Here is a 72,089-nt window from a genome sequence, read left to right on the forward strand (position 1 = left end):
CTTGCTTGCATAGGGCGGGTAGTAGGGCTGATAAATATTTTGCAATGAGTAGTGATACAAATCAGCCACTATTCAATTTCACACCACACACTTCTAACTTTTTCATAGGATGTAAGGATACTTTTCATAGGATGTAGGGGTACTTTTCATAGGGTGTGTTGTGTGTAATTGTGAATAGTGGCTGATGAGAATAATTATTCTTTTGCAATACATCTCATATAATTTTCCTTCCTTTTTGAGATTCAAAAATTAATTCTACCCTAAACGAAGAACTACTAAGAAATTTGTTATTGATAATTGATAGTGGATAAATCAAACACGAATATTCTTTTAAATACTATTTTTCTTCCAATGAAATTTGAGGTCAAAACAGGAATTGCATTGTTATTAAAATTAGTTACTAATTTGATATTTTAAATGTTTAAATTACATTGAATATATCTTTTATATTTTCTATTAATACTAAAATACCCTATTCAAGTTTCTAATAATAATCACCCAATTCAATGATTGAGCTTCGAAATTAAAAATGGTAATATTTATTTTTATAGAACTTTTGTATGGGGGTCATCAAAGGTGGAGGCACCGCTGGAAATAGTGGCAAAACCAATAAATTTTTTGAAGTGGTTAATTTTCCTACTATGTGACACATTTATATAAAATAAAATTAAAAGAGATTAAGAATCATAAAAACATAATTATATTTAAAATCATATCTCAATAATTTGCTATATACATGTAGAAATAAAATTATAAAAACCTAACTTAATATATTTTTCATATTTCTGACAACAATATTTCATGTAATAAGATTCATCTATTATTATTTTTGTAATGAAATATTTAGAATTTAATTTCTTCGAAAAAACTATCAAGCGATCTTTTAAAATATCATCTTTTATTTTAAATGTAAGCTAGTTTATCAAGTTTTGTAAATCTATATATTTTCATATCATATCAAGCATACAATGCTATAACTGAGACTTTAAATAGATTTTTTCTTACTCAATAAAAGCTAGAGGATAAAACCTCTTAACTATTTTTCATATAGATTGTCAATTTTAAATGATTTTTCTTATATTTTCATTTTGAATTTCAAATTAAGAAGCCTAATATTATATAACAAAAAATCTTGGAATTCCTATTAATAATTTTATTATTTCTTCCAAATTTAGTTTTAATTTAATTTTGGTGAGCCTACATCTTTAATAATAGATAATATATAAAAATTTTAAACTATAGTGAAAAAATTAGAAAGAGGCATTTCTATGTACATTAAAATTCAAAAAATTTATTTACAGTCACTTTTAATTTTTGTGTACTTTTTTATACATTCTATTAATGTAAATTATAAATTTTAAAATGGTCATTTTCTATATTTATAAAATTATGAATTAAATCTAAGAAATATTTTATTTTTTAAAAAAATATTGGTGGCCGCCTTAGGTACCTCAGTTGGGAAGCCCAATAACTGTTAATTGAAGCATCCTTGAATATTCGGAAGAATGTGAGCAACTCAATCACCAACTCTTTACCACTCTAACCCATATTCGAGGGACAGAAACAACTCAGTTCATTGTTTTTTAATATACAGTGAAGCACTACAATTATAAACATATTCCGCTAAAATAAATCATAAATTAATATAATTTTATGTGATACGTTAAATTTATTTTATAACTTAATGTATCATATTAAATCAAGTCTGTAATTTTATTTTTATAAAATCTTTTTATAGTTAAAATATTTATCTTTTTTATAATTGAAATTGGGTATGCGAGATTAACTAATTTCGGTAATACATAGATTCTTGATAAAAAGTTTCTCACAATTGGTCGAAGATTGTAATTCAAAATAAAATTCCTCCAATTCAAAAAGTTTAAAGAGTATGAACATAGAGTTTCAAATTCTAGACGTCTGGCCCTCTTTAGATGTTAAGTTCTTTATTAATAGTAACGAGTTGAGATAGTGGAGTGAATTTTATATAACATATCTAAGATGAGTTTAGATATGTGTTTGAATATTAATATGAGTTTATATATATTTATAAGAAGTTAAAAAAGGTTATTGATTATGTGTGTAAAAAGATGTTGAGTTAAAAAAATTTATGAATTCTCATGTGTAAAAAAACTTTTAATTTATATGAATTTAATGATTTAAGAATTAAATGTTAAAATATTAGATTAAACTTAAAATTAGAATTAATTGAATTATCTTCAGTTTAGTCCTAGTGGAGCCTCTGTACGACTCAGCCCAGGACCACTGCACACATGTCTCTTTCTTTTAGTTGACTCAACTCACTATCGAGAAATGCGCATGGAGCAAGGGCATCGATTTTCTCCGGATGTTGAACTTTGGTTCCGAAGTTTAGCCCCCGGAATGTCTATTACAGTCTGACCTATACCTAATATTGGTGTCGCAAAAAGTACGGAGGAAAAGGTTGCAGACAGGCTTGTGCATCAGAAGGCGAAAGTTATATAAATATATATATATATATATATATATATTTATAAGAGTGTTATATTTATTACTAAATCCATATTATTAATTTCAAGTAAAATACAAAAGTTCACATTAGAAATACTTTAGAACAAATAAATTTTATAAAAATAAATTTATAAATTGACTTAATTTAATACGATATGTTAAATTTATTTTATAATAAATATTAATGTTAGATACAGTTTTAAGATATGTAAATCTAACGAGCACATTTCTTTTGAAAAAATAGATAAATTTGAGGTCTACATAAAAAGTAATTTTTTTAATAATAAACTTTACTTTTTTTTAATAGGAGTCTATGAGAATTACATATCTTAGAACTGTATATAATATTACTTTTACAATAAAAATAATATTATAATCTAAAATATTACATTAAATCATGTCAATTTATAAATATATTTTTATAAAAAAAAATTTTGACTAAAGTATTTATCTTCTTTGCAAGGTCCCAACCTATAAAATTTCAATATGAACAATTTTACTGCAAAGTGGGAACACAATCTTTAGATTTGTTAGATCAGTGAAGCGTGGATTTCTTTAATTATAATATATCTATAGACTATATTCATATTTATCCAACGGAGATTGGATTCTCACAACTCTAGTCCAAAAAGAAATTCCTGAATCCAACTCCTCCGGAACTAACATTGAAATCTTACGATAAGCAGGGTTTTCTAATCCCTCAAGTCATTTCAAACCAACTACGATCCAGTTTATTTTTCTTATTATAAGCTCAGATGATCAGATGAAGAATCAAAACATGACCTGGATAGAAGTACAATTAACCCAAAGGAAAAGGAGAGAAAAAAACATTATTTTAGAAAAGAAGCCAGGCGTTTGATCAAATTCTTTGCGTTTTCAGTCTCAAAATGCAAGATCTGAAAAGCGTGATCCTCCCCATCCACTTGAACCAACTCAGCTTCTCCTTCCCAGTTGCTTTTTCTGATTTTATCACAGTAAGCAACACCTCTATCCCTCAGCTCATCCTTCTCAGCCACTGTCACGAGCAATCGAGAAGATCCTAACCCAGCCAAGCTCGGCGCTCCCGGAGCGATCGGATTGATCATCGGATTATCAATACCTTCAGGTGCCGCTGGATATATAAAGTTCCAGACCAAGTGCGGGAAAGCTTTGTCATGCCCTTCACTGGGCTCCGATCGTATTGCGTTTGATCCCCAGAAGTAAGGATGGGTAAGGAAGGCTCCTAAAATCTTAACATCACCGGGCAAGCTCTCTACGCCGGCTTTCATGGCTATATTGTGAGCAATGTTGGCTCCCGCACTATCACCGCCGATAAAAACTCGTTTGAAGTCCCCGTGATTCATCAGCCATGGTTCTTTATCAGCACCATTGTTGAGAGAGTTTGATGCAACCCATTGGAGGGCGGCCCAGCTATCTTCGTAAGCAATGGGTAGCAAATGCTCAGGAGAGAGCCTGTACTCCACAGACACAGCCACAACTCGAGCTTGAGCGACCAAACTGTTGAGGTACTGCTGGTGGTCGGAGGAGAAGGCTGATTCAATGCAGAAGCCTCCGCCGTGGAAGTAGACCAAGATGGGGAGCTTCTGGTGGAGGGTTTGGTCGAGACTTGGGAGGTAGAGACGAGCAGAGATCGGGGGGTCCTGTGAAATGTCGACGTCCTTGGACGAGACTCTGGTTTCTGGATCTTGAGGCGTAGGGGGCACATAGGAAGACCCCAACAGTCGCTCGACCGAGCCGTCCTTGTAGATACGGACGAATGGGAGAAACTCTTTGTCAACCTCCTTGGTAATGGAACCCATATGTGAGAGAGGAGGGAGAGCTAACAGAGCAGACGGTGATTTTATCTGAGAGGGAAAAGACTCAGAGAGAGGACGAGGAAATGATCACCCAAAACTGGGAAGAGACGATGCAACTTCGTCAAACTTATAAGGAAATAGCTTGGGGTTTTCCCATCTAACTTCCACTAAAAAAGGGGTACGCAAAGCATCTTTGAATTACTGTGCGGAAACATTAAGCAGTATAGCTAAAAAGTCGTTGAAAGTTTGTAACGTTAGTTACGAAAGTATCATACAATTTTAATTTTTATTTATTTATTTTGTAAAAAAGTGAGTTTTATAAATAAAAAATAATTATATATATATATATATATATTTTAGATATGATCCACTGTTTGGCTATTTAGAGATTATATAAATTTTTTCTCCTTGAAAGTTGGTTGTACTACAAAGTCTCTGATTTCAAAAGTGGTTACGGGACACGCAAGTGAACTCTAACATGTTATTCACGATCAGTTGTCTCCGAAGCATGGAAAGCAGCACTAGAATTCAGTGCAAGAAAATCATTTTTAAAGTCCTTTAGAATCTAAGGGTAAGATTACGCCGTTTAAATCGGAGAAACTAAGCTATTTTTAAATCAGATCAGATTGAACTGAAATGAGTCAGCTCTAATTTTTATAGGATAGATGATTCCGGTTAAGGGGTTTTTCACTCCAAATCAGACTAAATGAAAATAAAAATATATATTATTATTTATATAAATAATTATATATAAATAATTATTAATATATCACAATATTACATAAATATTATATTCTTTAATGTATAATTATAATATATAGTAATAATATATATTAATATATTATAAGAGTTATAGTATATATTATAATATATATATATATAAATTTATAATAGTATTAGTATAAGTAACTTAATATCTTAGTATTAAATCACTATAACTACATAGAATATTATTTAATATAATATTATCAATTTATTACTAACATATAGAATATTAGTAATACTACTAGTATAGTTATTAGTTATACTATTTGTACTAAGTCTATAACTATATATATTTAGATCAATGAATTATTATATTCTTTAATGTATAACTATAATATATAGTACTAGTATATATTAATAATTGTACCATTTATTATGTAATTTTTATTTAATAAGTCACTTAATTTTAATTTAATATTTTAAATAAATTTTTTATTAATCAAATTAAAGAAAAAAAATAGTTGGACCGGACCGATAGCTACCAATCTAAAAAAAATGATGGACCGGCACCTCCCCGGATCGAACAGTTCTCACCCCTACTTTAGATAATGAAATGTATTTTATTTCATTTTATTATTATAATTTTTCTAAATTTCTATATAAAATATAATAAATAATTTAAATTTTTTAAATATTAAAATAATAATAATATTATAATAATATTTTATTTAACTTTTAACTTTCATTTCAACTAATCTTATTTCAACTCATTATCTAAAAGCACTTAAAGAAAGAATTGCAAAGATATTTGTTTTGTTTATATTTTAAAGATAATGATAGATCTCTTGCTCGTCTACCGCCAATGTACAACTGAGCGAGAATCCAACACGATACATTTTTTTGGGTAAAAATATCATTTTGGATCTGATTTCTTATTTCAAAATCCGCTAACCTCTCTCTCTCTCTCTCTCTCTCTCTCTCTCTCTCTCTCTCTCTCTCTCTCTCTCTCTCTCTCGATATCAGGCAAAAATGTTTTAACAAAAATGCTCTGTTTGACAACTGATATATGAGGACCGATGGAGAGGCATTAATTTTGTCGGCACCATTGATTTCTTATTTTAAAAATTGAAGTGAAAACTTTTCAGATTAGGGCAAGGAAAATGTTAATACGAAGACTGCAGGATATGTATTCTTAATTTGTGGTTTGGAGAAGGAATTAACATCTTGACATCTGATCTACAAGGATCTCACTGGTATTCATGTGTTGAGGAGAGTGAAATCTAAGTGTGCTTCTAGTATGTGCCTATGCAAGAGGATGATCTAATGAGGAGCCTGAAAATGGGGCTTACGTTGATAAATCAATCAAATACCACATAGAAGATGGGGATAAAGATTAACCTATGAGGAGAGAGGGAAGGATGGAGTTTTAACTAAGTGGCAGCATCGAACCGGTAGAGGGCAGAGCTCACTAGTTGGAGATTGGATGGGGGAGGTGAGAAGCTAAAGAAAAAATCAAGTTTGAATGATTCGACACCAAATTCAGTAAGTTTAAGCGAAGATGAGGATTTTCACGTAGCATCTTCAAATTTGGATCGACCAATAGAACGTAAAACAGAAAAAGAGAGATGAAAGAGAAAAAAATGACGAACTCCAATTCTCTCGTGGTACTAAATGAGATTAAGGAAATTAGGAAGAGTAAAATCTTATTTATGCAAGAAGCACATGATCATGACAATAAGATGTCATGTCTTAGGCAATCAGAAGTGCATCTTAGGCAAGACGAAGTTCGTATTCAAAAAGATAAGGTGCTACTTGAGCAAGAGAAAATACAGAATGAAGAAAAGAAGGAAGAGAGAAGAATTATGACGTTAAATACAATTACAATGTATCCAATGCTACAACAATACTATCTTCAACGACAAATGAAAATACTTGCAAGTCGTGCTAGGAAAAACTAGCTATCATGTATTTTATGGAATAATGTTTTATTTGTAGTTTGTTGGCTATTTTGATCTTATGAAGTAACATTTTTGTGATATTAGATTGTATTTGACATTTTAGGAGTCTTTTATATTCGTTGGCTTCTTTAACTTCAACGTTGGTTATGTTTTATGAAATAACGTTTACTTGATGCTTCAAATTTATATTTGTTGGAATATTTAATACAACCATAAAACATGAATACAACAATTAATATTAATACAACTATAAACTTTAATACAATAATAAACTTTAATACAAACATACACCACAAAACATAAATACACCAATACTACCAAATTCAGTGATACAATAATAAACATTAATACAGCCATAAATTTTAATATAACCATAAAACATTATGCAGCACTATATTGTTGTCATAAGTACTCAATGAGATCTGCTTGGAGTAGACAATAGATTTTCCTATCCCTAAGAGCATGACGACGTTGAATTAACCTTCTAAATTTAAGTGTAGGGCCAGTTGACATTGGATTATGTGTACTTTTTACCAACTGTTCATATTATGTAAAATTATGCATACTATCATAATATCGTTGAGTGTTTCAATGTGAAAAATCATGCAGACTCACGAATTATAATAAATCGTGCTTGAAGCATACTAAAAACACACTCTACATATTTCCTTGCGAACTTTTGGATTGCATCAAAATATTTTTTCTTATAGAGCTGAGATAGTTTTAACAAATATCACCCATTGTAGATAAATGCTATCAGCAAAATAGTACCCATTGCATAATTATGACCATTAATAGTATAATTAACAATCGGAGTATACCCTTGATAAAGGTCAAAAAATATAAATGATCTATCAAACACATTTATATCATTATGAGATCTCGATAATCCAAAAAATACATACTACATCCATAGATCATAAGAAGCCACTACTAAAATAATTATTGGTTTGTGGATATGATCAAAGTACATACCGTGTTAAGCAATCAGACAGTTTCATTGTTTGGTTTTCTTAAGTACTCGTCAGAAAAAATTGAAACAACTGCTTTGACAAACATTTTTAAGCTTCTTAATGCAGTAGTATCTTCAGTCTTTAAATATTTATCAATAAAATCAGTTGTGACACCATATACAATCATCCTCAAAACAATTGTTATTTCTGAAGGAAAGAAAAATAAAGCCTTCTAAAATCATCTTGTCTTTAAACAAAATAAGGTTTATGGGTTTCTACCCCAACTTGGATACAAAGAAATAGAAAACAACTCATTTGAAAACTCTTTCAAAAATATTTGTGAGGATAGATTGAAGGATCAACAAAATAGTTGTAAAAAGAATTTTGGTAGACTTGCAATCAATCGAGCGTTATGAATCAAGATTTTTTAGAAGAACCACATGAGCTAAATCCTTCTATCAAAACAAGTTGTCTCGTTATCTCAAATTCTTCATTAGAATCTGAATTGATAATTATCATTTTGTGAAAAAACAAACAATACATTGAGATAAAATGAAAAAAAAAATAATAATTCGCAAAGACACTTGAGTTGAAGTGAATAAAATTGTTGAGAAAATGTTATGTTTCATAGTGAAATAATATAACCATTGAAGAAATATAGTTATTAAAAAATAAAACCGTTGTAAAAAATATGGCTGAAAAAAAATATCAATTTTAGAAATATGACCGTTTGAAATATGACTATTAAAAAAATATATCTATTGAAAAAATATGACTATTGTAAAAAACTTTATCCGTTGGAATAATATAAACATTAGAAAATTAATGTATAAATTTTTAATAATGAATAAATATTTAAATTACAATTAAAATTAAAATAAATGAAAAAGTCAAAGTCAATATTTTAATAGAATAGTGATAGATTTGTTAAGTCTATTATTTGATATTGTTAAAAAGTAACTAGCTAAATTTGTAAAAGTAAATTTTCTAGTCAAATTTTAGCTAAATTTTATTGAGACCACTACTAATGCTCTTAGCACAATACATCACAGATTGCGTGCATTGAATAAGCTGGCTTTTAAATTAGCATGCATAGGTGCTGCTCTTGTATATGTCCCGTATCCTTGGGCTTTTGCCTCTTTTGATCAATATAATTTGTTTACCGATCCAAAAAAACCTGGCTTTAATATATAATTTTCTCTGAAAAATTCTCTGGATATTTACAAAATAAATCAATGGCAATACCATAATCATACGCTTCAAAGAAGACTCGAGCAGTTAGCAGCCTAGCTATATTATTGCACAAAAGAAGCAGCTTTCAGGGAATGCCAAATTCCCTACACTTAGACAACACGTTAAGTCATGCAACCCTCACAGTGAAGAAAGAAAAATAATGTTCATGACAGTAATAGTCACAGCAATATCTAAGACAATGGCGTTACAGAAGAAACTTACAGTGCGTGCAAGCAACAGGAATCTGGCCTCCGAAAGTCATGAGCCTCACTACAATCAACAAACTAGAAACTTCTACAGGGCCAACAAGAAGTACCATTTCTGTACATCGTTTTTGGTTAGGAATCAAGAATAGAAAGCAATCTACGGCCGCAACCTATGTGCATTAGGCTTAGCAAGTGCTTTAGCATAATTACGAATCTCAGGTATAATACGCTGGATCAGATGAGAGTGCCTGCAAATTCCAGGATAAGGACAATATAAACAGATGACAAATAAATCCTGAGTCGTGAGCTAAGGTGATGATGAATTTCAAATTTGTATCATGTATACACATAAAGTGACAAGCAAAAAGTTACAAATGACTGGCTGCCTGCTGATAGTTGAGGATCCTAACTTCTGTGATCTTAATTTGTGACAAGGAAAAACTCTTTACCGAGGGCCTATGCATCCTTAAAATTAGTCGGGATTTTGTTCATGAACACCCAGTGCCAATAAAAAAAATTGTGACAAGGGAAAAGTGAAACTCGTGGGTTCTGAGTTTCTCACAAACTTTCCTCCAGTCTCTCTCTTTTTCCCCCTTTCTCCTTTTAACTAACCGTATGTATTTCAACCCTTTTTCATAATTGAGCATGCTTCACTTTGGGTTATTGGCTCAGTCTCGTTGTGGATCTAATCTTTTGTACACATTAATATGTATTTCCATACTTATAATATATATATATATATTGGAGCATGTTTCAGCAATTCCCTTGCCAACTGCATCCGTTATAGAAAACTTTCGAGAAATATAATCTGACGTAAAAGATTTGAAAAGATAGCATCACAAAGGATATCACAGCTATGGCTATGCACGTGCAAGAATGTATGAAGAAAAGCAGTTTTACAAACCCCAAGTCGCTCAAGGGATGTTCCACGAACTGCTATTGGTCTATAAAATCCTTCCCCATTAAACTCAGGAATTACTCCCAAAATCCTTCAAATTTTTCCCAAAATGATTTTACTACCATAAAAAGCAAACATTCTAACTTCTTAATTTATTGCAAAGTGCCAATGGAAGATTTAAGAAAAGCAAGAAAGAGAGACAGGTTGAAAGGAGCAGATACCCTGGCCTAGCACTCAATTTATCATATTGCTCCAAGATAAACAGGATGCATCTGTGCCTCAATGACATTGCATGGAAGGCTTCTGAAAGCTCATACATGCTCGATACATTATCCAATGATATATCCTGGGATTTATAATGAACAGTCATAATAAAGCCACTTACACAATTCAAAAAGGCATAACTGGAATATGTGTGTGGTGTGAGTATATAAACCAACATCCATTGCTCACCTGTGCTATAGTATACTCGCAAAGTCGCTTAAGTCCCTCCAAGAGATACTGATCAGCAGCTCTTAGAAGATCTTGTGCAACATCCAATGTAACTTCTACAGATCCAGTGTATATGAATCTGAAGATAATGAACAGAGTAAATTGAAAAAGCTCACCAAGTATAGTTTGGCCAAAAAGGAGATTACAGCTTGCATTAAACCTCATCATCAACTGGAAAACCTCCCATCTAATATTTGGAATCTCTATGTCCCTTGCATCCTTTTCCTGTAAAATGTGCAAGGAATAAATAAAACGTGTGCTAATGAGCATGCATCCACACAAGTTTGAAATTTCAATTTACACTGAAAATCTGAAAGATGACAAAAGCATGATTTTTTTTTTTTTTTACAAGAAAAGATTTTATTAATTCACGTAATTAGGCAGGCCCGAGTACACAGGGAGTACAAAAACTTGAATTATCCTGGGTTTACAAATAAATCACTTGTGAAAGCAAGGCGGCACAGCTTCAGTAGAACTCACTACGCACAAATACCCCATGCAAGAAGAGAAGGGAGGAGGGGGGGGGGGGGGGGGGGGGGGATCTATCATCAACAAGGATACTCACCCGGTAACCACCATCAAACATTGCGCGGAAAGCATCTGACGAAGCAAGCAGGCAGATTCTGTGAGCATAGAACCTTCTACCTGCAGGAGAAAAGTAAAGACACAAGTACCCAAAGATTTCATTTGTACTAACAAGAGGTTTCTATACACAATCATATTACTCAAAACATTTCTCCACAACATGTAACACGACTTAAAATAGGACAACGAATAGGAATATTAACAATTTTCAAACCTTCAACAAGAAACGTAACGTCAGACAGTGTAGGATTGTCTACATACTGCTCCCCTAAATAGACCTGCAGGAAGGATTTGTGTTTTCATAGGCAATTCAAACCAAATACAAACTTCAAAGAAAAACTATCAGAGGTATGAAAAAATAGCATGAACAAAAGTTGCAGGTTCTACAATCCACATTCATGAAGGAGGCACACATGCTTCAAGGGAGAAGACATCAAAGTTTCTTTCTTTCTTTCTTTTTTCTCGACTTGCTGGAATATCCTTAGAGGTCAACATGAAAATCCCTAGCCAACACACACACCCAAAACAGATCTTCAAGCAAGTTTAATAGCTCATCATCCAATCATCATGGAAATCACAAATAAGTTTTTTTAATGAGTAGGAAACCACAAATAAATAGCAACAGAAGAGACTTAGTTGAGGTGGGTTGAGATGATAAGTAAACATCCTCAAGTACAAGAGTTGGAAACCCCTAATTTTAAGGGGACACGCCTATTTGCTCAAATAAGAAACTAAACCTGACCCACCTTTTTTTTTTTCCTTTTAAACTGGAACCACATAAATTTGTATTGACAAACTATTCTCTTAAAGAAAAATTCTACTCATCATCCCTACACACACCACACATGATTTTTTTGTCCCTTACCAAATGTGTGGTGTATGGATGATAAGTAGAAGAATTCTTTCAGTTTAGGAAGAATAAAACAAATTAAAAAATAAAAAACCAAGTGTGGTGTGTGGAGTAGGTAGTGATGATGAGTAGAAGGGATCTTCTCTTAAAGTATTAGCCTTATATTATGCCCAAGAACAGAGACATGATTTATAATCTTGAAAAACTTCATGAACAAATCAAGCTTTAAAAAGGAAATGTACCTGCGGTGTTGGAGATGGGGGTGCTGCATCAACAGGAGAAAGAGCCATGGCTTTGTTGGCCAACTTATATAGAGCCATAGCACCATCAAGTTGCTGCTTAAGGCTAGAGGAACCGAGAAGCCCAAGAAGCAACTCCAACCCTGCAAGAAGAAAGAAAGTGTGGAATAATCAGCAACTTTGAATTAGCCTAAAGATTTACTAAAAGAAGTTTCTGTGCAAGGGAAAAAGACTAAAACAGACAAAGGAGATTACTGAGCACAAGACATGCCATTGTTATCAATAAATATGGTTCTCAGAGCATCTGGAGAACAAAGATGGGCAAGAGCCAAAGAGACTCGTCTTTGGACAGCCTTCTCTGCTCCACGCATAAGATATAACAGATAGTTCAAAACCTGCATAGAGAATGTCAAGGAATTAAAACCTTAAACACACCAATCATAGATATTTATAAATACATAACAACAAAGTAGTTATCATGCCAGGTACGGCCAAATCTAAAAATATGGGCAATAACATAACAGCATTGTGAAAGTTCAAAAATAAATAAATGAAATATAAGAAGACACTAACTCGTCCATGAATCTTCTCCTCTAATCGTTTCAACGTCTTGGCTACACAATCTTTTGTTGCCTGTGGGTAAAAACATACTTTATACAGTTAAGTTATGCCTCACAACCACACACACACACACACACACACACACACAGAGGGAACAGAAATGATCCTGTTCTGCTAATCAAGCTGTCATGCGATGTTCTCGTTTCCAATATGGCATCAGCAGTACAAGACTTAGAGTAAACCTAATAAAAACCAATAGGATTGTAGATATATAGATACCCAACATACTTGAACTATAAACTCTCCATCCTGCAATTTCTGAACGCCTCCCACTCTAATAAAATCTGATACATTATCCTACAGGAAAAAAGAATGAACACAATAACATTTTTTTGATAGGTAAGAATGAACACAATAACATATATATATATATATATATATATATATTTTTATAAGCGAACACAATAACATATTAAAATGGTCTTTAATAACATGTTCAATAAAGTCAAGGTTTGAAGCCATTAGAATTATAAGGATTCTTGGGTTCCACTTTACCGCATTATCCACAAGACAATAGAGCAAATGAATTATAAGGATTCAGGGATTCAACTCTACCTCGTTATCTGCAAGCCCATAAAGAGCAAATGCAGCATTATGTTGCAAAGACCCATTTTTGGAATCAAGAAGCTTCAGTAAAGGTACCAAACCACCACTGTGAGCAATACCAGCTTGATTGTGCATGTCCTGAAAGTAAATATATCTTTTCAAGCCAAAAAGAACCATGCCTATCGAAGCTTGAAAATAGAAAATTTCCTCGTGGCAATTTTCTTAAATACCAGTTAACTATTATCAAATACAAAGAATTGCCAAGAGCACATAGCCAATTATCCGTGGATTGTGATTCAAAGAAAGTAAACACACAAGATAAATGATAACCTGTGCCAACCTCCCCAATGCAAAAGCTGACATTTCCCTGAGCTGTACATCAGAAGATTGGAGCATCTCAATCAAAGGTCGGACAGCACCCCTCTGTACGATATGAACCTGCACAATTTTCTAATGTTTTATATGAAAGAGATGATCAAAAAGGAAACTGAAGGTGCAAATAATAAATAACAATAATTGATGAATTATCAAAGAAAATTTGGAGGAAGAAGAATAATGATAAGCCACAATTAATTAACAACCAAAGACCAAAACCTTGCTTATCCAGCAGAGAGAAGGGAAAATAAGAGTTGAACTCATTAAACAACCAGCTCAACCAGAAAAACTCAGCGGCCCATAATTTAGTTTAACTTCCTTTGACTTCTTGGCATTTAAACAAAGTAGCATTTTTTCCTCCAGGCATGAAAATTAAAGCAAAAGGCATATATCTAATCCACCTTGCAATCAGAATCAGTTGCAGCAAATTGTCCAAGCAATAAAGCTGCCTCCCTTTGACTCTCAGAGCAGCAGGAACTGTTTTACAATATAAAAACATAAGAAGTTGCAACACAAAATGTATTTTGTCCTTAACAGCGTAAGTTGTGGATAACATCAAAACAAGAGAAACAAGAATCATACAACAATAATGAGAATCCAAGATTTGGTCATACCTAAGTAATCCAATTACAGGTTGCAGCGCTCCAGCTAGAAGAACTTCTTTCTTTATATTTGGGGATGAGTGCACCAGATTTCCAATCACACCAACCTGGGACCCATGAAAAATAACATCGTGTTGCAGACTTTTTTATAAGTAATGTCGTGCAGATAATGCGAAGTGCAAACACCAAATCCAACTCTGCTGCAACTTTCAATGGTGAATAATCCACTACTGCAATAGGGATTAATAAAGATTAAATCCTCTTATGATCTTACCGCTTCATAATGGATAGCAGTATCTTCAGATCGAAGCATTAGAATGAGGGTAGGAAGTGCATTGCATTCAACTATCTGCAAAGTCAACTCTATTTGGTTTACTGATGCTCAACCTCTTCTTTTGGTCATGTTCATCCACAGAAAAGAAGTTTTCAACCAGAGAAAGGCCAATTACCTGATTCTTGTTTTCATCATTTTTAAATGCCAGGGTCCGCAGAGCCCCAGCAGCCGCTCTTTGCACCTTTGTATCAGCGAACTCAAGCAATTCAACAAGAGGTGGAATTCCACCTTCCATCCTGTATAACCAAATCCACTCCAGATGGTAATAAAACAACATATTTCTGACTCCCAAGCATAAATTAAGCAAAAAAAACCAACAAACCTGACACGGGTTTTAATGCTGCTATTCTCATGAGCAAGGTTGGTGATGGCATCGGCAGACCTACGAATGACACTAGTCACAGCACGAGAGCTAGAACTGTATTTGTGTCTCTTTAACAGATCCACAAGATTTGGCAAAGCACCAGAATCAACTATGAGTTGTTGATGCTCGGGCTGTTAACAGATGAGAGAGATGACAAAATGTCAGCAACTACACTAACAGCATGTATTATCCTTAAGATATATCCCACCCAATAACTGCCCCATAACACAGCAAGTTCTTATAGGACAGGCCAGTGTACATATATGCAAGCAGAAGTAACCTATGAGAAGTTAAAGTAGCCATAATTAACAGGCACTCATAAGTTACCAAAACACAGAAATAACATGGCCAACTCCAGACAAACCTTGGTATCATCATCTTCAATTAATACAATTAAAAAAGGTGACCTACACAAAGGAGGCCCATATATCCCATCGAACACAACCAAAAAAAAGTAGAGTAATACAGATTATCACAGAGCAGGAGCATTTTTAACATTTTCACAGCTATATTCTTTAATGCTTATGCATCATGGATTGTGACGACCCATGGAAAGTCTAAGCGACATCTAGGCCTACTCCAAAAGGAATAGTCAATATACAATTAGAGCCTCTTGGACCAGCATTACAAGCTGAAAAAATTAAAAAGAAAAAGAGCCTGAATGATCAGTGACCCTTCTCCATCATGACTCTGGGACAATGGAGTTCAATCGAGGTTGATTTATTGTGCAATTAAAAACTAATTGCAATATGAAAGGAAATCTTCCTTCTATTTATTTTTTCCATTGAAAAGGGAGGCTACAATTCAAAACAAACTCAGATTTCTAATGAAAAAAATTTTATAGTAGAAAACCCAAAAATTTTACACATTATAGATTGACCATCATGTTTTAAGAAATATAATGCTATGGCTAGACTACTTTTAGTTAAGAACAAGTTTTTCATCCAATAAAATTTTGGAGTAATTAATTTAGAAAATATTTGAAATTGTAAAACTATCATCATGAATTAATACACTATGAAAGCTGGGACAACCGCGAAAAGTAATGGGATCATTTCTATGATCTCAAGAAACATCACACGAGTCGGGAGTGCCGGGGCTCTTGTGTAAGCTTGATATAGAGAAGGCCTATGACCGAGTCAATTGGAGATTTTTGCTCTACATGCTCGAGAGATGTGGCTTTGGTTCGAAATGGTGTTCATGTATCAAACAATGTATCTCTATTGTTTGTTTTTCTGTATCAATGAATGGCACACCAAAGGGCTTCTTTAAAAGCATAGAGACAACGTGATCATTTATCTCCACTACTTTTTGTTTTTATAATGGAAGCTTTTGGCAAGATGATCAGGGGTCGTGGAGGGCGGATTCCTATCCGGATTCTCAGCAGCGGAGGCAAATATTGGCTCACTTCTCATATCTCACCTATTATTTGCTGATGATACCCTAATCATATGTGGCGCCAGTCATGATCAAATCCAAGCTTTGAGGGCACTCCTTTTATGCTTTGAAGCTGTTTTCGGGTTGAAGGTGAACTTGACTAAATCAGAAGTAGTCCCAGTGAGGAACATTCTGAATGTGGAAAGCATGGCTAACAATTTGGGATGCAAGATATCCCAGCTGCCAATGAAATATTTGGGTCTTCCTTTGGGTGCCCCTTCACATCAAAATCCATCTGGGTAAAGTACTAGAAAAAATGGAGCAGAAACTGGCTAGTTGGAAGAAGTTGAATCTATCCAGAGGTGGTAGGGTCACTTTAATCAAAAGCACCCTATCCAACTTGCCAACCTACTTCCTATTACTATTTCCGCTTCCCACCAAGGTAGCTCAATGCATGGAGAAACTTCAACGGGATTTCTTGTTAGGGGGATGAATGAGGAATTTAAATTCCAATTGGTAAAATGGGCCACGGTGTGCTCCCCTATCCCAGAAGGAGGATTGGGAATCTAGCACTTACCATCTTTTAACAAAGCCTTCCTTGACAAATGGCCGTGGAAATACCACAACGAACGAGGAGCATTATGGAGAGCTGTCATAAAATCAAAGTATGGTGAACCATGGGGAGAATGGTGTTCAAATGAGGTAAATTGGGGTTAGATTATGGAAACACATAAGAAGAGGATGGGACACATATTCAAGAAATATCCGTTTTGAGGTGGGTGATGGGCCCAAAATCAAATTGTGGCATGATGTATGGTGTGGCGATACAACGAAGTTTATTCAAAATTCTATGGCATGGAAAGAATTAAAGAAGACTCAATTGCAGACCTCTTAACCCTTTCTAATGGTACCCCCAATGGAACATTACATTCTTTAGAGACGCACAAGATTGAGATGTTGAAGCTTTTTCGGAGTTCTATGATCTAGTGTACTCTACCCATATAATGAGGGGAGCTAAAGATAAGATCTTTTGGCAACCTTCTAAGAAAGGGAAATTCACAGTTCGCTCCTACTATCATGTCATGCATTCCCATGGAAGAGTATTTAGAAGATAAAAGCACCCATGAAGGCAAAAGTTTTTGTATGGACGGCCTCATTAAGATCCTCACAACAAAAAATCAATGAAAACACCACATCATAGTCATGGATTGCTATTGTATGTGCTAAAAAAGTGCAGAATCCGTAGATCATCTATTAATTCATTGTCAAATTACTATGACCCTATGGAATGACTTCTTTGCTCAAGTGGGATTAGCTTGGGTGATGCCAAAAAGGATGATCGACCTCCTAGCTTCTTGGCAAGGCATCCAAGGTAACTCTCACATTGCAAAAGTGTGAAAGATGGTCCCAATTTGTCTATGGTGGTGTACTTGGAGGGAAAGAAATGTAAGAAGCTTTGAAGATCGAGAGTAGATAATGGATGCACTTGAAAGTTTATTTTTCAATACTTTACTCAATTGGTAGATTGTAATTGATTTTAATGGAATGTCTTTTCATGACTTCCTTGTATCGCTAAACTCACATGGCTAGGCAACGCTCTTCTATATGTCCTGTATACTCGGGCCTTTCTCTATTTTTCTCTATTTTATACTCAATAAAATTTAGTTTATCGATCATAAGAACAAAAATAAATGGCTGCAAATTCAAGAGCGCGCGATTTAAGATGTAGTTCATACAAAAAACTAAAATAAAAATAACGAAACTAAACACAAATATGAAATTCGCCCAAGATTCTCTACTTGATGTTTTGACTGTTACCAATCCTTGCAACCCCTATCATCTCATGAAATTTTCTATATGCCACATATAATTTCTTATGACCCCAAAAACATGCATACACAAAAAACGTTGCTTATGCGACAAATAAAAGAAGGAACGTGCAATAACTGCTACCCGTGCATATATAATATTAAGTAAGGACACTCGCACTAACTGATTCGGTTACTGTAATTCAACTCGAACAATCATTCGCGACACTCTTCATCTGTTTAAAACTATGTAGCGTCTTCCAAAATGTAATTACTTATAGACGATCTTTTAAACTTTCGGAAAGAACTTGCGGAAAATAAAGACCGCAAGCAATCAACTTCTTCAATTGGCATCGAACTTGCAGAATTTAAAACAAAAGAAATTACAGATCAATATCTCACGGATTAAGTAAAATCAAACAGAAACTAGTTACCTTCACAGCAAGAAGGCCTAGTGCAAAAGCGCTCCCCTTCTCGACCTCGTGCTCATACAGCTTTGGACTCCGGTCACCTTCGCCTGAAGGCGGCGCTTGAAGATGCTTCACCAAAGCCGGAACCGCACCGCCTTCAACAATCACGTTCACAACTTCCTCTACACTCCAACAAATTGTTTTAAAAAAAATGAAGAGATGAAAATGCAAACGGAGTTCTTTAGTTCCAAAAAATATAAGAGTCTAGAAACTTCCAGAGATTAGAGAAGGATATGAATATATGGCGAGATTGGAGGTGTGGTTAGGAAAAACATACCATTCTTCGCGAGCTCGGCAAGGATGTGAGTGGCGCGCTTGGCCGCGGCACGATCAGCTTCCTTCCAAGAGAAGGTGGAGTTCAGGATAGTAAGCTGCGCAGCCACCTCAGAGAGTAGCGCTCGCCTTGCCTCCCCCGAGGGCACGGAGACCTCTCGCCCTTCTTCGACTTCTTCCTCCAGTTTCCGCTTTTGACCCTTCCTCTCCGGGAGGCTCTGATCTAGGCGCCTCTGATGCTCCATGAACAACAGCAGTACAAGGCTCTCCGCGACCGAGAGAGAGAGAGAGTCTGATCCCGAAAATGAAGATTTGAATACTCCCAGACTTATCAAAAAAAATATATTACTCCCAGGCTCGCAAACCTGCAAAATGGCACAGATGCAGAGAAAGAGAGGGATGGTATTTTGGGCCTACCAAATACAAGAACGCGAGCTTCCTTTCTTCCTCTGGCGAAATGTGTCGGGTTTAAACCGGCCACATTATTTCCGATTTCGGGACGTCTAGTGTAGATAGGAAGGTGAACACTACGCCCAGTCGCACATCTCTTATTTGATTTATGCCAATTGAACCAAACAAACAAAGATTAATGTCTAAGGAGCCATGCTTTGCAGTGGATCGCTAGGGTGAATTCGGATCTCTTGATTGCGAGCAGAAGATGTAAGAAATGTGCGTAGTGTTCACCTTCGATAAATCCCCACCAAACTTGCAAACAGTTGAAACAAAAAATTTTGAGTAATATTATGTGTACTCGTAGAAGGTGTAAATATCATATAATTATTTTTAAAAAAATAAAATATATAATTAAAAAATTAATTTTTTATATAAATTTCATATTAATTTATTTTTGTAAAAAAACTACATAATATTTATATAATCATAATTATAAATATCATTTTTAAAAAATTTTAAGACATCCTGCTTCGTTCGTTTCTTTGTCAAGACAAAAGCATTATTATGAATTTTTAAAAAAAAAAGAAAAAGAGAGTAATGATACGCGGAATTTATAGGTATCGTGCAATTGATTTAAAAAATAATATGATTTTCTATTAAAAAATTACTTTTTTAATATAAATTCTATATTTATTATTTTTTTAAAAATAATTACGTACTTACCTACTTTAAGTATTATTTATCATTTATTTATTTGTTTATTTAGAAATGTGGTGTCATTGTGACGTGAAAATGTTGAGATAAGCCTCATCAATTAGGAGCAACCAACCAACGACGTGGCACGAGGGACGATAGGAGAGGACGTGATTTTACACGGATATGTTGATTATGGTCCCTTCAAAGGTCACATGGCCTGACGAAAGGAAAACTAAATGGAATCGTATTGGTGGATGGATATGGTCCCACGTATTATGACAACCTTATATTAAACCAGTAATGATTTGAGAGTAGAGAATCCTATGAGCTATGAAAAGAGTGAGCAATTATTTTTCAATTAATGAGGCGGTGTTCATGGGCCAGCCGCCGTGAGGCTCGCTTGGTATTATTTTCAGTGCTTAAACTCGGAAGTAGTGTAAATGTATATCAGTCTAGGCCCATGAATGGCCCGTAGTCTCTCGCAGGCCTGATTTGAAATAGAGATAATATTTATTGTGTGTATAAATATTATATAATTTTTTTTAAATATGAGTAAATATAAAATTTATATCAAAAAATTTAATTTTTTAATAAATAAATCAACTGTTTTTAAAAATAATTATGTGATATTTACACACTTCATAACTGTATCTACTATTATTATTTGTAAATATCTTATTTGCTGGAAAAACCTATTACACGCGTTTCTAAAAAAATTAAATCAGTTATAAAATTTTCACATCTACAGTATATTGAGCATGTTAAGAGAAATACTTTAACCATAAATAAATTATATAAAAATAATCTCACAAACTAACATAGTTTGATGTGATTCGTTAGATCTAATTTATAATAAAAATAATTTTATAGTCTGACGAACCATACGACGCCACATTAGTTTATGAGAGTACTTTTGTATAATCTTTTTGTAGTTATAACACTCTCAATATGTTAATAGGAAAATTTACATATATATATATATATATATATTTTCTAAGAGCACTCGAGTCTGGACTAGTGGCAGAACCACATTGTCTTTAGAGGGGCCATGGCCCCCTAAAACTTTGTAAAAACATAAATTATTCTCCAATATTTTATATATAATTCTATAAATATAGAAAGTGGCCCTCCCAAAAAATTTTATAATTTCTATATGATCTTTAAGGTTTTTAAAAATTTTAATATACCTATAAATGTCTCTTTATTTTTTTTATATAGTCCCAAATTGTTGTTTCATTTATATATATTATCTATTTTTAAAGATGTGGCTTCTCCAAAATCAAAATTAAAACTAAGTTTATGAGAAATAATAAACTTATTAATATTGATCTTAAAGTTTTTTATTATAGAATATTGGGTTTTTTAATATGAAATCTAAAGTTAAAATAGAAGAAAAATTATTTAAGGTTGATGATCTATAAGAAAAATAGTTTATAATTATATAGTTATGATTTTTCAATCTCTTTTTAATTCATATAAGAGAAACGATATTTGCAATTCTAAAATATGCAAGTCTCGTTTACTTCCTTTGAAAAAAGTAAGTAAATCTAGGACTTACATAAAAAAAAAAAAAAAAAAAAAAAAAAAAAAAAAAATAATAATATTTTAATAATAGACACCACCTTTTTTTTCAAATAAAGTGCGTAAAGCTTCCATATCTTAAAACTGTAACTAGCATTATTCTTAATATAAATGTGTCACACAGTAGAAAATTTGCCTCCCCTCGATACAATTGTTGGTTCTGCCACTGGTCTGGACCATCTCCAGTTCCATTGTGATGAACAAATATTAGGATCTTAATTGATCATATTAATAGTTTAATTTATTAACATATTAAATATGTTATTAATGTGAAAATAAACTGCTCTTATTGATTAAAAAAATTATTATTATTTTAAATTGAATATTTATATACAATAAACTCTCATTTCACTATAACGAGGCAGTATTGTTCATCTATTTTTATATTTTTTCTTTGAAAAAATAAAATATCATTAATAGTAAAAATGCTACATTTTATATAATAAGATAAGAATATTGTGTATAATATTATTCTTTTAAATTTATTATAATTATAATGAATTTTACAAAAATAGGGTGTTCAAAGTATGAGTAACCCATTCAACCTCGAAAAAAGTGGTTTGAGAAAAGGGGCCGAAGAGCTTCTACAGAATTCAAAGGGAAGGAAACAACCTAATCGTATGTATTGTCTAAGAGCATCCGTATCCGGGTTTGCATATCTCCCATGTTCTCAAAATTTAGGAAAATTTTTAGGGTTTAACCCAAAAACTCCTCTTCATCCGCGCCCTCATTTTGTGGTTGTCATTTACAATCTGTACAGGGTTTTTCCACATTTGTAGAATCACTGTGCATCCGCATCGTGAACAAACCTCATTCCAGTTTCCCCTTCCCCTGCGTCTTCTTCTCTCTCGATAGGATAAATGGCTGGCCCCTCCCTCGGTCAGCATCTCTGTCGATTACAGCTCTCCATCGATTGTATGTTTCTCTTCAAAATCTCTTCTATTTCATGATTTCATGTTTCTCTCCTCCTCTAATTCTTTCGTTCCGTTGTTCTTGGTCCCGACGCCATGACCCATTTCTTTCCTCAAGTTTGTGAGAGATTTTTGAGAAGAGAAAAACAAAAGTTTTTTCGTGGAGTTTGAAACTTTCACACGGATATGATTCTCGATTTTCAGTTGAAGATTTGAGGTTTTTTGATTTGTTAGAATTGCTCAATCCTTACTCCAAATCCTTGCATCATGAAATTATTGAATTTTTTTCGATTTATTTGATATTCATCTTTATGCTTGGTTTTTTTAATCATATTTTTGTTGGTTTATTGCGTTTGAATCCTTGCTCCATAAATTCGGTTGTTGTTTTTATTTGCAATGCATTTTTGAATGAGGAATTTTATTCTCTATAAATAAAATTTTTGATATGTAGAAATTGTTTGTACACTGCTTTGGTATGGAATACGAGAAGCCATTTTCCTTTACTAAGATCTTGACCACTTGATTGTTTAGAGCATGAACAGAGCTTTAGAAGGTTTCTTAGGATGAACACTAGCAGTGCTCAATGTATTTCCAGTATCAATATCAAGTGCCAAGACAGATTAGTCCTTTGTTGCCACAACCACAGTTTTATTCTCAAAACTGTGTAAACTGCAGGTTTGGAATTTGAGAGAGATAACACCAGCACTAATTTCACTTGCAATATGGTTTTGATATAATAGAGTGGATGCTTCTATATCAATTATTGAAACCTATATGAAAAATGAGTAGACAGAAGTAAACTGATAAGAGAGTAACATAAAACCTATTTTGTGTTGGAGAGGGGAACCCCCCTTTTTTTTGGTTGATGGGTAGGGTCCAATGATATATTATATTTGCTTCATTTTTTTTGGTTAATTAATGAGAGGAGGGTCCAATGGTATATTTGCTCCATTTTTAGAGTTGCAAGATATTTTGTGATGAAGCTACAGTTTCAATGTTTGGGAGGGACCAATTGTATATTTGCTTTATTTTTTAAGTTCCTTCATATTTTGTAATGAATATACATTTTTCTGTTGTTGATTAGATGAAGGGAGGGGCTACATTATGATATATAGGCATGCTATTTGTTTGGATGCTTGGTTTATTGGTGTATTGGGGTTGCTCGTTATAACATCAAAAAATTTATGAAGGGAACCAAACTGATTTGTGGGTAATCTCCCATAGAAACTAAAACTATTTGTTTATGGTGCCTACCATCTTCCAATGCATGTATTGAATCAGAATGGATGGCCATATTTTTTGTCTCCTCTCTTGCTGTTTATTGGGTTAAAATCTTTGATTAGTAATAAAGAAAACTTGATACCAAGGCAATATTCCAGCTTGAAATTGAGAGGACTTTTTGGCTCTTTTAAGTTTGGTTTTGTTTTTGCCTCTAATGCGTTGTGAGTCTTTGAAAGATATAAATAGTGATTTACATTTCGTTGATATTTGTTTGAATGTTGGTTTGTTGTTAATGCACTAAAGGCAATCGGTTAACCTGTTATAATTTTGTATTTAATATAATAGTTTGTATTGATTTGTTTTTAACCCTCTCCTATAACATGATGGTTATTTACTCCCTGCATTTTACATTTTTGTGTCTCATATCGATGCTCTGTTATGTACAACTATGATTTTTTCCAATGTAAATTGTATTCTGTTGTTGTTGGGTCATTTGGATTCCTGTACAATTTATCTGCACTTTGATTGCTCTTTTCCAGAAAATAAGTAATTTCTTTTGTGTTGTTGGATCATTTGCAGTGTTTCATTTCTTTCGGGGGCTATTATTAGGCTATGTTGATAGGGTTAATTCAGAAGTGTTAATAGGGCCCCATCGATATGGCGGGGTAATCCTCACCCGGATGACCATATTGCAGTTTGTGATACTTTCCACAAAAGGCAATCGGGGTTCTGGTGAGATTTTGCAGCCCTTTGATGTTGGACTCATTGCTTATGCATGCTGTCAATATTTACACCATTCTGAGCCACATTTATTAATATATTCAATATAAATGGACCGGATGGGAATGCTCTTATTTGCAGTGTTGTGATTTGCATGTTGTTTGTTATTGTTTTGTATTCAGTTGTGAGAGATAAATAATATGTAAACTAAACCCACTCTGTTGTAATGACGACAACCGAATGTGAGGATACGGGATATTTATGGTCATCTCCTCAATGGCTAGGTAACCCGGACGACCAACAAATACTGGCAACCGGTTGTTGCAGCCATGAGTGGGTGGCCAAATTTTCATGATGTCACTATTCGTTTATCTTTTACATAAAAGATAAATCGAGTTTTCTGGCATTATCTCTTCTCTGGACGAAGTACAGCTCGTAAGACTCTACTTCATTTAGAATACAAAGAATAGGGTACGACTCATCCGAAATCTTATTCAAAATAGATTCGACGGATATATTGAATTTTCTGCGAAATAATCATGAAATAGGTACTCGTGCCCCTGAATATGATCACGCTAAATAAACTTACGACGTCGGCAATTGCTACGATGCCTCGATGACCGTCCATCGGCCCCGTTATTAAGAACACCATCGCTATCATCTTCAGAAGATACATATGTCAGTAATTTGCACAAAAAAGTGCAAGCCATTTGATCAAGAAAGTGGGAGATCAGGAGATAATATTGAATTTCAGTTCTATAGATCAAATGAGACTTGAGTTTGTAAAAATATGAATGCTAGCAATATACGTATTTATAGATAAAAAAAAGTTACCGTTAGATATATGACAAAAAAATGTTACCGTTTGAGAGAAGACAAAAAAAGTTATTGTTGGAGAAAAAACAAAAAATATTATCGTTACATAAATGACAAAAAATTTTATTATCAATACGTGACTAAATATTACGATTAAAAAAATAGATAAAGAGTATTAAATTAAAAAAAAATGGCCATCACGTTAGAAAATGCACATATTAAAAAAAAATTACTATTTTTATAATACGAATTTCAGTTTGAAAAATAATAATGTATTGAATAGTCAAGATTGTATAAATATTTAGTAGAAAGTGAAATTTGAAAAGAAGATAATAAGACAAAAGAGTTAGTAATTAAAATTGTAAATAGAAGAGAGAAAAAAATAATAAAAAATAGAAAAATATTATTTAATAGAATAAAGATAAGGATGAGAAATGTCAAATGAGATGTCGGATGTTTTTAGAATATGAATAAAATTTAAGAATAAATTTAAAAAAAATGTAATTTTAAATTAAATTATAAGAAATTTTATAAAAATTCAAATGGGCATGCTCTAAGTAAATTTATTCTATTCGTTTTCTAATGACTGTAGTCGCAGACAGTACAGCTTGAGTCATAAGTCCATACTCATAGAAAGAGAGAGATCCAAATCTGCCTTCGTGTTCGTTTCGCATTTCGTGTAAGATGTCAACGTACTTATCATTAGATGATGTTAACTATTCTTTGTTTGGATGTCGGCGTAATAAATTCATTCCATTATTCACGAGGGAGCATGGTTTAGGTGATTGGATAATGATACGTTTACACCTCTATACCACTCATTTACCACCCAATCTCACGTGTCTTTGTTTATTTTATTTTTTTTCCTACTCTGCTGTTGCCGGTTGCTTTTGACAAATCTTCTTTTTGCAATAATGTGATTTGCTTCCTTGTGTCAGACTGCCACTACTGCGGATGCTTTGGACTGAAATCTCTCTATCGTGAAGGATGTGATTTGCTCCAGCCGATTGAAACTGTTCCTGTCAGAAGCATGAATTATCTCGCGCCAAAACATCTCACTTTCGACCCTCTCTCTCTCTCTCTCTCTCTCTCTCTCTCTCTCTCTCTCTCTCTCTCTCTCTCTCTCTCTCTCTCTCTCTCTCTCTCTCTCTCTCTCTCTCTCTCTCTCTCTCTCTCTCTCTCAAGTTCATCCAACGCTTTTATTTCTTTACGACTGGAACTGCATTCGTTTCCTGTTCTAAAAAATTTTTCCGTCCATTTTTCGTGGGTTGCCACCGTCGAGCCCACCACTCGAATCCAGTCAACGTTGAGCCCACTCCTGAAGCCCAGACAACGTCAAGCCCACCCTCCAGCCCAAACGTCGGGCCCACTTGCAGCCCACCCCTTCAGCCCAGACGTGAAGACCATCCGGTCAAATCCTCCACGGCGCACCACTTACAGTAGGTATAACTTCTGTCTCACCTCCATCGTTACACCTCCTATGATATGAAAAAAATTAGTTATTCGTGTAATGAAATTCTTAGTTTTTTATTGTAATTAATTGAATATTCACAATGAATTTTTTGATGTATTTGGACTTCTATGAGTGAATTTAATTTGTTATTAAAATTTTAATTTTTACTTATGTAATCTGTTAAATATTTTTCATAATGAACCATATGTGTATTTGCCTTCAATATAAGTGAATTTAATTTATTATTGTAATTTTCCTTTTTACTTGTGTAATTAGTTGAATATTTTTCACAACAAACCCCACTAGTACAAGTGAATTTAACTTTTTGTAATTTTCATTTTTGGTTGGATTTGATTATCTAGTATTATGCCATGATTGGGGCAAGGCAATCATTTTTGCCTACTTTTGTTTGCATAACTTCTTTAATAGTTTTAGTTTTGAAAGTAAAATTTGATGATGAATAAAAAATATACACTATATTTGGAAGTTAAAAAAAAAAGACTATCATTTCCAAGATCTGGATATGCTATCATAAAAGGGATTTTATTATAAAATTTTAGACATTTTAAATGCTTGCTAGTTGTGGTTTGATGTGGTTTTGACCCATAAATAAAGTTAAACCAAAATAAATGGAAATGATAAATTCGCAGTTTTGAATTTGCATGCTATGAAGTTTAGTAGTGATATATACAAAAAAAATGCATTGGATGTACGATGTGTGTATTTTTGTTGTGTGTATGTATGTATGTCTTTATTTGTTATGTTATGTCTATGTAGGGATGGAACCAAATATTGGAGACAAGGATGTTGTTGAAGAGCCACAGGAGGAAATGTCATTTTCATCAATTGAGGAAGTAAGGGCATACTACACGAGGTATGCAAAACAAGTTGGGTTTGGAGTGATAAAACGAAATTCTAAAACTGGAGCTGATGGACAAATAAGGTATTTCACATTTGCTTGTGTCCGTCAAGGCACGTATGTTAGCAAAGCGTCGAATATTCTTAAACCGAGGCCAATGGAACATAATGGATGCAAGGCAAAGATCAATGCTATATTAGGTTCCGAGGGGAAGTTTCGTTTAACCCATGTTGCCCTTGAGCACACTCGTGTTCTTAGTCCTGGAAAAACAAGATATATTAGATGTCATAAGAGGTTGGATGAGTCAAGTAAAAGAAAACTAGAATATAATGATATGGTTGGCATTCAATTGAGCAAGAACTATAATTCTTGTGTTGCTAAGGCAGGAGGATATGAGAATATCACGTTTGGAGAGAGAGATGCACGAAATTACATACGTGAGGTTAGATACTTCGGCTTGGGTTAGGAGGCGCCGAAGCACTACAAAACTACTTCACTCATATGCAGGCACAAAATGATGGTTTTTATTATATCATAGACGTTGATGATGAAACCAGATTGAGGAATGTGTTTTGGGCAGATGCCCGCAGTAGAGCTGCGTATGAATCGTTTGGTGATGTTATAACTTTTGACATAACGTACTTGACCAATTCATACAAAATGCCATTTGCTCCTTTTGTGGGAGTTAATCATCATGGTCAATCGATTTTATTTGGATGTGGCTTGATTTCTGGAGAGGATACGGACACGTTGTATGGTTATTTGAGTCATGGCTTAAGTGCATGAATGGCCGAGCACCACAAGCCATAATAACAGACCAAGATAAAGCTATTCAAAATGCAATTGCAAGAGTATTTCCAAAATCTCGACACCGATTTTGCTTGTGGTATATAATGAAAAAGGTTCCTGAAAAATTTGGAGCGTACAGTCAATATGATGACATCAAAAGTCAGTTGCACAGGTATTTGTTTTCCTTGATTATTTCTAGAATACTATGATATTTTGTTGTGGCATATTGTGGGTAATTGACCCATTGATCGTTGGATTTTTCACACAGGTGTGTTTATGACACGTTGAGTCGTGATGAATTCAACAAGTGTTGACTGCAACTTCTTGACAATTTTGATTTGCATGATCATTCATGGCTTGAATGGTTATATTCTGAGCGTCATCTATGGGTGCCAGCGTACGTCAGAAATGAATTTTGAGCAAGAATGTCATCTACTCAGCGAAGCGAGGGTATGAATGCATTTTTTGATGATTACATAAATTTAATGACAACGTTAAAGCAATTTGTAGATCAATATGATAATGCACTTGGATGCAAAATTGAAAATGAGCTTACAGCTGACTTTAATTCATTCCACACGCAAATTCCATGCATAACTTTTTATGGCATTGAGAGACAATTCCAAGCAAGTTAAAAGAATGCAAAATTTAAAGAAGTTCAAGAAGAGTCAAGAGGTTTGATTTATTGCTGCGCATCATTGGTTCAGAGTGAATGAGAGATTTTTATATATCATGTGGCTGATCAGGTCCAAGTTACGGATGGATTTAGAAAAAGTATAAAATATATTGTTGAGTTTAATGAGATAGAGTGTGAAGCAAACTGCACATGTCAGTTGTTTGTTTTTAAGGGCATTTTGTATAGACATGCCATTCGTGTATTGACACTCCATGATAAGGAAGAGTTGCCTGCAAAATACATACTTGATAGGTGGAGGAAGGACCTGAAACGAGATTATACGCTTGTTCGAAGTAGCCGCGATGATCTGAGTTATAGTCCAAACGCACACCGAATGAAGAAACTAAACAAGGCCTTTTACGAGATTTCTTCAATTGCAGGCACCTCAGATGATGGTTGTGCGAAGTTACTGACTCAATTAAGTAAGTTAAACCTGGAGTGGGTTGAGGTTCAGCCTGTGTGTGATAACCGGTCTACTGAGTCATTAGGGGTGACAAAGAGATCTAACAAATTAAAAAGTCCAGTTGTTGCTCGTAGTAAAGGTAGGCCAATTTCTAAAAGGAAACAATCATCAGCTGAGAAAGCAATGAATCGCTTGAAAGCAAGGAAGACTTAAAGGGCTCAGGTAAGTTAGATAGTTTTTATATTTTGTGTTTCTAATTATATTTTCAAACCTATTTGGCATTAACTGCAATGTCTTGAAATTTTTAAAAGAAGAATAGGTCACACCTAGTCACAATCGCTGTCACAAATGTTAGCTCACCTTGTTTGCCAGAGCTTGATTTTTCTATAGCCTCTACTGCTCAATCGACTATGGTAGTATTGTTGATTTGTTCATTTGTTTTGTTTGAGGATATTCATTATCTGAGAATATTAATTTTGGTTATCTTATCTTGCCTTGATAGGTACAACCGTCTTTACAGCTCTTGAACGATGAAAATTTAAATGTCGACATTCGTACGTATATTATATTAATTATATTAAAATTAAATTTTACTTAAAATAGCATAATCATTAGTGTAATAATATATTGCAGGTTTAGGACTGTAGGTTCCTTCTTTAGGGCCATTTTGCAACGAAGTTAATAAATTAAAATAGCATAGCTGCTGTTTATGATGGAAGGTCGTGATATTTAAGATGTCGTTTACGTGCAAGCTTTAGTTGTTAAGGTTCATCTTGCTGATTTTGGTGTAAATGCTAGTTGCATTATTTGCGATGTGGCAATTTTGTACTCAACCTGGAAGATGGTTATTTGTGGTATGCCTTGTATTCATTCTCAACAATTGATTTTTGTGCTCAATTTCAAGCTGCTATAAATTAAACTAACCATATACTCATATGAAAGGTTGAGTTATACTGTGTTGTTACTAGCTTTGGAAGAGTTTCTCATCATAGTTCAGATGAGCTGTACATTCATTTTGCCATGCCATCATTTCATTAGTCCCCCAATATATTGCAAACAATCTATAATAGTTTTTCTTAATATGGAATATTTCCAATAAAAAGCAAAATTGTCAAGGTCGGATAACTCAAAATTATGCTTTCTAAGTGGGTTTGGAACAAGTCAAAATAATATTTATTGTTATTCATATAAATATTTCAGAAAATTGGAATTAATACTTGTTTCCATCCTTCCAAATACAATAAGCATAATCCTCATCTCATTTTTGTCAAATACCATATATATTGAATTTGGCATCAAAGACAAACTGTCAGGGCAAAAAAAACAGAACAAGAGAATAAATACTACTTTTGTCGGTGAGACACACATCAAGTTAAAAAAACAAGGCCATACAGGCGTCACTAAGGAAATTGGACAACAAGGCCATATAGCCACCAGTAATCAAAATCCAACATCATATACAATATTTTTGACAAAAAACCAGCAAAATATCAAAGATGGTTTGGACTTCATTTTGTGTGCTTCATTATGAATTTGTACTTGATGTCGTCTTCCTTCTATCTCCATTATTGACCTGCAATCATTAATAGACTATGCTAATTAGCTGTATACTAAGTACATAGGGAATGAATCATGTCATTTACATTATGGGTTAATTTATCTATTGTCAAGGGCCTATTTGGTTTCACAATTTTTGAGAATTTTTTTAACATTTGTTTTTATATCAGATTTTATAAAAGAGCAAATAAAATTTTAAATACTATTTAGTCCAAAATATGTTTCATATTGAATTTTTGGGGGAGTGAAAAACTAAACATGCAACTAAAATTATATATTTTCCTTCCCTTTTATTTCTATTTGTTTCTTACTTTTTGTGCTGAATTTGCAATTCTCCAATCAACTTGCATGCAGCTTATTAAAAATGCAAAAAAGCTCATGAAAAAAGGATGGACAATGGCCAAAGCTAAATCAAATCTTACAAAAAAATTTAAAATTTAAAACTCATCCCAACAACACGTGAGAGCTTGGAACAACCACAATCCAACCCAATTCCAGAAATTAACTGCAAGCACCAATTAATTCTTTAGGCCTCGATTATTATCCAAAATCGTGCACCTTAATGCCTCAAAGACAACATCCAGTTACACATACAAGCTCGACTTTGAGATTTCAAGATACCCACTCCAAAATCTGGCTTAGGATTCATTTTAAAGCTCTCAAAAGCTTCAAACAAAAACCAAATACCAATGCTAATAATAAGCTCAATATACAACAAGAATAACAATAATTTCAAAGATAAGATTCGAGAGCGCCCACGTCATAAACAAGCAGTACAAGATTGAATATTCAACATTATAACTGAAGAGAGAATACCCTTACAACGATTGAAGTTTAAGTCAAAAGCTCCCTTGTTCTTCACATCAATTAGAGAAACAGAGAGAGAGAGAGAGAGAGAGAGAGAGAGAGAGAGAGAGTTAGACAGGGAGAGAGTCGAAGGGGAGGGAGAGAGAAGTATCCTTACCTTTGAAGGCGTTGTTGTCCAGTGGCCACACCGCAAGAGTCGCGACTTGAAGAGGAGAGGACGCTGGGAGGTTCATTCTCAGCCTACGTTAGTGAGAGCCCAACAAAAATGAAAGTATACCGTGGGAGATTTGAATTTCATTTCAAAATAAAATTTTATTTTGTACAATAGAGGCAATCTGACACAAGGAAGCAAATCATATTATTGCAAAAAGAAGATTTGTCAAAAGCAACCGGCAGCAGCAGAGTAGGAAAAAAAAATAAACAAAGACACGTGGGATGGGTGGTAAATGAGTGGTATAGGGGTGTAAACGTATCATTATCCTTAGGTGATTTCATCCTATTATTTTATTATAATTAAATAAGATAATATGAAATAAAATAATTATTTGATTATAAATTTATGATGAGAGGAGATAATGCTTAAATAGTAATAAAATAGTTTATAAATAGCAATAAAATAATTTAAGTTAATATATTTTGTAAAATTTTAAGAAATGAGAGAGAACAAGTTAAATAAAAATATTATAAATTTAAATATTATTATAATTTTTTTAATATAATTGTATTTTAAAATTTGAACAAGTTTAATTGTTTTTTATGTTATTTTTTAAATTTTAGAAAAGTTGTAATGATTAGATAATGATTAAATGATAAAATTAAAAAATTTGAAATTAAAAAATATTTGTAATGTTTAGATATTGAGATAGAATTAAATAATATGAGATAAGATGAAATAAAATGAGTTAGAAGAACTTTATTATCCAAACCAGGCCTAATAATATGATCACCAAGGGCAAATTAGGACACTTAGTTTGGGAGAAAAAAAAAATATAAAATATAAATTGAGGTGCGTAAACTAACTTTTAGGATTTACTTATATATAAATAAAATTGTATACAAATTAATTTTACCCTTCTGTTTTTTTAATGGGAAATGATTGGGTGACTCTCAAATGTGCACTCCAAATGTCTCTTCTTGTGTATTTTTATTTTTAATTTTTTTATAACAAAAAAAGTGATTATTAATACATTTGTAATTATTTTTTCATTAATGATTCAGGATGTTTAAAAAAATATTTGAAATAAAAAAGGAAAATGAAGAAGTGCAACTGCACTATAGGCATATTTGGAAGGGGCGGACTATTCTGAATTTGAGAAGCATCGTTCTATTTGACTGCTAGTTATATATTTTTTTTTTCTATTCACATTTTTTAATATTTTTAAAAAATAAAAAATATACCAATATACTTAAAATCATTTTTTTAATTATTAAAAAAAATTGGAGCGATCAACTATTATTTTTAATATAATCTCGACCCTAAGAGTTGACTTCGTGCTCAGCCATTATTTTTTAATATAATCTCGACCCTAAGAGTTGAATTCCTAATTCTGCCCCCTCGACCTCCATATGTGCCTTTTCGTGCAATCATGCCACCTTCACCTGAGGGCACATGTATGGATGATTTTTAAATTCAAAATCTCTATGGATATATTATTTTCATTATTATGGATACATTAGAACTTAAAGAGCTCGCGTATGTATTGCTTCGAACGTGAGGTTAGTGAGGGCTTGACAAGATATTGTATATTCCTATTGACATTAATGAGGGCTTGTAAAGCTTAATTTTGTTATACCGATGAAATTATTTCACTACTTAATAGTTGAATCACTACTTGTAAGGTAATTGCAAGTGTAGATGGTATTCTACACGGATCCTTTGTAACGGTGTTGTTCAAATGTGTAATAGGTTTCTATCTCTACCTGAAGGAGGTTAAATAGTGAATTTGGGAATCCTCAATGGGTGGCTTGAGGCGAGGACGTAGGCAGTGGGGCCAAACCTCGTTAACATACTGAGTTTGCTTCTCTCTTACCCTTACTCTTTATATTTATTGTTATTTCATATTTTGTTTATATTTTATATTATATATTTGATTTATAATTGTTATTTTTTTAATACAACTCAATTCACCCCTCCTCTTGTGTTAGTCATCTGGGCAACAATTAGTATTAGAGCTAAGAGTTCTATTATAAGATTAACTATCTTTTGAGTTAAGATCTTATGGCTAACATTGCAGCTTCATTTGGTGAAGGTCAATCTAGTAGTCGGCCTCCACTCTTTTGTGGAGATAATTACTCATTCTGGAAAGTTAGAATGAGAATATTTCTTCAAGCTCAAGGTAGAGAAATCTGGAAATGTATTGTAAATGGACCTTATATTCCAACAAAAGTGGTTGATGGAGTAAAGGTCAAAAGGAAGAAGAAGAGTTTGATCGTGAAGACGATAGACTTTATACTTTAAATTTAACTGCTATGAATTTACTATATAATACTCTTAATGGAAATGAGTTTAATAGAATAATGAATTGCGCTACGGTAAAGGAAATTTGGGATAACTTAGAAGTAACTTATGAAGGAACTTCGCAAGTCAAGGGATCAAAAATTTATATTCTTACTCATGAATATGAAATGTTTAAGATGAATGATGATGAATCAATTTCTAGTATGCACACTCGTTTTACTAACATCATAAACAATTTGATAGCTCTTGGCAAAGTTTATTCCAAGGTGGAGATAGTAAGAAAAATTCTCAACTCTTTACCAAAACGTTGGGAATCAAAAGTTACAGCGATTCTTGAAGCTAGAGACCTCAAGAAGCTCGAAGTCAATGAACTCATCGGGTCACTTATCACCCATGAGTACACATTGAAAAGAGGAGAAGAAGAAGGAAAGCCAAAGAAGAGCTTAGCACTTAAAGCTGTTCCTCATGAAAGTGAAAGTGATGAAGATGAGGAAAATGACGATAAAGATGAAGAAGTTGCGATGATAACAAGAAGAATTCAGAGGTTCTTAAAGAAAAATAAAACTCCTCCGAGGAAATCTTTCAAAAAGTTTTCCAAGAAAGATTCAGGTAAAAATGACACTTTAATTTGTTATAAATGCAATAAACCTGGTCATATCAAGGCAGATTGTCTTCTGCTAAAGAAAGATCGAAACAAGGGCAAGAAAGCAATGAAAGCTACATGGGATGATGATTCAAGTAGCTCAGATAGTGAAACAAGCAATGAAGAATCAGCAAATCTTTGTCTTATGGCTAAAGATGACATTGAGGTAACAAATCTTGATAATATTGAAAATCCTTCATATGAAGAATTGTAAAATGTTTTAGAAGAGATTTATGAGGAATTTAAAAAATTGGGTATCAAATATACTGCTTTGAAAAAGAAAAATTTTTCTTTAACAAATGAAATTGATATTTTAAGAAAAGAAAATATCATTCTGAAAGATGAAAATCTTGAATTGAATAAGAAGAAAACCGATTTAGAAAATATTGTTGAAAACTTTACGAATGGAAAAAGAAATTTTGAAAAACTTCTTGGTAGTCAAAGATGTGTTTTTGACAAGGCAGACTTGGGATATATGCCAAAACAAAAATACAAACCTTATAAAAAAATTTTTGATAATCCTTCTATATCAAAGACCAATAATCAAAATTCTTTTCATAAAAATAATTTTGTCAAAAAAAGATATTATTATAATCATTCAAGTTCTTTATATATGTCACATGCTATTTACAATTTCTGTAATAGAAATGGTCATAATTATCATACTTATCATATTAGAAGAAATCATACAATGACTGTTAGGGCCATATGGGTACCTAAAAATCTTCTTTCTTCTAATACTAATAAATAAAGGACCCAAAGAACTTGGGTACCAAGAAAAATCATTTTAATTGTTTTTATAGGTATGCATGAAGTCATCCACAAGAAAAAACAAGTGGTTTTTAGATAGTGGATGTTTAAGACACATGACGGGAGACAAGACTAAGTTTTTTGATCTTAGATCTAAAAAAGAAGGACACGTGACATTTGGAAACAACTCGAAAAGGAAGATCATGGGAATAGATAAAATTAGTAATGAATCTTCTCTCATAATTGAAGATGTTCTACTTGTTGAAGGTTTAAAACATAATCTTTTGAGTATAAGTCAATTATGTGATAAAGGATTTACAATTACTTTCAAAATGGATAAATGCATTATTTTGAATGATTATGATTGTAATATTTGTTTTATTGCTTTTAGAAACAATAATGTTTATACAATCGATTTTGAAGAAATTACCTCACAAGATGCTATTTGTTTTTCAGCTCAAAATGAAACTATTTGGCTATGGCATAGAAGATTAGGTCATGCCAATATGGAACTTATTTCCAAACTTTCAAAAAATGATCTTGTGAGAGGTTTACCAAAAACAAATTTTCTTAAAGACAAAATTTGTGATGCATGTCAATTTGGTAAACAAACAAAAACTTCTTTTAAAACTAAGAAACATATTTCCACTACTAGACCATTGCAACTGATACACATGGATCTTTTTGGACCAAATAGAGTTGCAAGTCTAGGAGGAAAATATTATGCATTTGTTATTGTTGTTGATTTCTCTAGATATACTTGGGTCATCTTTCTTACTCATAAAGATGAGGCACATAATGCTTTTACTAAGTTCTGCAAGAGAATTCAAAATGAAAATGACTATATTATTTCAAGTATCCGAAGTGATAGGGGAAAAGAGTTTGTTAATAAAAATATTGAAACATTTTGTGATGAAAACAGTTTTGTGCATAATTTTTCTGCTCCTCGAACTCCTGAACAAAATGGAGTAGTAGAGAGGAAAAATAGATCTCTTCAAGAGATGGCAAGAACAATACTCAATGAGAACAATTTGCCTAGTTATTTTTGGGCCGAAGCGGTAAGTACTGCATGTTATGTTATAAATAGAGTTATGCTAATGTCTAAATTAGATAAAACCCCCTATGAGCTTTGGAATGAGAAAAAGCCCAACATTGGTTACTTTCATGTATTTGGATGCAAATATTTTATTTGAATGATAGGGATAATTTATGCAAGTTTGATGCAAAATCTGATGAATGTATCTTTCTCGGGTATTCTACTAATAGTAAAGCTTATAGAGTATTCAATAAAAAGACTTTGACTGTACAAGAATCTATGCATGTAGTATTTGATGAATCTAATTCTCCACTCTCCAAGAAATCTATTGATGAAGAAACAGGATGTATAAATAATACGGAAAGTCTCAATCTCAACAAAGAGAAAACAATAGAGGAAGTTCAACATAGAGCCATTAGGAAAGATCATCAAAAGTTAATACAAGATGCAACCAAACAGTGGAAATTTGTAAAAGATCATCCAGTGGAACAAATTTTAAGAGAACTTTCACAAGGTGTAAGTATTCGATCATCTCTTAGAAATATTTGCAATCATACTGCTTTTCTATCTCAAATTGAACCCAAAAATATTGATGACGCATTTCTTGATGAATCTTGGATTCTACCTATGCAAGAAGAGTTGAATCAATTTGAAAGAAATGATGTTTGTACACTTGTTCCTAGACCCAAAATTCATACTATTATAGGAACAAAATGGGTTTTTAGAAACAAGAAAGATGAGTCCGGAGTCATTACTAGAAATAAGGCTCGACTTGTAGCCCAAGGTTTTAATCAATAAGAAGGAATCGATTATAATGAGACATATGCACCTGTCGTAAGATTAGAAGTTATTCGAATGCTACTTGCATATGCTTGTTATAAAGAATTCAAACTTTTTCAAATGGATATTAAAAGTGCTTTCTTAAATGGTTTTATAAATGAAGAGGTATATGTTGAGCAACCTCCAGGTTTTAAAAATCATATTTCCCCAAACCATGTTTTCAAACTCACAAAAGCACTATATGGACTTAAACAAGCTCCTAGAGCTTGGTACGAGAGACTCAATGATTTCTTGATTGAAAAAGGTTTTTCAAGAGGAAAAATCGACACAACTCTTTTCATTAAATATGAAAATGATGATATTCTTTTGATTCAGATTTATGTTAATGATATAATATTCGGTGCTACTAATGAAAATATGTGTCAAGTTTTTGCTAAGACTATGCAGGAAGAATTTGAGATGAGTATGATGAGAGAACTTACATTCTTTCTCAGATTGCAAATTAAGCAAGCAAAAAGTGGGACATTCATCAATCAATCAAAATATATTAAGGAATTACTGAAGAAGTTTGGGATGGAAAATGCTAAGGAAATTGGAACACCAATGAGCCCATCAACTAAACTTGATAAAGATGAATCCGGTAAGCCAGTTGATTCGAAAATATATCGAGGTATGATTGGTAGCTTATTATATTTAACAGCCAGTAGACCAAATATTATGTTTAGTGTGTTCTTATGTGCACGCTTTCAATCATCTCCAAAAGAATCACATTTAATTGCAGTTAAGCGCATTCTTAGATATCTTAGTTGTACAATTAATCTAGGGTTATGGTACCCTAGGCACACATCTTTCGATCTAATCAGCTATACAGATGCAGATTATGTTGGCTGTAAAATAGATCGAAAAAGCACTAGTGGAGCATGTCATTTCTTAGGTCATGTACTAGTTTTCTGGTTTAGTAAAAAACAAAATTCTGTTGTACTATCTACTGCTGAGGTAGAATATGTTGCTGCGGGTAGTTGTTGTGCTCAAGTTCTCTACATGAAGCAACAACTTGAAGATTTTAAACTCATATATAATCACATTCCAATCAAATGTGATAATATAAGTGCTATAAATCTTTCAAAGAACCCAATACAACATTCTAGAACTAAGCATATTGAAATAAGGTATCATTTTCTTCGAAATCATGTGCAGAAAGGTGATATAATATTAGAGTTCACAAACATACACGATTAGTTAGCAGATATTTTCACAAAACCTTTACCAGAAGATAGATTATGTATGATCAGAAAAGAAATAGGTATGATGCATGCTATGAATATCTCTTAAAAGATAGACCAGAGTTAATAAAAATAGAGATAGATTTTTTAAATACTTTTATATAAATTTGAGATTCTTAGTCTCATATTTGAGATGCTCATTCTCTTCATACAATATCATGTCATTCTTATCCATGGGAACCGGCAAACGGAATGAAGAATCTAATAAAGATTTCAACCGTTTATTTTTCTGCCGAATGATTCCTTCCCTTGTGTGAGACTCTTGAACAATTCGTTGAAGTATAACAATTTGTTCTTTGAGCTTTTCAACTTCGTGATTTTTGGCTTGTAGCCACTGAGAAAAAGCAACAATAGAGGAAGAGTAGCGAGTCCCAAGACTCACCAAGTCATAAATAGCATCAGAATCTGACTTATTAGTCAGATTATTATTTTCTTGCTGCAACATGGCATCAATGGCAGCTACAGAAAGGATAGGAGGTTGAGATGCAGAATGCCCCATGGATGGATCTAGAGAAATGTTAGAAGAATGAGCCATTGAGAAAAGAATAGAAGGCTTAAAACGAGAATGTTGAAGGAATGCAGATGAATTATAGAGATGAGATGAAAACTTGATGCGGATTGGATGAATTTCAGGATTGATTTTATAGAGATAGCATAAAGAATAAGACAAACTATTGTCTCTTCAAATCTTATTTAGTCAAAAGAAATACAAGATATGCTGGACACACATTGTCAAAAGTTTTCTTACTAAGCCAGCGAGATTAACAGTAGATTGTCCCTATTTTTCTAGTAAACGATGAACCTCTGCTGTTATCTGCCGATGTTGACCTTGTATCTGAACCCTTTCTCGTTCCAGCTCCTCTATTTGTGGTTGCAGATCATGAGCATACCAATCTGCAAATTTTTTCAACTCTTGGTTTTCTTGCTTTAGCCTTTTATTCTCACTATCCTTATTAGCAAGCTTCTGTTGTAACTTAAATATTTACATGTTAAGATGATCAATCTCACTCACCCTCGCCATTAACCTCCGAGACATGATCGTAACAGAGACAGCATATTGACTACTGAGCATTCTTGATTCTGCAATAATCTCAGAATCAACCTTACTAGAAAAACGATTCACTGCTCCTATAATAGTATTGACGGCCTCAGGAGAGAAAATTGATGATTGATGCGTCAAGGGTTCCTGATTCAAGTCTGGAAAATTAGTGGAAGAGAATTGCTCAGCCATTCTATTGTTGTGGAAAAACAGAACTCAGGTCAAGAAGCGATTATTTTTTTGGCATCCGATAGATGAAAATGATCATTTTTTTATAGTAACTCAGAGCCTTCAATCACGTTTGTCAACAACATCAGGCGATTGTTTAAATCTCCAGCCGCATTAAATTCATAGAGTTAGGCCTCGAGACTTTGCAGTATTTGTCGGGTCACGGATGACTCCTTTTTTCAACTGTCTACAGTGACTATTAAACGCATCGTTTTCTTCAGTCCATTTACTTGCTACCGATCCTTTTTAATGATGCCAAAAGGGGGAGAAGTTTTAGACTAGAACATTAACATTGTTTAAATTACTAAACTTGTTATATATGCTTGGAATTATATTTATACTTTTGCTTGAAAAACTAACGCATATTTTCAGGGAAGCTTAAGTATTAATACAGGTTTCAAGTTCTATCAAGTATTTGTCATCATCAAAAATGGGGAGATTGTTGAATTCAAGATTTCAAGTTTCATGTGATTATAAATCTACACATGGATTTTGATGATAACAAATGAATTCAAATAATAAAGGAGTTTCAAATTCAAGTTGTTCACACAATGAAATCAAGCACATCAAAGAACCAAGTATGATCAACAAGGAAATAAGTTCACATTAAAGTCATAGAGTAATGTTGTAAATCTCTTAAAATTTGAAATTAGGATTAATGTTCAAAATTAATATTTTATCATAAAGCATTAAAATACATTTTCCACATGTGCATGAATATTTTTGAAAATTAAATTTTAAAATTTTAAAAGATGATTGATTGTCATCTTTTGCATGTGCATGCCTTGATTAAAGGGTTGAACTTTGAAAATATTAAAGATGATTGATTGTCATCTTTCACATATGCATGTTTTATTTGAATATTTTCAAAAGTGATTGATGTTTTTTTAGACTTATACAAAAGATATATGATTTTGTTTGAAAATTTTGAAAAGTAAAGTGTGCTCATTTTGTCATATATAAAAAGTAAAAGATTAGGTTTGAATTTTTTGAAAAGGAAAGTGTGCTCATTTTATCATATGCCAAAAGTAAAAGATTAGGTTTGATTTTTTTGAAAAAGTGAATGATGCTGTCTTTGACAATTGAAAAATAAGAACCTTTTATTTGAATTTTTTGAAAAAGTGAATGATGTTGTCTTTGACATGTAAATCTTTTTAAATTTGAATATGAAGTCTCATATGCCTATAAATAGATCATTTGAGAGCTTCACATTCACAACATCCAGAGCATACAACATTCATTCAAAGCTTTCATTCTCTCTTCTCTAAGCATTGAGTCTTAATCCTTATTTATTTTGAGAGATATAATTTGCGCTGTATTGTTCTTATTTCACTCATTGAGGAGTGTTTTCTGATAACCTACCCACTATCAGCTTTTGTATCAGAAAAATGGTGTGTATAACCCTTGTGCATGTAGAAAGTATTCTATACGGAGAATAGTTGAATCACCACTTGTAAGATATTGCAAGTGTAGAGGGTGTTCTACAAGGATCCTTTGTAGCGGTGTTGTTCAAATGTGTAATAGGTTTCTATCTCCACCTGAAGGAGGTTGAATAGTGAATTTGAGAATTCTCAAGGGGTAGCTTGAGGCGAGGACATAGGCAGTGGGGCCGAACCTCATTAACATACTGAGTTTGCTTCTCTCTTACCCTTACTCTTTATATTTATTGTTATTTCATATTTTGTTTATATTTTATATTATATATTTGATTTATAATTGTTATTTTTTTAATACAACTCAATTCACCCTCCTCTTGTGTTAGTCATCTGGACAACAATTTCGAATCTACTTATTGACTTTTACCTATTTATGCATGGTATAAGAAATGATAAGTAACATATTTCTTCACTACAAAGCATTTAAAAAGGCAAGTCTTTTAAGTTTTTACCTTCACAAAATCCAATAAAAAACGTATACTGAAATTGTTCGAAAAATTATTAAATATTCTCAACATTCCACTAACCAAACACATGCATTGTATCTCAAACTAAGAAAAAAATAATTATATTTTACAATATATATTAATATCTATAATCCAAATGTTGTCACAGCTACGCTACATATTATTTTTAGGAAAATGATAAGATTATTATTATTTTACTATTTATTTTATATTTAATTTTTAATTTTATTTAATGATTAAGAAGTGATTATTAGTAAAATTATAAATTTTTTAAATTCTTTCTTAATAGTTAAGGATATTAAAAAAATACTTAAAAGTAATAAAAAAAATAAAAAATTCCTTATAAGATGTAAATGAGTAATGATATGACAGTTGTTTTTATCCATTATAAAATACGTTAAACGCTATAGATTTTTTTAAATAAATAAATATAAGATCGTTAAAAAAAATAAGGTTGAGAATAATTCACCCATTAGAAAAAAAAAAAATATAGGTAGCCTGTACAACCCATAAAACCACGCATAAAGCTAATATGCTGCTTCAGCGGTATCGCTCGATAAAAAATTTTTATTTTTACTGATATTAGGAAAGTGATTTTAAATATAATGATATAATTTTTTATATTTTAAAAATATTAAAAATTTTAAAAAAATACCTGAACGGCCCGCATAACCCGACTCCAAAACCACCGCTAAGGTAGTAGCCCCGGATAAAAAACGCCCTCTGACCTGGCAATCATTTTCCCGCGTCGTGATCTATGATAAACATATATATATATATATATATATTCCTTCCTCTTCCCCAACTTCATCGCGCTCTCTCTCTCTCTCTCTCTGTGTTACCTCCTATTCCTTGCTTGCGTGACGCACCAAAGAGTCGGCAAAGAGACCCATTCAAACCCAGAACTTACCTAAACAGCCTAACAAGTATATATTTCCTTCTCTCTCTCTCGCTCTCTCATGTTTCAAATTATCACTCTCTGTTCATCTTCTCACATGCCAATCCCTCCACCATGTCCTTCCTCTCCCTCATTTTCTTCTTCAGCCTCCTCTCCCTCTCTCTTTCCCAACCCCCACCTCTCAAAGGTAATCTAGCACTGTTCTCTCTCTCTCTCTCTCTCTCTCTCTCTCTCTCTCTCTCTATATATATATATATACATGCGTCTCATGTATGTTTTCTCTCAGGTCTTTTGATTGACTGCGGCGCAACTGCGGGGTCTATAATCGACGGCCGCGCATGGCTTTCCGACGCTGGCTTCATTTCCGCTGGAACTCCCAAGAACCTGACCACCCCTGTTCTCAATCCCATCCTCTCCACCCTCCGATCATTCCCTTTCACGAACAACCTGCGCAAGAAGTTCTGCTACGACGTCCCCGTGTACCGCAACGCCAAGTACCTGATTCGGACCACCTACTTCTACGGAGGAATCAACGGCCGGGATTCGCCGCCCGTTTTCGACCAGATAGTCGACGGGACTTTCTGGAGCGTGGTCAACACCACGGAGGATTACGCTAACGGAATGTCGTCGTATTTTGAAGGGGTTTTCGTTGCTCACGGTAAGACGATGAGTCTGTGTATCGCGCCGAATACGTATACGGATTCGGACCCCTTTATAACGGCGTTGGAGTTTCTGATAGTCGGAGATTCGCTCTATAATTCTACGGATTTTGGAAAATATGGTCTGAGATTGGTTGGCAGGCACGCTTTTGGTCTCTCGGGACCGATCATTCGGTATATATTATCACTAAGCTTTTCCTTTTTTGGATTTTTTCCAACTCTCCTGGTGAATCTGATTCATGTTTATTGTTACACAAGACATGAAATTTTAATTGATTTAGTATTCACACTATTTTCTAGGTTGTGTAATAGCTGTTTGTGTAATCGTTTAAATCTTCGGATTGAGACGAAAAAGAAAGTTCTATCTGCAAGCCATATTCGCAATTTTTCGTTTTAAGTTCTATCATTATTATTTACTTTTAACGAGATTTATCCCCTTTCAATACATGATTTGTTTATGGAAATTATTCAACCCGCCAAGGACTAGCAATTCATGAAACAATTTATGTCTTAAATGGATTTGATGTGCTTGTGTTTGAATGTCATAGGTTTCGGAAATGTTGAAGGTGCTTTTGAATGATTTGCAACATATGCTGCTTTCAAGTCTTCAATAAAATAGGAATTACTATATTAATAATGTTGAAACGTGTTTTTTTTTTTCGGCTTGTTGCGTATTCATTTGCTTACTCTGTTTTTTGGGTACGTACCGCCAGATATCCTGATGATCATTTCAATCGGTTTTGGGAGCCATTCGAGGGAACATATTCTACACCAACCGAAAACCGAAATGTTTCTGTTTCTGCTTTCTGGAATCTTCCCCCTTTAAAGATATTTGAGAGAGCTCTGACCACGACCAAAGTACAACCCATAGAGTTGAGTTGGCCTCCAGTGTCTCTTCCGAACTCAACATACTACATTGCTCTATACTTTGCAGATGACCGCAAGTGGAGCTCAAGGGTGTTTGATGTAAAGATAAATAACGTCTCATATTACCTCAATCTGAACGTCACTCCAGCTGGTGCTTGTGTCTTCGCAGCCCGGTGGCCTCTTGCTGGTGCTGTAAAAATAACTCTGACCCCTGCTGTCGGCTCAAACATTGGTCCTTTGATAAATGCCGGAGAGGTTTTTGAGGTGCTGGTTCTTGGAGGACGAACTACGACCCGTGACGGTATGTTATCATCCTTCCATTGTGATGCAACTCGATAGTATCCTCCTGCTCTCTTCATTATTTACTTGGCCTACAATGTTGGCTGTGGCTTATTTAAGTAATCCCCCACCAAGTTAATGGTCCACAGTTTTTAGTAATGGACGAGCAAATTAATCTGAGCTAAATAGCAGCTTCAGAAAAGTGAAGTGTGTGTAATCGGACAAAAGTGCCAGGTTGATTCATACACTCATCACCCAACCTCTTAAAAACATTGCTCATTATACTTCATCTATCATTATCAATTACCGGATCTTTTTATATGAGGGGAATGCATATCTTGTCACAGTTATTGCTTTGGAAAAAGTAAAAGACAGTCTCAAGAATCCTCCGCTTGATTGGAATGGTGATCCTTGTTTGCCCCGCCAGTTCTCATGGACCGGCATTTTGTGCTCTGAAGGCCCCCAGATTCGTGTGATTGCCTTGTGAGTGACTTGAATCGGCATGGCACTATAATTTGCATGCTTACTTTTTTATTGCATAACAAGAAGCTGACCATCTCCCATTATGTCCAGAAATCTGACAAACATGGGTCTCTCAGGATCGCTGTCACCTACAATTTCCAAGATGACAGCGTTGACTGACATGTAGGTTTTCACTGATTAATTCATTGACTAATGAAATTGGGAGATAAGGATCGCATGTTTGACAGTTTAATTATATTGACAGCTGGCTGGGCTATAACAGTTTGACTGGATCCATTCCTGATCTCAGTTCAATGAAGATGCTAAAGATATTGTAAGTTGTGCGGTTTTTTGGCTATTATCATTTTTTGTCTAGCAAATGAAAGATTGCATGATTTCGTATGAAATTGTTGTCACCTAAGCCTCATCAATGACGTATCATTTGCTTCAATGACATGAAACCTGTGCTCTCTATTTTGCATACGCTGCAATAAAGTCATTCATCTTCCTCAGGTTGTTACTTCCATTATATAGGCATTTCATTTATTTGGATTGTATTTATTGGAAAGTTTAGAGCTTGAGACCTTTACATGTTATATTTTGTGGATTATAATGTTTTGCCTTCTCCAATTTCAATACCATTTTCCTTGCAGGCATTTGGAAAACAATCAGCTCAGTGGAGAAATTCCCCCATCACTGGGGGCCATTGACGGCTTGCGTGAACTGTAAGTTTTATTCTACTATATGCTTGTTAATTTTTATATTAGAAATTATTTTATCATTTCAGAATTTCTCATATGTTACTGATGTAATTCTATCCAAATCTTGTGTTTAACAGTATCTTTATAACTGTTCTGCTCTTAATTATCACGAGAAATCATGACTGCTGTTATCTTTCTAGGAGGACTAACTTTGATCAGATTTGATTCATGGCTCCTAGACTGAGGTTTTTGGATACAAACTATGGAATTAAGAATCTTCTATTGTTACGTGAGTTTTGGTTTTATACGTATGGTGACTAATGCTTTATATATGTGTGTGGGTGTGTGTGTTGATCTATCTATCTAAATAAACCAAATGAAGCCTTGACACCAACTAGTTAGGATCAGGTATATGAATCCTTTTCTACCATTCAGCTCTATACGTCTTCTGTTAACCCAACTAACCATGATCAATATACAAAAATTCTAGTATACTATGGCCTTAAAACGAAACTAAATGAGCCTCTGTCTCAACTATTTGGATCAGCCCCATAAATCCTTCTATTTTCTAATTAATTGGAGCCAGTTTGGCCGTATTAAAATTTTTACCAGTTTTTTGCATCTCTACTGATTTTTTTTCTTTGTACTCCTACCTACATCACTCCTATGATCTCTTCTGTTTTTCTTGGTTTCTTAATGTTCTTGCAACTCCTTCCTTTCTTATACTGCGCCTGAACACAACCAAACTCATCACATTATTGGGTGCAGTTGCGTTAAAAACTTGCCAACATATTTCAGGAGATGATTTCTACTTCCAGTATTAGCTATTTTACACCTCCAGCTTTTTAAACCCCTCACTCATAAGATACTCATTCAGCACAAGAACTTTCCGAGAGAGAGAGTGAGAGAAGGGAGAATGGGCCCAAGCGCTTAAAGGCTTTGAAGGCACACAGTCTTGGTTATCCTTTGAGGTCCAAAACCCAAAGAGGCTCAAGCCCATATAGATCTCCCTTTTACAAGCAATAGGATCTCATCCTTTCTATTTCCTTTTTGTGTCCACCGCTATGATACTTCTACCAGCAGCAAATATGAGATTCAGATAAATATTTTTTCAGAACCTCAAGTGACTTTGAGGAATGGTGTAGATACGCTTAGAAGCATTGTTCTTTTGTAGTTGAAGCTCACTGTAACTTGGGGTTTATCTCTTCCGTAGCTTCTAATATCACTCATTCAGATTCACTTGCTAGCAAACACACGCACACAATGATAATGGCATGGGACTGGCCAAGAAAATTGCGGCCTCACAAATTAAGATTGTTCAAAGCAATGGATTGTTTAGACTTTCAACTTAACTAAAGATTCTCCTATCTGCCAATATATTTGCAAGATATATCAGACTTCTTGTCTTTAGTTTGTGGCCCGAGAGAATTTGTTACTAAAACTAAAATTGCTGGGAAAAGAAGGGATGTTGGAAGCCATGAGGGGTATATTCAATCCAGAAATTGATTATTACCTTGTTGGATGTCACCTTAAATCAGTGGTACAAAGAATAATGATACACTTACCACTCTTTTACCACTATTTTACCACTTTTTTTTAATTTTTTAATTTTTTTTTAAATTTTCTTTTACTTAATGATTAAGCAAGTGACTATCACTAAAATTATATATTTTTTAAATTTTTTCTTAATGGCTAAGGATGTTAAAAAAATATTTAAAAGAAAATGATAAAAAAATAAATATATTACAAGTGGTAAAATAGTGGTAAAAGAGTGGTAAGTGTATCATTACCCTTTCACAAAATATGGGACACAAAGATCTAGGTTTACTTTTTAGTTTGAGTTTGAAATACTGCCCATGTTTGACCAGATAACTTAGAATATGCCTTTTCCAGTTCCTTTGAGTGGAGACAATTTCATTGTATGCATCTATAGCTCACATTGTAATGACCGGTAAAATGGGAGTATGATGGAAAGTCTGAGGAAACAAAGGTTTATGTTTTTTTAATTTAATTATGGGAAAAGTACAGTTTGGTCCCTTAAACTATCAAGGGTAAAATATTGACGATGGAATCTTAATGAGGGTGCAAAGTATCAATTTTTGCAATTTGAGGGTGCAATGTATCAATTTTGATAATTTGGGGTACAAAGAGCAAAAACCGTAATAATTTGAGAGCACTTCTAAAATGGGGCTGCAGGGTTAAACAACCCTATCTCAATTGAATTAATGAGCCACCCAATATTGGGAGGCTCATTACTTCAACTAGTCTCCGTTCCTAATATGCATAGTTTGATATTTATTTTTGAATATTTCTAGTAGATCTTGTAATTACATATGTAAATAGCACTACCTCTCTTAAATAGGCTTTTACCCTTGTACATCCTTTGCATGATTTCTCTCCCCCGAAGCAGAATGAGAACAACTACAGCTAAAACATTTGCTCTTTTATTTTGTCGCTAGTTACATCTGGATTCTATAGGATTTCCATGTAATCTGTCTTATTCATCTCATGGTCCGTGCTTGTTTATATCAAAGCTCACTCTGATTGTTCTCCACGCTTTCACATTTGAATAATGATCCTTTTATTTTAAAATTTATCCTTTTAAATGACATTACAATTGGCATTGATTTATTTATTTATTTATTTTTTGGGGGGGGGGGGGGGGGGGGGGGTATTCAATAAAAAAATGTGGCACTTATATGTATTTTTGCCTGACCTAGTTCTGTCTTTCAGTTTCTTACAGAACAATAATCTGACCGGTCTAGTTCCAAAAAACCTTGAAGGAAAACCTGGACTAAACCTTAAGTAAGTGTGAACATCCTCTAGTCTTCTTATCCATACTCATCCACCACTGCTTATATTGATTGTTTCAATTCCATTCTCAGGACTTCTCCTGGAAATAATTTTATATCTCCCCCACCTCCTTGAGCAACTACATCTATGGATCTAATGGTAAAGGTGACTTGGCTGATTTCTCCAGAAACTTGATTCTGACCGATTCACATGTATTCCATGAAAGAACCATTGCCCCTTTTTGTTCTAAAAATCTTGCTGGGAGCTGTTTGTGCAAGATTTCCAACCGAGAAATTGAAGTTCTCCTTGATTGGACTCTGTACTTGGGTCAGAGAAGGTTTCTTGAAGCAGTTTGGAACATCCAAAACTCTATACTCGAAATGGTTGTTCATATTCACTTAGTCCAATTCGTTTTTTAGTCAATGTATTGGATCATGTTTTCAAAATTTATCTGAGTATGCATACATTCAATTTTATTCTGTGTATACTTCTGTTTTTCCCGTTTGTATACTACAATTTTTTTTTACGAGATGATGCAATGAATATTATCTGTTTATAATTTGTACCTGTAAAAAACATTCAATTTATATATAAAGTGTGTAAAGTGTATAGTGTGGGACAATGAGGAGCATCCCTCTTTTGTAATATGACATGGTTTGATCTCTTCATTATGGCTTCCTTCTAAGAATAGCTGACCATTTTCATAATTTCTTCTGTTGCCACTTAGTTCTTACCTTTGTTATGACATTGATATCTTACGACTTTGCTGGACGTCCCAAAAGGGACGTTGGCATTGATGCTCTCAAACCCTTTCGGATCCCAGCACTGTTGTGTGTTTCCTAACTCATCGGAGTCAGCCAGCTTTACATAATTCTTTTATATTGCAACCGGTATTTGAGAGAATTAGATAGTTTTAGATGCCTCGGCCCTCAGAGGTGCTCGGAACCGTATACTCAGACCAGATGTACAGTAGCACTGGTCTTTAATAAATGTTAATCCGAGGATATGGCCTTTTGACCCTTTTCTGCTACAAAAATTGAAATCATTACGTTTGTCTGTATACAGCCATTTGAGACCCACATTTTTCACAGGCTGTATCCATCCTGCTGCATCTGGCATGACTTCTTACTTCATACTTCCCTCCTAATCTATGAGAGACAGATAAATGTTATTCTAAGTTGATAGAGTAGAAGCAATGCAACTAAAATGAATGTTAATATCATCCAAGAAAAATTTTAATGTCAGCATTTACATTGTCAGTCATCAGATCCACAATGAGCCACCATCATTAACATTAATCTAAACACGAAAGCAGAAGCATATATATTGAAATAAAAGAAATGAGATTTGATGAACATATATGACAACTCTGCAGATACCGGATGGAAATTTGGTTACCACTTTCTCATCCTACCCTCTCTGATCTTTCCTTCTTTGAGTGGAAACAAAGGTGGCAAGACATGACTACTCTTCACCTGTGTGCAAATTGGCACATTGATCATAGGCCTTATTTTAATACTAGCTGATCTCGTTGTCCTCTCCAATCCTTTCTTTGTCTTCTTCATAGGCTTGTCTCTGTTCTTTGAGCTTTCCTTCCGCTCATCTGGTGCAGCTACATCCGCAAGGCCACTTGAAGAAGACGAAGATGATGAGGAAGAAGAAGATGGTGATAAAGAAGAAGCGCGCTTCTTCTTCAACCTTAATAGTTCTTTCCATAATACAGTGCACTTGGGTGGCCTTGGAGATGGGTCATCATCAACAAACCAACCCACCCTTATCCTCTCCTCCTCCTTGTCCACCTCTTCTTCCTCAGTGTCTTTCCCTTTGAGACTGATCTTGTTGAGCTTCTCTGCATACTTCATTTGCCAAAAGGGAAGGACCTTCCCATCAAAGAAAAGCTCATCTGCAGTTAACATTGTTTGGCTACTTACATTGCTTGACAGGAACTCAAATTCAGCATTTCTTGCTTTATCTATCTCTATCTCCATTTCTCCACCTTTCTCCCCCTGGGGGTTTGGGCTAATGGAGATGAAGTTCTTCTCATCCAGGAATTCAGCAGAGAAAGAAATCCTGGGACTTGAAAATGGTTCAGTGGATTTAGAGGCAGTTGGAACAGTTTCCTGGGAGACCAAGACCATTTTGGTTGTGTTTGGGTTCAGGGAAAAAGTGGGGGAATAAAGGTGGTGTAGCTGGCTAGTCAGGTGTGTTTGATCAGATTCATGAGTTTGTGATTTATAAAGGAAAAAGGAGATGCTCTGATGTTTCTTATAATATTAATCTCTTTAGTTTGTCATTTTAGTAAAATGGTGGACGGTGAGATTATAAAATATCATGTGGTCTGGTGAAGGCGAAACAAGTGAACCAAGGTTGTGTTTAGAATATAGGAACAGCACATGGACACCCTGAGAGCTAAAGACCAAAAAAAAAAAAAGAAGAAGAAGAAGTTTTTCGTACAGTAATTTTGCATGCAAGTTTAAAAGGTCTTTTACAACTATTTTCTTGCTTTCCTAAATTCCAAAAAAGAGAGAGAGAGAGAGAGAGAGAGAGAGAGAGAGAATCAAGGAAAGATTTCCAATTGAAGGCAGAGGATGGGGAGGCATAATTCAACCCGAAAAAAGGAAAAAAGAAAAGATGGTAATATGTTGGTGTCGTGGTGCAAAGTCTGGTTGTACGATTCAAAACGTGTGAAAAGTAAATGACACCTCAGACTGATAGTGATTAATTGGGGAAAAAAAAAAGTAAACAACAGCATGATTCATGAATGTCATATGCAGATGAATGAATCAGTGACCAATCAATTTGGGTTGGCCTACTACATTGTTTGGTCTGTCACTTTAAATTTTAGATTAATTGTTAAGGTTTTCACTCTTAGTCTAAACTAAATCATTCATATTTGAGAGAGAGATGATTTTTTTGTCTTGAATTTTGTCATCTTTAATCATACGAATTTCTTGTCATTTTAGCATTACCATCTTTAAAAATTCCTGCAAAACTCACACCCAATGTACATGGATTTGATGGCAAATGGAAATCCGGAAGTTACCATTTACCAAATGGGTTTCTAAAAGGGACAATGACTGAGAAATCTGCCAATGGATCTCAGAAAAGGGACATTAGGATGAAAAAGATATAGAGATTAGGTTCTCTGTAGACAAAGTGGCTGTTGAGTATTAAATCTGCATTAGTCAAAGAGATGAGCATTGTTTTGTTTTTGACTCCTCAAGCTTTACTTAAGAGGGATTATATCTAACATGGGAGTCGTCCAGACCATGTGGACACATGAGATTAATTTCTAGCCATGTGAAAGCTGAATCCATGATATCAAGAAGATATCCTTACTGACCAAGTTGCCCTTTTGAAGAGCTTCATCATTGGTGGTGCGGAATGTTATGTTATATGATATGTGTATGGGTATTCCTGTCATTCTGAGAGTGTTTACAGGTGGTAGATATCATAATTCGTTCCTTGAAAAGCTTCCATTAAGATTTGGACAGCTCTAATTAAGGCTAGACAGCTAATAAACATAGAGTAGTCTTTGGATTACTATATAAATAAATAAGGGTAGGGGTTACATTATTTATTAGCACATTATCCCGGGCAGTCCTATGGCCCTCCTATGTCCTAATAATGGATGGACAGCTGACAATAATGTGGTAGATTCAGAGTGTGAACAATAAAGAACCAAATTCAACCCAATTTACAGCCAATTACTGAAACCAGAATAAATATACAAATATCGAAATTGATGGCCAGAAAATTTAATCGGAATCAGTTGCTCTTGTCTTGTACAGAGCAGATTAAAAGGGTTTGAAGGACAAGATGTTTTACGTACCTCCTGGCCAGTTGCAGAATTTTCGTTCTGCAACTTTTTTCAGGGAGACGGGGCCTCAAAATTTTGGATCTTTTTGAGCATTAAAAAAAAGAGCGCTGAACTGCAGAAGAGGTAATAAGCACTAGCAAGTGACCCGGAAAGGACTCCTAGGCACAGTAATGTCAATGTGGCTAAACATTTAGAACAGTGGGGGGACCATACATTCACAATTCTATTAATATAAGAGATGCTATTTGATAGGAGAGAGAGAGAGAGAGAGAGAGAGGAGTTTAATCTGGTCACATGCAATACAGAGCTGGTAACATGATCACTTCTGTTTTAAATTTTAATTACTACATCTCCAGGCTCTGTCCCTTAGCTGTTGGTATGAGAGAGAGAGAGAGAGAGAGAGAGAGAGAGAGAGAGAGAGCGCTTTGACCATGACCAACTTTTTGTTAATTTAAAAGAAGTTGGGGGAGGCCACTTTTGAGTAGGAGTCTGTGTAGATTTCATCACTCTCAGAAACATGGGCTTGATCTCATTTTTGCGTGTAACATTTTTAATCATGCATTCAAATTGGTGATTTAGTTTAAGCATTCAGGCCTGGCCCTAGAAGTAGAGGGGCTGCTTTGTCAAGTACTGCAGTTCATGATTTTAATTGTAGATAATGAAGGTTTTGACATAGTGCAGGGTGGTTGTGTCATCTGTTCATCTTTCTAAAGCCTATAAATAATAGACATAATGTTGTGGCAACTTGTATCTCAGACTCTAGTATTAAAGATATTGACATCATAAATAGGGTCACAAGATGGATTATTTCAGGGTAATTAACAAAACCTATATCTGCTGATATTATATGATCAACTATCACATGAATAATACTAAAAACAAGCACTTCCAGTGCAAGTCTTTTCAGAAACATGAGCCATTATAATTTATGGAAAAGGGCAATTATGGTTGTCTTGGAACAACCTCAGACAAGGAATTCCCATTTTACGCAATGTATCACAAGGGATACATCTTGGTAATATTCCAACCAATACAAAGAAAGTTGAAGGGATTTCTTAGCATCCACCTAAAATGCAATCACAGTGAATCATAATGCATGAGATGCAGAATGCCTTAAGTCTGTAATGCTTTGAAGAGTTTGACCGTCATCTCTGTTCCCAATCAGATCTATTAAATATCTCCAAACAGCAAGTGAGAATGCAAATACCACAAGGAATCATGAACAGAATTATGGCAATTCTGCTACTGCTTTTTTTCATGTTGCTTAGGCTTATGGGGACTTTCTGCAAGATGTTCTGTACAAACATGTAAGACAGCCTTCAAGTAGCTAAGGCAGCATTCTTCTTCTGCCAAGAGAATGGTGTCTACTTGAAGAGTAACACTTGTACAAGCTGATTTAAACCTTGGAAAGAAAAATCATGGATGCTGAGGATCAAAATCATGCCATTTTTGCTGATTTCATCGATTGTTCATCCCCTACTCATAATTTTCCCTTTTTTTAAAGTTCTTTTTGGTTTGTACCTAACAATTGTATAGAATCACACATGCATTGAGTTAATTGCTGTATAGAATCTCATCAAACGAACAAAAAGAAACAGAGAAAACACAGGAAAAAAAAAAAATAACACAAAACAACAATGTGGTTTTGTTCTTTTAAATTTAAAATTTTGATAAACATAAGTCGATGTGTTAACACTATTTATAGTGAGACCTATTACAACTTTAAAAAAAAATCAAAACACCAATCATATTTTAACATAATTGGTGTGGAAAGTTTTCAGATAATTTGTTAAATGTATTCTAGAAAAGAAGCAATTTTCCTGTTAAATTTAAAATACTTCCATCCGCTATCGATCTAAGCACAAGTAACAAAACTCGTTGCTTTGACAAACAAAAAAACCACGTATCATCAGAGAGGACCACGTCAAGTACTGCAGGTGAGTGTGTGTCATCAGTCATGGCATGTGACCTGTCCCTGCAGCCTGCTTCCAATTCCACTTGGAGGCTGGCATCGTCCCTTTTTAGACGGAGAAAAGTTGGCTGAGAGTTTCAGAACCTTTATATATATATATATATATATATTTTTCGGGAAGACGTTAACAAGTCAGGTTCCATTCTGCTCCAAACCCGCGGGCGGGCCCCATTTTCATTGACTGCCAATCCAGCCCAAATGAAACAAAATATATAATATTCAAATTTGTCAATTTCAAAAGTTGTGTTTTTGTGAATGTCCCATATTATATATATAATTTATTTTCAGCAATTATTGATTTCCTTTACTCTCTCTTGTTGTTTTCCCATATGTACAACCAAGTGTGAGGTATCTTTCCGACTTAAATTCAAAACACCCTGTACTAAAATCAGGGTAAAATGCTTTAAAATTGCTCTGTGGCCTACGCACTTGAATGATCTACAGACTATACTACAGCTGATATTTTACAAATAAAAAAACAAATCAAAACGTCATGGCGTTCCTGAATTAAGGGAAGAACGTCGTAATATTAATGCAAGGCTGCCAAACAGCACCATTTGGGACGATAATAATTGTTACACGTTGGCATTGGCCCCACCCATTAATTTTGTAATTTGTGGTTAAAGTTTAGCTAAAGAAGGCATCTTGGTTGGTATTTTACGTAATGTAACTCCTACATATGCATCCCACATTAATTATAAAATTAATTTATGGAATAGACAGACTACCATACATTATCCAATAAATTTCTTGATATAAAATGACTCCAACTGATTTAACTATTTTAATGCAGTTCAATTCTATCCCATCTTATGTATATATTTTTCCTTTCCCAGATGTTTTAAAGCTCGATCTATATCAAATCATACTAGCTAAATGGAGATAGATATATATATATATATATTTATATGTATAATATATGTATGTATAATATTCCTGGTTTGTGCATCATGGCACTGTAGAATAATGAATTGGATAAGAAAAATGTTACTATGCCACTTTAGTTATACTGCTCACTTTATTCTATTTACGTGACACAAAGTATTGCATTTGAATAAGAGAAATGCTATTATGCCACTCTAATTATACCGCTCACTTTACTCTATTAATTATATGGCACCACTATTTAGTGTCATGTAGTTAATTAAAAAATTGAAAACATAAATATAAAAAAGGTAGAGGGAATTCTAGATTTGAGTTTTCATTTTTTTTTTGTTTTTGAACATTATTTGTTTTGAATATATTTATATTTTTTTATTTTTTAATAAAACAGGTGCCACCAAGTTGTACTGCCACTTCAATGGGATAAAGTGACAGTATAATAGGAGTGGCAAAGCGGCAGTTCTCTTTGGATAATGTAGTTATAGGATCCCCCAGGCCGTAGGGCTGTGTGAAATCCTTTAGCCAAAGTTGTCGATCTTACACAGTCGATTTCTGTAGTACTTGGTCCGTTGGTCGAGTGATGATCAGTAACATTAGTGGTCTTTTCGAAAGGAGTTGAGGAGGCTGATCATGGATATAAAGACCCTTGACATGAGTAAAACTTGTATATAAATTATATTCTCACTTTAACATCGGGGTTTCGTTTTCTCAAAAAACCCTAGCTAGCCACCTGATGATCTCTCTCTCAATCATGCCTGTTTCTTTGCATGGTCACTTCATGAAATGCTTTATGGGCTTCTCCAAATAATGAGGTGCTTACAGCAGTAGTACTCAGAGATATATGTTTGTACCACTGATGAATGGAATGTTGCTGCTTTACTAGCTAGAAGTTGGAGATTTTGACATTTAGCTCAGGAAGTTTAACAATAGATCTGGTTCTGATACTTTTAATTTTGGATGCATACTGATCATGGGGGCTATTTTTTCTGTGAAATTCGCCTGGTGTACGTACGTACGTACGTGTGTCGTCTCAACTTTCATTTTTCCTCTCAATTATGGAATGGCCTTGTTCTTCCCAAAATTTCTATTTTCTGTTGCATAGTTTAAGTTAACTGATTTTATGGAAAATTTATGTGTAGCTGTGTTGTCTTTGAGATTGATGCTTCTTTTTAACAATTTATATAAATATATATATATATATATAATATTTTCAAGTCTATATTTTAGCATACTGGCCAAGGCAGTCTAGTACTGCTCATATAGAAGATATAGAGATATGTTATATTAACTAATAAATAGAGTTTTAACCTGTTTTATAATGAATTTGAGTCACACAACAATAGGTATATTGATATACCAAGTTTGTAAGATGACTCTTTTTTATAACTAATTTACAACAATACGTATACTTAGAGCATTCACATTGGATTAGGTTAAGGTCTAGGCAAAATTTAACATTAAAGTCCCCACATTGAATTAGGCATTATTGTCTAAGTTTAATTATAAGCTACATTAGCTCGATATATTTGTTAAAAAAGAGTGACTTGGGATCTGAAAGAAGTGTAGACAGGGACTACTTTACTAGGAGTTGAAGTGACTACAAGGGTCTGCAAGTGGGAGGCCCTTCTTGTAGGTGATGAAGTAAATTGAGATGCAGCAATCAACAAGTCTCTTCACAGGATAGGAATTGGCATCATAGCCAGAGATCAGAAGGAAATGTTTTGGCCACCAAAAGGATGCAGAGAGAATTTTTTTCCTAATCCCCTTTTGGCTGAATCTTTTGGAGCTTTACAAGCTTCCATTTTTGCTTTTGAGCTTGGATTGAGGAAGATCATATTGGAAGATGATGCTCTACAAGTCATTAAAAGTATTACACAAGCGGGTTCTTCTTGGCATAGTTCAAATGTTATTATTACGAGAAATACTTTTTGCAGTCGGGAAATGCATTTCCCGCCTATTATTACTGATGTAAGACAACAACTTTCTAAGTTAGATAGTTGGTCTGTCAATCATATTAGTAAAAGGAAAAGTATAGTTGCAACCATAATTGTACACTAATCTGTGTACCAATGTGATGTGATTGGTCAAAAAGTAAATTTTATTGAAAATAGTGTTAATTTAAATTTTAAGTATGAATAAATCAGTGTTGGTACACAGATTAGTACGCGACTGTACTTGTATGTAGCAAAACTCTTAGTAAAAATGCAAATGGTGCTACTTACTAAGGGTGTAAATATAAATTGAAAAATTGAAAAATTGAAAAACCGGCCTAGATCGGACCTGACCAATTGGTTCGGTTCAATTTTCGACCAATTCAGTTCGGAATTGATTCATTCATTTTAAAAACCGGTCAAATCTGGTCCGGAATTGATTTTACGTTTTCTAACACCGGACCGGTTCACATATTATTAATTATGTTTAACATTTTAATCTTAAATATGAATATTTATTTAATCATATGTTTTAAATATAGTATATATTAAATATATTTTATTGTCTAATAAATTTTTAATATATTTCTTTTGCTATATACATTAGTAATATTAATATATTTAATATATTAAAATAAAAAAAGGGGATCGAAACCGATAAAATCGGACGTACCGATCTATAGAAATAATCGGTACGTAATTGATTTTTAAAAATATAAAACCAATATATATATTGATTCGATTCTAAATTTTATAAAAAATTAGACCGGACTAATTAAACCTCTACTACTCACATGTTAGCAAAGAGTTCTCTAAACCTTATAGAGGATGTTATTGACACGGATGATCATTCCTCTTCTATTCACCCCTTCCTTTAATGAAGGCTCTTAATAATACTTGATATCTCCCTTTATAAAAAAAGAAAAAAAAAAAAGTGACTTGGTTATTTATCTCTCCTCGAGATATTTCTCCCTTAAAGCCAACAATTTAGGTTTGATAGAATTATGAGAAAGGGATTTTCTTTTCTTCTCCCTCTCATGTGCTTTTAATGCTTCTTCTACACCTTTCTACTCCTTTCTACTCGTACCTCGTAGCTCCTTCTTTTCTTCTACTACTTTCTCTTCAAGACTTTGTCGTCTTACATCACAAAAATTTTTATTCATTTAAATTAATTATTTTAAAGGAAATTTTTGCTTCTTCATCCTGGATTTTTATATGAGTGTAATCAACTAATTTTAGATATTATTATTAAATGACCATTGAAAATATAAGTAAAAACAATAATTTAATTAAAATGAATGAATAACGTTATGTTATTAAATACGAAACTATCGAAAAAAATGCACTTTATAAATTATGAAACTTAATACAAAATATATCTTAGTTGATTACAAATTAACATATTAGTGGTATAACTACAAAAATTGACAAAAATAATATTTTTTTATTATATAGAATTTATATGGATATATAACTCAATGTGAGATTAGGTTTTAAGTGGAATAGGTAAAAGAAAAAATGTGTGATATTAAGCAAAGTTTGACTAATGGAATAGCTTAGGGGTGAAAATCGAAGTATCGGTGCGGTTTTTTGTCTAAAATTGAAACTGTATCGATACCTTGAAATGTTGTATCTCAACCAAAACCGGCCGGTAAGGGGGAAGAAACCGTCGTCATCGGTCTCAGTATAACTCTGATCGGTTCTTCGGCGTTTTCGGTGGCTGTGTGAGCACAGAGAGAGAGAGAGAGAGAGAGAGAGAGAGAGAGAGAGAGAGAGAGAGAGAGAGAGACGGGGTAGAAAAACTCATAAATGAGAACTGTGAAAGTGACGAAAGAAATGAAAAGGAATAAGAGATGCGTGTGAATCCTAGAGTGAAAATAGCAATGTTTCCTTTATATTTTTTTTCAAATACTAAGTTCTAAAACAACGCTGTATCTTCAATTCATATATGTATAATTTAAAAAAAATATACAGTTAAACTATCGGTCGGTTCAGTGGTTTGGCCCAGGCTCAAATCGAAACCGAGCTGTTGGACATCAATTTTGGCCAAATTCAACCGCCGTCCAACCGGTTCTACACTGGTTTCGCCCGATTCCGATCTCCTACAACTGGTCTCAATCGGTCTGAGAAGGCCTATTTGGGTTGGCCAATGGGCTTGAGTTACTAATTGGGCCACTAACCCACGGTTCTCTGAGAATTTGGCCCACCCTTAGAGCTTAGTCCATCTTAACCACCGAGAGAATAACTATTTGAGAGTTTGTCGGGTAAGAAAAGTTATCCTATCGTTTGAGTATAGATAAGCCCTCTGCGCCAAGACTTGAATTTCGAATAGTAAATAAGTTTGTTATCACATAATAACAAAAGGCTCATAAGGTCTATATATGCCGAGAATCCAAATATGTAGAGATGAGCTGATTCATTGATATTACAAAAAGAACTTTCCATTGTGATTAATGACTTAAGCATAGGAGACGTTCTCTAAAACTTCCCAAGCCACTCTACTCTTTGGTTGCAGATGATCGTATGTGGATGGCGATGAAACACGTCCATAACAAATTGTCTTTTGGATTTTCACATAATTATAAACTTGATGTCAAGCTCTATAAATGACTGCGTCATTTGCTTTCATGACTGGAAATTAAAATTTTGAAAACTTTTCAAAGTTTTCATACTGTAAGAGGTTTTACAAAAACAAACACACATTTTAATCTAATAGTTTTCATCTAAAAAAATATCAAGTTTCTTTTCAAGTTTTTCATCTCTTTGGATCTCACATTATTTCAATATTATTCCCTCCAATAATATATTTTAAATAAACAGTATATTGACATGAATACACACTGCAAACAAAGTAAAAGTTGTACCAAATGTGCAACAAAATATTTGATTAAAAATAAAAATATTTACATATAAGGTAAATAAATAAAGGAAGCAGTAAAAAAAAACATTACACCATTGGTAAATAAATAAACCAAGGAAGCAACCAAATAAAAAAAAAAATTGATCAAATGGTTTTAAAAAAACAAATTGCATCATTGGTAAATAAATAAACAAAGGAAGCAGCCCAAAAAAAGACAAAAAAATTGACCAAATGGTTTTAAAAAAGAAAAGAAAAAAAGGAAGCAGTAAAAAATAAATAAATTGCACCATTGATAAATAAATAAACAAAAGAAGTAGCCAACAAAAAATAAAATGACCAAATGGTTAAAAAAAAAAAAGTCAGGAAAAAAATACACGATTGGTAAATAAATAAACAAAAGAAGCAGCAAAAAAAAACAAAAAACAAAAAATTGATCAAATGGTTTATAAAAAGGAAAAAAATGAAGCAGTAAAAAAATAATAAAAAAATTACACCATTGGTAAATAAATAAACAAAGGAAAAAAAAAAGTGACCAAATGGTTTAAAAAAAAAGCAGCAAAAAAAAAATTCACCATTAGTAAATAAATAAACAAAGGAAGCAGCAAAAAAAAAAATGACCAAATGGTTAAAAAAAATAGATTAAAAAAAATTTGTACCATTGGTAAATAAATAAACAAATAAAATATTATAAAAAATACAACAAATACTTATGGGTCCCATCATATTATTAATTATAATAAAGTTAAACTAATCTCATCTCATCTCTAAAAGCAAATACGTATTTCATATTGTCTTATCTCATCTTAACATATCTCAAAATATTTTATCTTATATTATCTTATCTCTAAAAACAAACGAGGCCTATCTTGCATATTCTGTTTGCAATTTAACATTCCTGAATTCTTGATGTCACAATTTGAATCTGATAGTCTTTTCCAAACCAACTTTTAAGTATCAAAGACCTCGCAAGTAGGGGTGAAAATCGACCGGTCGGTTTCGGTTTTAAGCCTAAACTGAAACCGACCGGTCCTTAAAAAAACAATACACCAACCGGCCGAAACCGACCGTGCTAGGGGAAGAAAGCCGGCCGGTTCCAGTCGTTTCCCCCTGTTTGGGCCGTGGGTTTTGGGCTCGATTTTAGGCCCTGTTTTGGCCCTTTTATCTAATATGTTTGGGCTTTTTTTTTTGTTATATATATATTTGTTCTGAATTCATCATCCAACATTTTTGTAATTTTTTGTTGTTAACTAATAATTCATCATTCATCATAATTCATATTATAAATAAATAAAAATTATAAATAACCAAAGCATTCATCATATTAACTAACTAATTACTATATTACTTACTACATAATTAAAAATAAATAAAAACAACTTCACTAGATATTTAGTATTACATATTACAAATTTGAAAAACAAACCAAATTATCTCAAGCATAGCAAAAATACAAGCACAACAAATAACATAAATAAATGAAAAATATTGCTTCAAGTCTTCAATCTTCAATACTTGTCACGTTCGATTGTGCGGTCAACTCTATAAGAATAAAATATCAAATGTTAGTGAATTCATATTATGAAAAATATGCAAAATTAAATTACAATGAAAATTTGAAAACATTACCCGATTCTATTACAAAGCTCTCGAACATTATCCATAGCCTCTCGGATATCAATGTGTGTTGCCAGATGCCTTAACCAATTTTGAGTGCAAATAAGTGCCTCAACAGTTCTCGGAGCCAACGAACTCCGAAAAGGATCAAGCACACGACCTCCCGTGCTAAATGCTGACTCGGATGCAACTGTGGAAACAGGTATGGCTAATAAGTCTCGTGCAATCCTCACAAGTATAGGATAGTTAGCCTCATTTATTTTCCACCAAGTCAACAAATCAAATGATTCGCTGAGTGTCTCACAACCATCTGATAAATATCGATCCACTTCAGTTTTGGTAATATTAGATCCCATAGCGGAAGATGCCCTATACCACTCCTTGAACCATTTGGTCTCATGTTTGCCATCACTAACATTCATGGATCTAGATATTGGAGGGGGTTGAGAAACTGGAGTATTCGTGGTGGAACCAAATGTAGCATTATACTCTGCATACAAATCTGCTAATACCTGTTTCACATTCGAAACCAACTCCTCAGCACGAAACTCATCATGGATTTTCTTCAAATGAAAAGAAAGAAGTCCTAACTTGCTTCGTGGATCAAGCACAACAGCAATTAACATGAACAAGTTCATCCTATCTAATGACCCCCAATACTTATCATATTTGGTTCTCATGTTTATGGCCATACTCCTCAAACAAGTATTAGTACTCTCACTCAGCATAATCAATTCTGTTTGGAGATCACAAATCTCTAAAAAACTGGTGTTAGCTGTCACATATAAAGATCCAGAAAATCTAGTAGTGGCTTCATAAAAGATCTCTAAAAACTTGACAAACACATGCACTGTCTCTCATTCTGCAGCTTTAGGAGGTCTCATGTGCCCATCATCAAAGTAAGAGAGGAAATTATAATCCTCACTCTCCATCCGCCTGAAAGTCTTCTCAAACTTCTCAGCTGCCTCCAACATCAAATAGGTTGAGTTCCATCGTGTCTGTACATCAAGACACAACATTTTCTTACAATCAATTTTTTCTTTTTCTGCACATCTCTTAAACTTCTCTAATCTTGCTGGGTATGAACGCACATATCTCACTGCATTTCTAACCATTGTAATTGCATCATTGCACTCCTTCAAACCCTCACTCACAATAAGATTCAATATGTGAGCACAACATCTCATGTGCATATACTTACCCCCCAACAAATTCCCTGTAAAAAACTGTTTCAAATAGGAAATTGCAGTATCATTCGAACTTGCATTATCAACAGTTACAGTAAATATTCTATCAATACCCCAATCAAGCAAGCACGATTCAACATATCTTCCAATGGTATCCCCTCGATGATTAGGGATTAAACAAAAATTAATTATTTTTTTCTGCAATTTCCAATTCTTATTAATGAAATGTGCAGTCAGACACATATAATTCAAATTCTGTACTGATGTCCATGTATTTGTCGTCAAGAAAATCCTCATGCCACTATCTCTAAACACTTTTTTAAGCTTCCCCTTTTCTACTTCATACAATTTCTTGCAACTGTGGCATGACATGGAACTTTAAACCGGGGTTCAAGAGACCAAACAAATTTTCTAAATCCCTGTCCTTCAACAACCCTAAATGGCATTTCATCAACAATTACCATTTCTGCAATAGCCAACCTCGCAATCTCTTTACTAAATTTGTGGGTTACAAGAGTCCTTAATGTACTACCATCACTCTCTCCAACCCCCTCCTCAGGTGATACCTCACCTGTCAATGTTTTTTTATACCTATCCAAAGGTCCACGTTTATGAGGATTTTTACGACAAGAAAGCAAATGATTTTGCATCGTTGAAGTTCCATTCCTCTTTGAGTGGCAAGCATACATCTTGCCACAATAATTACATTTAGCTTTTGGATCATCTACAGGACAACCATCCACCTTGGTAAAATGATCCCATACAATCGATTTGTCCGTCCCTTTCCGTTTCTTAGGTAATGGACAAGTACTACTAGTAGGGGCACTAAGGGGTTTTGGGACATTGGTCTCTCTCACATATTCTTCCAAATTAATGGTTGGTTGAGTTTCATTTGTATCAACATCAATAGGAGACGAAGAAGAATCCATCTAAATTATAAAACAAAATATAAATGTTAGGCAAACATAACACTCAATACCTCAGCAGCTAGTTTACAACATGGCAAACATCACAAGTCTAAGACTCTAATCTAAGTTGTTCACTCTTCTTCTCTCAATTTATATAAATAATTAACAAGTTATATATATATACACATTACAAACAAATTATATAAGTTAATATATAACAAAATATATATATATATAACAAAATAGATACGATTTATATATATAATATATATACATTATATATATAATATCTATATAACAGATTAAAATTTATAATTATATATATAAAACAGATTATATATATAATATATATAACTGTTTATACACATTATAACAGATTATATATATACATTATACAATATATATATACATTATAACAGATTCAATATAACGGATTTATATATATAATATAATAATATATATAACATATTTAAATATTATATACACTTATATCTATAAAACAAATATAATATATAATATATATATAACATTCTACATATTAAAATTTATAATTATAATCATATATAACAGATTATATAAATAATAAATATATAAGAAAAAACATCACAAGAATACTCACAGTCACAGAGGCCGGCTTGCGAGGGAGTCACGGAGTGCTGCGGCGGTTCACCGGTTGAGCCTGCAGCCAGAGTGAGAGAATCGGAGAGAGAGAGAGAGAGAGAGAGAGAGAGAGAGAGAGGGCGGCAGAAGAGAATAGGGGAGAGGGAAGGGGGGAACTGGGAACGGGAAGGGTAATAACCCTAACCCGTTCCCAACCAAACGACGCCGTTTGGTGTCCTACTTAATTTTTTTTGTTACTCACTTAAATAAAACGACACCGTTTTATATGATGTCGTTTTTATATAAGATATATATTTAAAATATATATATATGGTCGGTCGATTTACCGGTTTTCTGTGTAGGTGAACCGGAACCTAACCAACCGTGCTCGGTTCCTACTTATTTCTACCGCCGGCCGACCGGTTCTTTGCCGGTTCCGACGTCCGACAGTTGGTTGCCGTCGATGGAGGTCGGTTCGCGGTTTGTTATATACCCCTACTCGCAAGAGCATATATTAATGTTGAGTATAGTTATAGATCACACCGCTGCCATAGCTTTCACGCAGGATGTGAACAGTAAATTAATATTCTCATAATTTCACTGTTTATGGTACCTAAACGTCAGTGTTTGCTTTTTGAGGTTAATCTATCATCAATCACAATATAAAAGCCAAAACAGTCGGTGCCAACCTTTTTCACAAGTTGGTTGCACGTACGCCTTCTACCGAAAGGAATTACAAGATGCGTTGAAAGGGCCATAGAAACAGTATAATGATAAGCCAAAACTACTTCTCAACACGTCACCTAAAGTGCTTTCGTGGGACAAAAATAAAGACACACCAAAATATGCACATGCTGTGTATATGTCATTGTTTTGCCGTATAAACTATGAACAAACCCACCAAATATTATAATTTGTTTCATAAATATAAAAGAGTAATTAGTAAAATCGAAACGAGAGACATTATCTTGAGTGTTAAGTTAAATTAAGTTGAGCTGAATTCTTTATAAATAATATTAAATTAAGTTGATAAAATAAATTATGTGAAATCTATTTAAAATAAGTTTAAATGTGTTTATTTAATAATATTTATAAGAAATTAAAAAAAATTATAGACCTTATCTATAAAAATATGTTGAATTAAAAAAATCTGAAATCTTACAAATAAAAAAATTTTAAATAAAGATAAATTTAATAATTTTAAAATTAAATATTTAAATATTAAATTTAATTTAAAATTAAATTGAACCCAACAACTATAGGAATGGCAGACGTGTATGGATGGCTCATGGTTGTTGAGCTTCAATGCCTGAATTCACTTCTTCGGTATACATTTTTTCTGGGACCCGCTGAGGGAAAAGAGGTTAGATTCTGAAAAATCTTTCGCGGGATCAATCTGTACGTTGTTTATCTGTTCAAAATATCCACCCTCATCATAATCCGAACAGACAAGGAACTTGGCAGAGAACCCAAACGACAACCCTTAATGAATGGTCCCGATCGGGTTGCGTCACTTTTATCTATTTATTATTGTTATTATTATAATATATACACATTAATAAATATTAAATACAATTCTTGCGGATTTTCATAAAAATTAGACTTAAAAAATTGATTTTTTTAAAATATTTTAAATATAATTAGATTATATAAAAATAAACATATAAATTGAAATAATTTAATGTGTTACGTTAAATTATAAAATTATATTTATTATAAAATAAATTTAACGAATCTCATTAAATAACTTCAATTTATAGATTTTTTTTTCGTATAATTTATTTATATATATAACAGTTCTCTTTTTTTATATCCTAGATTTTCTTTACTTATTTTTACAGAAAATCAGAGAAATTTGGGTAATTTAAAAGTTTATCTAACATTAATATATATATAATTAACCATAAACCTGGCCGGCCGTACACACTTCGAGTGAAGTTCACAATAAACAATAAGACCTTGCCATATTTTTTGAACGTAATTATGTTCGATAATTTTAATAATTTAATACTTTTTAATAAAACAATTAAAACTAAATAAAAAGAACATTACGATAATTGTCATGACTCACGTATCATTTTCCTGTCGCCAATGCTGCTTTTGGACAACAGAGGCTGCGCATTGAAATTCTTTTAGGATATTATCGACAAAGAAAGAAAATAGATTGGAAGAGATAAATTTTCAAAGACACGGCATAATTATTATTAAAAGGAAAAAAATACACGAGGACAACATACGTACTATAAACGGAATCACTCGGGGCCCCGAAGGGCCGAAACCTCCAAACAACTATACACGTACGTACAGCTTGCAAAGGTTCATGTCTAGCTATCACCAATAGTTGACCGATCATTAATGAATAATGTCACAGTTGGAAAATTTTATGAGTTTTTCAAATTTAAAACTTAGAAAATGTCATAAATGGAACCTTCATGGCAACCGTCCTACGTACAATAATACCACCGTCCTGTCCGGTCAGTAAAAGGCGCCGAAGCTTCATTACTCAGGCACATGGATGGTTCCAGCCGCTCCTACGTACTAATCCACGATATATTCGTGGGAGGAATGCGCTGTTCTCAATTAAAAAATTATCTTTTCTATTCTTATTTCATTATATAATTTTTTGAAATTTTTATATAAAACATAATAGATAATTTAATATTTTAAAATCATAATTTAATTTTTTTTAATTTTAAAATAATAATAATATTTTATTCAATTATAAATTTAATCTAAAATCATTTCATTTCATTTCATTGTCTAGAAAGTCCCTAACTGATTCTAATGTGTCGCCTAACTTTTTTTTTGCTAAATGTGTCCACTTGTATAAATTTTATATTTTTTTTTTATCATATTTATAAATATTTTTAAAAAATAAAAAAATATATACCATTGAAAGTTATCTTTTTAACTATTAAATTAAAAAAAATTAAATATATTAACGGTCAAAATAAAAAAGACAATACTAATATTTTCCTTCTCGTAAATCTGGTGAAGTTCTTTTAAAAGAGAGATTATATTCTTACTGTAAAAAATACATAAAAATTACCTTTTTTCTATAATAGAATTTACCATTTTATAAATAATTTGCACAAAACTTATACTACCTATATATGGATATTAGTTCGAACGGGAGGAAATGAGAAACGGAGAAAGATGGATGAACAAGATGGATCCGGCTTGCCTCCAGTTGCAAAGTATAACAGGACATCTCCTGTTATTAGATCTAAGAGCTATTATTACATCTTTTAAACAAAAAAGAGGGTGTTAATGTTAGAGAGGAACATGTTTTATTTATTTTTTATTTGTTAATTTTTGTCAAAATTTTACTACAAATAAATTTTAAAGATTTTGTTTTATTTATTTAATTATTATTTTTATTTATTTAATTATTAAACACACTAATAATAAAAAAATAAAAAATAAATAAAAACCATCTATTTATCAATTAAACATAATAACTAGTATCATATCTTCTATATATAAAAAGTGTGTATGAAACGGAAAATCTTGTTTTAACGGTTTTTCTTGTTTTTTCGTTAAAGTTAACACCGTTTGTTTTAACGGTTTGACACATAAAATGAAGACATAAATGTTGAGAGAGATAACATTCAATGCTGTTATATGATTTATTAATCTCAATAATTATAATACTTAATAGTTTATATAATAATAAGTAATTAAAAATTAGTTATTATATTTTTCTCTTTCTCCTTAACATATACACGTGTATTAGGTGCATAAGACGTGAATTCCTAAATATAATATACGTATATTATACGTTTCATTAACTTAAATAATTGAGTATTTCAAATTTAAAAATCTCATATAATATATAATACAAGTGTGTTTAATCAAAGTGTTTTTTTCCCCATGGTAGTAGGACGTAGCTTCCGCTAAGTCATATTCCATACGTGGGCTTGCTATGATAGGCACATGACAAAGGCTGTGATCCTTGAGCTAATCAAGAAAGAGTATATTCGGCCAACAATTTTAAAATATATTTTATGATTTATATATATTATATATAGAAAATATTATACCACAAATTTTATAAAAAGATTATATTTTAACTTTATGTTGTCCCTGATCGACTCAACCAACAGCAAAATAAGAATTTTAATGTTATCTCTATTGATTGTCTACAGGATGACATAAATTGATGAATTATAATACAAACATCAAACGACACATATTTTGAACTACCGTTTGTGTTCGACTTTTATTAAATTTTTCGCATACATCTTTACTAAAATTATAGATGTTATAAACATGTATTGGATTATATGATATTTTGAACTAATTTTTTTATTTTCTCCAATATGCCTTAAATTATTAAGTGACATCAATAATTTTTATAAAATATATATTATTTTTTACAAATAATCATTTTATAAAATTAGACAAACGTGCTTTGCACGTTACTCTCACCTAATATATTTATATATGTTTTTAATATTTATATACAAATATATAAATAACATAACAATGATCTCTTTAAATTTATTTTTATTAAAATTGTAAGTATATTTTCAACACGATTAGATTTTACTTGTCAAAATATAAAGCTGGCCGTTCAAGTCTCAACAGTAGATGTCCTGTTACAGTGAAACTGAAAGCAAGCCGGACCCCAAGAGGATAATTAAACATGTCGTTATCAAATTAGAATCAAATCCCAGAAAGATTGCAAGTTCCAACGATCACTTAAAACAGACGACAGTCGCAGAGTAGGTATTTCGATGCCATGTTACGAGCAAATCTAACAAATACATTCACATGCAAGCTAGCTGTAGCTAGCTTTTACCTCACGTACTTTGTCTCAGGGGATAGACGAAAAATAAACAAAATAGAAACGGTTTGATACTTTTTTTTTTTTTTTTTTTATCTCGTCTTTTTTGTGTTTGAGATAATCTCATATATAATAGCTACAGACACAGAGTAGCTACAGACACAGAGATGTAAAACACGATCGAGAAACTAATATGTAAAATTTGATCAGTTAATTCATTCTTGGAGTTCAAATCTCATTACCGATCACTGTAGACTTGTTTTGAATCATGGAATTCTTGCAATGGGCAATTGCTCCTTGAATAGCGTTCTGCAACTCCTCCATCGACGACATGTCAGCCTGGTTCATCCCTCCACCCTTGCCCGTTCCCATATACCGGCCGGTTCGACTAAGAACACCCGAGTGACTCGGCGAGGACCGCATCGACGATGGACAGCTTGAAGCGCAGCTTCTCCTTCGTGGGTACCTCAAATTTCCCGAGAACGAGTGAGAAAATCCACCGCCATTTTCTTTCCCCGTGCCTTTGCACGATATTTTCGTGTGTTTCGTAGATCTCTCCGCTTTCTCTGAGAAAGATACAGTGGCAGCAAGCCCTGTAGTCGTAACTCCTCCCATTTTCTGCTGTTGCTGCTGTAACTGTTGTTTTTGGGAGAGTTTTTCATACAACGGCTTCACTTTCTTCAAATACTTCCTAACAACGTCTTTAGCCGTAGCGCTCATTCTTTTAACGGAGGACGCGGATACGTTATCCTGGTCATGGTTCTTCGTTTCTTTTCGGAACACCGACGAAAATCTCGAGAGCGAGAAATACTTGCTCTTCTTGATCTGGTGGTTCAAATGGATTTGATTCTGGAGGATAGGATTATGAAAGCGGTTAAACTCTTCGTCCTCGGTGACCGAGCTGGGCCTGGATGAGTCGCAGTCGACTATCAAGACGGGGTCGCTGTTGAAGGAGGAGTGGGAGTCGTTGGAGCTGCCTGTGGAGTCGCGGGAGGCGGTGGTGGTGGTGTCGGAGGAAGAGGAGGTGCTCGAGGAAGCTAGAAGAAGAGTGCGAACCATGGAGAGGCGGGGAGAGAGGTGGAGAGGCAAGAGCTGGCCTTTGTAGAAGAGCTCGTCGGCTGGGCAGAGATTGGTGGAGGATTTGCGAGGGGATACAGAAATGGTAAACTCGAAGTCCGAGGATGAGGAAGAGGAAGAAAACGAGTGGGATGGTGAGGAAGGGAGGGTGTGGGATTTGGTACTTCTCTCTGTTTTCCTCCCCATGTCTTTCCTGCAGCTACATCATCCGTCTACGGAGAGATCAGAGAGAGAGAGAGAGAGATGAGTTTCATTTGAGAGCGAAGTGGTGAGAGTACTGGCTTAGCTAGAGGGCTGTTTATTATAAGAGAAATGATGTTTGCAGTCGTAGTTATGCAAGCGGCGTATAGTTATTTTAAAAAAAATGAATTAATATAGAATTTACATGAAAAAAAACTAACTTTTTAATCGTAGACTTCACTTTTTTTCAAAATGATTGTGCGATGTTTTTAATTTTACGACTATATGTACCATTGCTCTTATTATAATATTAGTTTGAAGTAATATTACGTACTTTGCAGAATCCCACGCCCATGGGTAGGGAGTGTAGAAGACGTGCCGCCAGTATTGGTGGTGCTTAATGAATTGGATTATGGGCAGGGGCAAGGCAGTGTTTGGTTTCTTTGTACGTTAAAGTCAAAACCTGGTTTTGGGAATTGGAGAATCTGGGATTCTGATGCGGATCACATGGGAGTTTCCCGCCCTGTGATGTATACGCGTGATTCAGGCTTCGGCCGTATGTATTGTGAGGTATACGTGCCTTACACGTGAAAGGTCGGCTTAGATCATGGCTTATATTAATTTTCCAATGCCATATGGATTAAAATCAATCCTCAATCTACGTGGTATCTTTAACTAACCGTGAGATAGTATAGGACTCACTAGTCGTACTCTCTCTTAAAACGCAGGGCATCCATCTCTAGATCTCGTTAATCTTTCTTGTACTATTGGGATATAAATTATTAACATCCCAAACCATTTTATTACACCATATTATTTTAAACAAATATTTTAGCTATAAAAATACTTCATAAAAATAAATCTACAAATTCACATGATTTGATATGACATGTTAGATTGTAAAGCTACTAGAAAGAAAATTTTGTATTCAGCTCAGCCGAGTCGAGCTCAAGCCTTCCACGTCGAAACCCAAGATCCATGGCAAGGCAACCAAAAAAGAGCAGAGAGAAAGGACCAAATAGGCCCAAAAGAATAGAAAATAGCTAACGATCTCCCCACTCACAACACATTAATAAGGGATAGACAAGTCGAGATCTTGTCTCTTGCATGATCGGCTACATTGAATTCAGCTCGGAGTGGACAACCCCGAGATTGGGCTCCTGTAATTGACAGGAGCAGTTGCATTAAATGCGACACCATGCCACCCAAGATAAGGGTGATTATTATAGCAACGAAATGGTACTCTTTTGAAGAATTTGATATAAATAGACAAATGATGACAATAAAAAGGAAGTTACATATTCGATACTCTCTCTCTCTAGCTCTCTCCACTACTCTGTGTTTCCTTTGCTCCATTAAAGATAATGACTTTAGAATTAGAGGTGACACAATCACCATCCAACCACCCTTTCTTTGACCCTCGTAGGCATATGAGC

The 72,089-nt window shown here is 33.6% G+C and overlaps 5 protein-coding genes across 11 annotated transcripts; 1 reads left to right on the forward strand and 4 right to left on the reverse strand.

Moving 5' to 3' along the window:
* Window positions 1-3,195: 3,195 nt before the first annotated feature.
* On the reverse strand, window positions 3,196-4,461 carry LOC122300536 (2-hydroxyisoflavanone dehydratase-like). The gene has a single exon (XM_043111269.1). The coding sequence runs from the start codon at window positions 4,284-4,286 to the stop codon at window positions 3,318-3,320; it is 969 nt and encodes a 322-aa protein (XP_042967203.1). The 5' UTR covers window positions 4,287-4,461; the 3' UTR covers window positions 3,196-3,317.
* A 4,592-nt stretch (window positions 4,462-9,053) lies between these two features.
* On the reverse strand, window positions 9,054-19,892 carry LOC122300537 (ARM REPEAT PROTEIN INTERACTING WITH ABF2). 6 transcript variants are annotated; one of them, XR_006240040.1, is made up of 20 exons: window positions 19,177-19,891; window positions 18,864-19,021; window positions 15,203-15,375; window positions 14,996-15,116; window positions 14,821-14,895; window positions 14,559-14,653; window positions 14,346-14,421; window positions 13,900-14,007; window positions 13,579-13,707; window positions 13,252-13,320; window positions 12,976-13,035; window positions 12,674-12,797; window positions 12,406-12,545; window positions 11,528-11,591; window positions 11,294-11,373; window positions 10,889-10,953; window positions 10,690-10,807; window positions 10,458-10,582; window positions 9,355-9,586; window positions 9,054-9,236 (listed from the first exon to the last, which is right to left on the reverse strand). XR_006240040.1 is itself a non-coding variant. In XM_043111273.1 (20 exons), exons 2-20 carry the CDS (start codon window positions 19,415-19,417, stop codon window positions 9,496-9,498), a joined length of 2,112 nt encoding a protein of 703 aa, XP_042967207.1. In that variant the 5' UTR covers window positions 19,418-19,464; window positions 19,590-19,891; the 3' UTR covers window positions 9,158-9,495. The 6 variants fall into 6 exon arrangements, 4 of the variants coding, with proteins under 4 accessions (XP_042967207.1, XP_042967206.1, XP_042967205.1 ...); XR_006240041.1 differs by having other exon boundaries at window positions 9,054-9,241; XM_043111273.1 differs by having other exon boundaries at window positions 9,158-9,586; window positions 19,177-19,464; window positions 19,590-19,891.
* Window positions 19,893-42,985: 23,093 nt separating this feature from the next.
* Window positions 42,986-49,318, forward strand: LOC122300538 (probable LRR receptor-like serine/threonine-protein kinase At1g67720). 2 transcript variants are annotated; one of them, XR_006240042.1, is made up of 10 exons: window positions 42,986-43,259; window positions 43,359-43,905; window positions 44,445-44,899; window positions 45,225-45,360; window positions 45,451-45,522; window positions 45,605-45,673; window positions 45,993-46,064; window positions 46,241-46,329; window positions 48,774-48,845; window positions 48,926-49,318. XR_006240042.1 is itself a non-coding variant. In XM_043111275.1 (9 exons), exons 1-9 carry the CDS (start codon window positions 43,187-43,189, stop codon window positions 48,966-48,968), a joined length of 1,539 nt encoding a protein of 512 aa, XP_042967209.1. In that variant the 5' UTR covers window positions 42,986-43,186; the 3' UTR covers window positions 48,969-49,318. The 2 variants fall into 2 exon arrangements, 1 of the variants encoding a protein (XP_042967209.1); XM_043111275.1 differs by lacking the exon at window positions 46,241-46,329.
* Window positions 49,319-50,029: 711 nt separating this feature from the next.
* On the reverse strand, window positions 50,030-51,272 carry LOC122300539. Its single transcript, XM_043111276.1, has one exon. It carries the CDS (start codon window positions 50,969-50,971, stop codon window positions 50,228-50,230), a length of 744 nt encoding a protein of 247 aa, XP_042967210.1. The 5' UTR covers window positions 50,972-51,272; the 3' UTR covers window positions 50,030-50,227.
* A 17,974-nt stretch (window positions 51,273-69,246) lies between these two features.
* Window positions 69,247-70,760, reverse strand: LOC122300540 (probable membrane-associated kinase regulator 1). The gene has a single exon (XM_043111277.1). The coding sequence runs from the start codon at window positions 70,657-70,659 to the stop codon at window positions 69,625-69,627; it is 1,035 nt and encodes a 344-aa protein (XP_042967211.1). The 5' UTR covers window positions 70,660-70,760; the 3' UTR covers window positions 69,247-69,624.
* Window positions 70,761-72,089: the final 1,329 nt, after the last annotated feature.

Source organism: Carya illinoinensis, chromosome 2, assembly GCF_018687715.1.
Source record: "Carya illinoinensis cultivar Pawnee chromosome 2, C.illinoinensisPawnee_v1, whole genome shotgun sequence".
Classification (NCBI taxonomy): Eukaryota; Viridiplantae; Streptophyta; class Magnoliopsida; order Fagales; family Juglandaceae; genus Carya; species Carya illinoinensis.

Excerpts from the sequence above, each read along its gene's own strand:
- LOC122300536 (XM_043111269.1), bottom strand. The coding sequence starts at position 4,286 with ATGGGTTCCATTACCAAGGAGGTTGACAAAGAGTTTCTCCCATTCGTC.
- LOC122300537 (XM_043111273.1), bottom strand. The coding sequence starts at position 19,417 with ATGGAGCATCAGAGGCGCCTAGATCAGAGCCTCCCGGAGAGGAAGGGT. Across the intron at positions 15,376-18,863 it reads TAGGCCTTCTTGCTGTGAAG|CCCGAGCATCAACAACTCAT; the intron begins GTAACTAGTTTC and ends ATCTGTTAACAG. Across the intron at positions 9,587-10,457 it reads AAATTGAGTGCTAGGCCAGG|GCACTCTCATCTGATCCAGC; the intron begins GTATCTGCTCCT and ends TGGAATTTGCAG.
- LOC122300538 (XM_043111275.1), top strand. The coding sequence starts at position 43,187 with ATGTCCTTCCTCTCCCTCATTTTCTTCTTCAGCCTCCTCTCCCTCTCT. Across the intron at positions 43,260-43,358 it reads CCAACCCCCACCTCTCAAAG|GTCTTTTGATTGACTGCGGC; the intron begins GTAATCTAGCAC and ends GTTTTCTCTCAG. Across the intron at positions 43,906-44,444 it reads CTCTCGGGACCGATCATTCG|ATATCCTGATGATCATTTCA; the intron begins GTATATATTATC and ends ACGTACCGCCAG.
- LOC122300539 (XM_043111276.1), bottom strand. The coding sequence starts at position 50,971 with ATGGTCTTGGTCTCCCAGGAAACTGTTCCAACTGCCTCTAAATCCACT.
- LOC122300540 (XM_043111277.1), bottom strand. The coding sequence starts at position 70,659 with ATGGGGAGGAAAACAGAGAGAAGTACCAAATCCCACACCCTCCCTTCC.